Raw genomic sequence first — 72,089 nt, 5'->3', positions numbered from 1 at the left:
CCAGAAATCTGCACCGCCATGTAACTACATCTGTCCTTTCCATTAATATTTTGCGTCCGTTAAACAGTGAATAGCTGAAGCCTATGTCTTTCAACACTGTGCGCAATGAAAATTTGCTCCCTTTAAAAAGATCGTCTTTCTGAAGCGACACCTGTAATTTAGATAGAGTGGGATGTTCCCTTCTCTTATAATAGCTGTATATATGACGACGAATAGCGTCTTTCTGAAAATCGTCCAAAGCTGTCACCTGCTTATTCCTCGGTCGCTTCTTTCCTGGTGTGTGCAGCTTTGTTGTGCCACTCTCGTCACAATCTACACTATACTGTTCTTTCCCTATCTTTACAACAGTGTTCTTACATATTTTCAATGCTGCTGCAGTTCTCTTCACAATCTAAACAACTTTGTCCTTTTCTTTCTCAAAGTAATCCCTCGCAGAGCACACGAATTCACGGGCCTGGGTGTGTAGCACACTTTTCTTCCTCCGTTTCACTTCTTGTGTTGGGCTGGTACTACCCGCCGCTCTAGACATTGTTTACAACGAAACATAAACAAAGAAACACTAAAAACAACAAAAACGAAATAAACTGCGAATTCAACTTCAGACAAACGACGAACGACCGCACCGCCTGCACGCGAGACACTGGTAAGTAAGCGTGCGCGACCGGGTTTCAGAGCGGCAATGTGGCCCTTGCTACCCGCTCAAAGTCAGGCCGTCATTGGCTGCCTGCCTGCGGGCGCTAGGCAACGGAAAGACCCTACCGAGCTGTCAATACCAAAGACTCGTCTCCCAGACTATAGTGACGTCAACGTGGAAGCAAGCGCTCACAAGCAGACGACACGGTATGCGCGTTTACGTCAAGTTTTTGGCGGAAGATTTTGTTTATAGCAGAATTGAGATTTCTAAACTGCTTTTCTTCTGCTAAAATATTACAGTTAAAACTGATGAGTTATATTTTTTCGCAGCTTATGCCTTACACATTGGTAAAATATCAGATCACAACCACACTGACACACACTTGAAATTCGAAACCTCGGCTCAAATAAATCAGAAACTATTCATTCAATCGCATTGAAATGAATTTACTTAAGAGCTCGAAGTTGCACACACTTGTTTGTAAGAACAGCATTCCTTCTTTCTAATGCTGCTATAGTATTCATCAAAGTAACTTTATCTGTGTCTGAAAAAAAAACTGTCATCTGTACATGTGCTCTTATTATGATGTTTCTTATTTGGTGACAGCTTTTCCAGAGTTTCCATAGACCTCTTATGTAGTTCTCGTTTCTTATACCGTTTGGTTCTGTCTTCTGTTGCGGGTTACGCATTGACAGTCGCACTACTGCACGGCAAATTGCACGAAGGAACTGCATCTGGCTTGAGCATTCTTCTTCAGGGCAAACTAAGCAATTCAAACTGTAAATCCCTTAAGTAATCTATTTCTGCGAAATGGCGAGAGCATATTCGTGCATGCGCAACATTTACACTGTCTTTCCTACATTTCGACAACCATAGTTTTTGTAATGTTTCATTAAGCGGTAAACTGTGATACATTACATCAGTTCCCTTTGTGCTCCGGTTGTAGGAAGAACAGCCCGTAACAGCACAGCCTGGCATTGTAAAAATTAATTTTCTCACTCACTTGCAGATTCTCCAACAAGAATTTCACAGGACGAACCATTAACTACAGATCTGGCGAACACAATGTTGATCCCGCTGTCCACTATCGCTAACTATTTCAGTTCCGAATCAAATATCAATTACAGCAAAAACCGTAACACTCCCGAATTCCGAATGTTTCCACTGTTGACTGAGTACCTCAGAAGAAAGATCTCAATCCAAATACTCCTTCAAACACAACAGAGCACAACAACAACAACAACTACACAATATTCGAACTGTGTACTGTTTGGCACAGCTGCCTCCACCGTGACGTCATGCGCACAACTGAGAAAACACGTTGCTTTCTGCGCATCGTTTTCTGCGCCCCCCTGCACACACACAAATGCATACACAAACAGATCACAGATACTTCAATAATTACACTCGAAAGTTGGCAATATCTTTCGATCTGTGGCAATAACATCTGACAGTCGGCAACACAATCCAAAACATTGCATCAAAACAAGTGTCAAGTTCATAGTGCTGTGAAATGTGGGAAAAAACCGCAAACTGGCATTTAGAAGAAGAAGAAGAAGAACACCAAAAAATGCAACAGGAGTTTAACATGTAGGAAATCGTCCATGCAACCTTAAGTACAGTTCAAAGTATTACTACTTAATAGGAAATACCAGTCACCAGAACTGTTTATAACCTATACATATAGTGACCAAAATGTAAATTAAATAGCAAAGATATGTACATATTCCAGGCCACTGAAGAAGCTTGCAGAAAATAAAGGCGAAATACGTATGGCACTAAAATTGTGTTTCTTTCAGTTGCTGTCAGACAGTCCATAAAGTAAAAATTATCAATATACGGTAATATTACATGTAACTGAGGAAGACAAGCCTTCAAAAGTTGAAGATGTCAATACAGCTATGTCAAGAATTCCCTGTCAACATCTATAACAGGTTCAAGAAAATACATCTTAGACTCTATAAGACGATACAGCATATATAATTCAACAAAATATGCAAAAAGAACGATTTAATTCCAAGTTACATTAATGTAAAGGTTAAAAACAGTTCTACAGTGGCCCAAAAGCCAAAATCAATTGCAGAACGATATTGGTTACTAAATGAAATTAAGATGCTATAGTCGAAAAGACAATACCTAAACATGATGCTCTATGAGACTCATCTAGAACTGGCAAAAAACATAGGAAATGCCACGGTTTTCATGGCACCAATAAACAAACTGAAGACAACACATACACAGCTTTGAAACATTTACAAAACAAGCGTAAGTTCAAAAAATGGTTCAAATGGCTCTGAGCACTATGGGACTCAACATCTTAGGTCATAAGTCCCCTAGAACTTAGAACTACTTAAACCTAACTAACCTAAGGACATCACACACACCCATGCCCGAGGCAGGATTCGAACCTGCGACCGTAGCAGTCCTGCGGTTCCGGACTGCAGCGCCAGAACCGCTAGACCACCGCGGCCGGCCAAGCGTAAGCATAAGATAATGAAACTAAAAGTAAAAAATACGCAAAAATACATTTACATTTTAGACGTGAAACCACATGAACACCAACACACATCCCATCTGTGTTTAGTTAACCTAACAGAGACAGCACTACACGAGAAAGGAAAAATACTCTTAGAAAAAGGGTTGAAATACTGCACCAATAGCAATGTGAACATCTAATACATAGAAAATCTCCTAGTGGAAACTGAACACATTCTTACATGTGAAGAACAACGAACTAATTGTGAAATAAACATAGGACTGACAAGAGCACTAATAAAAGAAGAAATAAGAGGTATAATAAAACAAACACAGCAGACACACAATAAGAACAACCAAACAGAAGCAGCCACTATGAAAAGGTTGAAACAAAAGTTAACAAACAATAACATATTAATAACAAGATCAGACAAGGGAAATGTAACAGTACTCATGGATAAAAAGCAATACATAACAAAAACCAAGGAATACATAAACACCAACGCCATACAAAAACTGAAGTCAGATCCAACTACACGATTCCAGTCAAATGTGAAACGAACACTGAAAAACATTGAACACACACTCGCAGACAAGCGGAAATACTATATAACACACAAAAACTCACAAGCACCAACACTCCACAGTCAACCAAAAGTACGTAAAGACAGAATGCCAATGACCACATAGCCAAACACCTTCAAAAGTTAGTTACAAAACACTATAAAGTAGAAAACAACAGAACAGTGGTAAACACAGGAAACCTAATAGAACACATACAGAACATACAGGTACCACACACACAGCATCACTGATTTCATTTGACAAAGAAAATATGTATACCTCCATCCCTATCCCAGAAACAGTAGAAATCAGAACAAAATCTCTCATCCTACAGCAACCTCACCACAGAAGCAGTGAAAGAAACTGACAACTGAACAAAACTACTTTCAGTTTGAGAATGAATATTATCTAAAAAGTGATGGACTGCCCATGGGACCAGGAACATTAGCAAACATTTTCATCAGTCATCTAGAAAATCAGATATTTGAAAAGATAACCAGTAATGAAAGTTTCAAAATCATATATTGGTACAGATATGTGGATGACATTATTTGTCTAGTAGATGAACCAAGTGAAAAAATAGATAAACTCCATTCAGAAATCGACAAAGCTCATCAGAACATAAAATTCACACTTGAAAAAGAAAATCAAATAAATTTTCTTGACATTACAATAAAAAAAAGAAAATGGCAAACATACATTTAACATCTTTTCGAAAACCAACAGCCACAGACACAATAATACGTTCCACATCTAATCATCCCCACAGCCAGAAACTTGCAGCAATAATACATATGTTACATAGATTAAACATAATCCCACTCTACAAGGGAAACTATGAAAAAGAAATGAGAACAATCATACAAATAGCTAGGAACAATGGGTATGTCACACACGTAGTGCAGTCTCAATCAAAAAATAAAAACACAAATACAATACAAACACAACATCTCCAGAATACAAGAGAACTCACAAACTGAAAAGTTACAAACATACTCAAAAAACACACACAACGGCAACACCACACAGAAAAGAGCCAGATGGTACACCATGACCTACACACATAAACTAACACTCAGAGTTGCAAACATCCTAAAGAGATTGGGTTTCCAAATAGCATTTAAGTCTGGGCAAACCTTCCAATCTCACCTAAGCCAACCAGCTACCAAGAGGGACAAATTCCAACAATCAGGAATATATAAAATTGGATGTCAGAGCTATGATTCTGTAATGACATGCAGGAGTTTTAAAACACGACACAAAGAACATTTAAAACGCTATAACCACCATCCAACAAACATAGAACAAGAAATGAAAATAATGAGAATAAGCAACCATGACAAACATCTTATACAAATGCAAGAAAACTTCCACATTTAGAAAGCCATCGCAGAAAACAAACATGTCATAAATGAACAAAAAAACATCAGCACAGGTTCCCTACTACACTTAATAAAAGAAATGATAAGATAAAAAAATCGTCCCTCTCACACAACCAGGAAAAAAAATCTTCCCCCCCTTCCCCTTCTGGACACACACACACACACACACACACACAAATGCATTCACAAACCGATCACAGATACTTCTATAATTACACTCGAATGTTGGCAATAATATTCGATCTTTGGTAATAACATCTGACAGCAGTAACACATACCAAAACATTGCATCGAAACAAGTGTCAATTTCATGGTGCTGTGAAATGTAGGGAAAAAACCGCAAATTGGCATTCAGAAGAAGAACAACACCAAAAATGCGACAGGAGCTTAATATGCAAGAAATCGTCCACGCAACCAGTAAGTACAGTTCAAAATATTACTACATAATAGGATATATCAACCACCAGAACTGTTTATAACCAATAGGTACTGTGACCAAAATGTAAATTAAATAGCAAACATATGTACATATTCCAGGCCACTGAAGATGCCGTGCAGAAAATAAAGGCGAAACGCTTATGGCACTAAAATTGTGTTTCATTCAGTTGCTGTCAGATGGTCCATAAAGTAAAAATTATCAATAAACTGTAAAACTACAGTTACTTTTGCGTATCATATACTGGCGTTTTGAGTGATGGATGCAATGACGAAGGATATATATTAGCAGCCAGTAAAATATTTTCGGGAAGTAGGGAATATTCTCCGTCTTATTAACGCGAACTGTCCAAACAAAATCTTGACGACGGCCTACGACGACTCGCGCGGTGCTGCGCACGGAATATCACGGAAGTAGTTTGCTTGTGTACGTGATACGATACAATAATTATGTCCGAAATGTTACCAAAAATAATTTAGTCGTTTTTTAACAACTTCCTCATGGGGAGATTCTTCGCGGACCTACAGAACGAAAATTCATCAGTGACTGCATTTTTCCCTACGCAGTCGGCACAGTTTCACAACTCATAAGAGTATTTTGTTTTATGCCAGAATCTTTTATGTTTCCGAAATAAAAGATGCAGCATATGCATCTATAAACTTTGAGGATGTTCATTTTTTTTTCAGTTCAATTAGATTAGTGATTCTGTTACTACCACAGGCTGAAATAATAAACTATTTTCCTCCAAAATTTCTTGTAACGTTAGGTTTCATTTTTTTTCTAGCAGCCAGTGAGAATTTTCTTTTGGAAAGTACTCCATCATATCCTAGACTGAAAATAGAGTTGCTCAATTTTATTTTGAATTTTTATGAACATTTGAAATTATCACTATAAATAAACTGGCAATGCTGTGATACCTTGAAGCCCTATTTTCGTGCCAGCCACTATAGCATGTTGTTCTCGATATGGGACTTCCGTATACATGTGGCCAGTGCAGAGCATTGCAGAAGCATATTTATGGTGAGAGGGTTTCTAACCCACTCTCAGTTACAACATTTTTTAACTTTCCCCTTTGTTGGTCAGGAATGTGGAACGATCATCAAGAGTGGACAGTAATCTGAGCTCATCCGGAACTGCTGGTCTATCTAATAAATTACCTTGAAGCTCCCATGGCGCAAACACAAAAAGTTCTTGCCCTCCTTGCATTTTACGATATTAAATGCCTCCTTAGTGCCGTTTGCATCTATGTGATTGAATCTTTTAATAAATTGTTTTAGTAATGGTTTTCGTGGTACTCGCTTCTGTCTGAGAGTGCACCATCGCCAATGATAAAATCGAGAACCAACCATTGATAGTAATTCCATTCACCTGAAAGTTGTTTCTTCTCTTACTTAGCAACGTCAAGATTTGTTTCTTTATGTGTTTCTTTTTCGCCCCAGTATGTGGGACTCAATGAAAATCCTTTTTATTTGTATCTCAGTTAATTTACTGCCAACCCCTACCCATTTAAAAGCATATCTAAAGTACAGGGTGTTTCAAAATGAATATATGTATGGGTTTTAAGGCCTTGTAGCGTTTATTACATTTCACTTACAATTATAAATAATACAGCAAGTGAAACAGCAACTATAATAGTTTTTCTTAAAAGTGTTCAATGTGAGCACCATCGTTACATATCGAGTAGATAGGTGAGTTTTTCCAAAACATTGATCACTATGTATATAGCAATTGTTGCAACAGTGCTGTTACTGAAGTCGAATAGACCACCTGGTAGCGGAGACATATACACATCATCCTTTAGGAACCCCCAAAGGCAAAAACGCATAGGATCAGACCATATGTGAACATGAAGATCATATAAAACTAGCTCTGTCATCCAGCACCTTGCGGCCAATGCAACGGTCGGGTACAACATCGTTTAACCTGTCGCATGCTGAGTTACGCCAGTGAGATGGCGCACTATTTTGGTGCTGATAAACACCAGTTACAGTTGCTTCACCGACAAAGTCGAGAGGAGTCTCATTGCAACTGTACCACTTCGTGGGGATTTACTTACCCCCAGATACACACATTACATGTGTTGACATTTCCATTTTCGTGAACTGTCGATTCACCACTGAAGACGACATTATCCAGAAAATCTTCATCTCATGCAGCAAAATTTCTTTTGCGAAGCTCGCATGTAAACCGTAGTATGTAGGCTTCAGACCTTGTAAAAACTGCGAACGCCAAGGACGAACTGATTTCTTGGAACTACGCTTCACAGACTCTCACTCGTTCAAGACGGTTTTCATTCATTCTTGGTCGTTCCATACTCTTCCCCCTGGTGCATGGGTATCCAAACAAATCTGTTTGAGTTGCTCTTTCATTTGACGTGTTGTTTAGAATTATAAGTTGAATGTAGTATATGCTACCAAGCCTTAAAATCCGTATATTCATTTTGAAACACCCTTTAGTGATACTTCCGTAACAGAATTCAGGCATACCCTGATTTTTTCCCTTTTCGACTAGTTAGTCAGAATCCTGCTCATACTTGTGAAATTTTTCAACAAACAGCCATCATTTGAAACAAGTTTTTTCGAAAAAAAAATCTTTGGTATTTTCACTACTTTTAACACACAGAGCTATGATCCACCATCTAGACTTCATCGTTTTCTTCTTTTATTCCAATTTTCAAGAATCAAATAAGCAGCTTACGAAGGCATGATGCACACTACTGGCAAACGGGTGTTGAATAACTAGAGCTGCTTTTGCCTTAAGCAACAAGCCATGGCAATAATTAGCAAGTGACAACTGCCAACAGATTCTTGGGTGACTTTCGATTTACAACAGAGTATGAAGATGAACGGAAACATCTAGCAACAAAATAATACTACATACTACAAGTTGCTTATTGTTGCCTATAATGAAACGGGCCCTTAGAATGCATTGTTTTACCACTAACAAAGAGATTGATATCACACCATTTCTTCACACTGTGACTACATTTCGAAATTTAGAGCAAATAGGGTATACAAACAAACATTAATGATTTTCTCATTGTAAGGACATATAGCCCACACCATAATTAAACCAATTCATTCACAAGCTAAAAACATTCTACAGCTCTGTAAAAAATGTTCTATGCAATATTCGTATTTATGATCACAAGTAAAGTGGAATGGTTTATAACTTTATTTAAATGTTTATTAGTGCATGCAAACTAAAGGCGTTTTTGTACAACTGCATTTATATTTCTAAATCACATCTATTATATTTCGATTCAAAGTTCGATTAATGACCAAATTTAACTAGCTTAATTAAAGTCAAATAATGTCAATTCTTGTGAGAACCAAAGTCATTACAAGAATATTGTTGAATTGACTAGTAAATATGACATTACCTGCATATTGGAAAGTGTCTGCTTTTGTGTACAAAGACAGGGAAAGCGCTTTGTAAGTCTGTCAGAAAGAGATGCCAGTTGTGGAAGTTAATAGCCTATTATGCTTTGACACTTGGTAATGTTACACAATGAACTGTGTTTTTGTGAGCTGTGAGTGTAATACAGCAATAATGAGGAGATGACATGGCTGTTGGAAATAAACAAGTGGAAAACATCTTGTGTCCAGTTTAATAACTAAAGGACCCATTGTCCAACTTTTGAAAACAGCTGGAGACAGCAGAAGCAGATCGGCGTACTAACCAGATAAGTAATAGAATTCCAACTCTTATATTGAATGTATTCATCACATAACTACAAACACTGACATGTACATATATAGCTACATCTACAAAGATACTTCGCTCCTCAAGCCACTGTAGGTGCATGGCGGACAGTGCCCTGTACAACTACTTGTTATTTCCCCTCCTGTACCACTCACACACAGAGTGAGGGAGAAACGACTATCTGTATGCCTCCATATGAGCCTTAATTTCTTTCTTGCCTTCGTGGTCCTTGCTTGTAATGCATGTTGATGGCAGTAGAATCGTTCGGCAATCAGCTTCAATTGCGGCCTCTCTAAATTTTCTCAATAGTGTTTCTCGGAAAGAACGTCGTCTTCCCTCCAGGGATTCCCATCTGAATTCCTGAAGCATCTCCATAACACTTTCGTGTTGTTCAAACCTACCAGTAACAAATCTAGCAGCCTGACTCAGATGTGCTTCGATGTCTGCCTCTAATCCGACCTGGTAAGAATCCCAAACACTCGAGCAGTATTCAAGAATAGGTCACACCAGCGTCCTATATGTGATCTCCTTTACAGGTGAACCACTTTTTCCTAAAATTCTCCCAATAAACTGAAGTTTCGCCTTCCCTACCACAGTTTTCACACTCTCGTTCCACTTCATATCACTTTGCAACGTTATGTCCAGATATTTAAATGACTTGACTGTGTTAAGCAGGACACTAGTAATACCGTATCCGAAAATTACAGGCTTGATATTTCTACTCATCTGCATTAACTCACATTTTTCCACATTTAGGGCTAGCTGCCATTCATCTCATCAACTGGAAATTTGGTATAAGTCATCTTGTATCTTCCTTCAGGCACTCAACTTCGACACGTTAATGTACACCACAGCATCATCAGCAAACCACCGCAGATTGCTGTCCACCCTGTCTGTCAAGTCATTTATGTATATGGAGAATAACAGTGGTCCTATCACATTTCCTTTGGGCACTCCTGATGATACCCTTATCTCTGATGAACACTCGCTGTCGAGGACAATATACTAGGTTCTATAATTTAAGAAGTCTTTGAGCCACTCACGTATCTTGAGCATGTAATTTAACACTTCGCCTTTCGTTTTGCTATCTTCACCTCCCATGGCGCAGTAAAACAGATGTATTGAGATCGTATTCAGAGGAGCTCTCTGCCAATCTAATACTTTGTATATATGAGAGGGGTTTACATGCCTCAGTGGAAATGTACGTTTAAATTACTGAAACACTGGTTGCTTTCGTCACAGGAGTCCCATGTAGTAACAAAAGTACCATAGTTTGCCCAAAGTCCATTTAAAACTTTGGCATTCTTAGCTGTATCTCACACTGGTTCACCAACATCTGCAAGAGAGCCTGCTAATGCTTCAACTTTAATAATAAGTTGCGCAATAGCATCACAGTACGAAATTTTATAATTGAAAAACTGTTCTTTCAGTATAATTTTATTTATTGCTAATCACTGTTTATGAATTATCCTAAAACAGTTCTACATACCATTTGCTGTGGCACATGATGAGATAGTTTGCAGTGTGTTAAATTCCATACCAAACGAAAAAAAACATTGTTTTTGCATTAAACTCATCCCACATTTTATGTAAATCTGTCCCTTCAGCTGGCCCTAGCTTAGTTTTACTTCCTTCAACTACGTGGAGCAATTTTTCAGCACAAAAGATAATTTCCATCTCATACTTCCAGAATTGAAAAAAAACATCACATTTCTGGATACTGAAAAACTTTGTGCGAACTGTCTTTTATTTTATAGCATTTGATGAAATCAAACTCTCTTCAGAGACTTGATTGATGCGAAGAAAATAAAATGTACCTCAGTTAATAAAAATGTTTATTCGGCCCATAAGAATCAGAATTTTTATTGTCTCTCTTCTGAGGTCACAGATTAATACTGCAACTTAACTCGACTTGTCTAAAGCGGTACTGATTTTTATCACAAACCCATTAATGGCGTCTATTGTGCTTTTGACTTTTTGAAAGCCATCTTTTTGAGTGCTATATTGATCATCTGAAATTATGACTGATTTTTATAGAATTTTTTAATTGGAATTACACCGCTTACACAAATATTCTTGAAAAAATGGGAAGAATGGAGATTGGGTGGTAGTTCCCCATTTCTTTTCTTGGGAATTTTTTAAGCAAAGACTTTTTACCTCTGTGTACTTTAGGGCATCCAGAAAGAGCCGTTCTTCATGTTCTCCATTAATTATTGAGCACAGGGGGTGAGATACTATCCTGACTAACTAGTTTGGTAGATATAAGATCCCTCTCTGCGGACTTTTTGTTGGGGCGAATAAATTTTGTTACGTGGATGGAGTAGAAGCCACTTGAAACACTAGGCACAGAACATATTCCATTAACAATAATAACGAGACAGAAAGTGATGTACGAAAGGGAATGAAAGATCGTGTGTCAGTCGGAAGTGGCAGATGTAAAAATATCAGACACACTAGTAAGATATTGTTCACCTGCACAAAGACATCCACAAGACAATTAGTGCAATACGGCATACTACGCAACAGCATGCCATAATCTCACTTCTACCGTTCGGTAGAAGGCTGCACATAATACCAAAAAACTGGGGTAAGTGCGGAGCGACGTTGTGTTTGTGTTGCGCCATAATTCGACGGTGATTTCGACTGCCACTCCATTCCGTTCCGTTGACGTCCAGTGTTACTCGGTGACTGCAGTGATTATATTCCGTACGTGATATAGATTATGTTTTTATTCAGAGAAAATAGGCACTTTGCAACTGTTAATTTACACTGGTAGTGTTGCATTGCTAAAATGGGTACTTTACCATATATTTGTTGGAATCCAATGAAGTTGGTAGTTTTCGCGTAAACATCTCTGGTTGAGTTTTAGCGCGAAAAAAGACGCGAAGGGTGAATGTCGCGTTCATTGTATGTCATGTGTCTCGCGCAATGTCATTAGTGTAATATAATTTTGTACTTATGTGTATGTACAATAACCTCTAGTGATCAGATTTATTTATGTAAGTGTAATTCCGGTGGGCTGTACGTCCCAAATCGTGTTTCGGGAACACTTGCTGTCACCCTCAACTTTGTTTACAGGCAGAATGAAGTGTACAATCCCCGAAATATCGTGGCATAATAGAGATCCAGTTCTTAGTATTGATATTCAGCCAGGACGAAACAACGACGAGGGACCTTACAGGCTTGCATCCGGCGGCACGGATTCGCATGTTGTGGTTAGTAAATTTAATGATAGCCCTGGCATTCTTTGTTTCAGAGTTCTTTCGTACGATATCAAAGCCACGATTATTAAATCATGTCACTTTTGTGCCTACATTTTTTAAATCGTGTCGCAGCGAAGTTGTTAGTCCTTTTTTTCGTATTGCCTGGTACCTGAGAATACAGTTTTCTTAATAAAAACAGTTTGAAGTTCTGTATGTGTCAGGTAAAATTTGTATGATTATTAAGGTGGAAAGTAAAATGCCCGAAGCAGTCCTTCCTTTCACCCTCGTGATGGAAGTTGTAGGAGAAAACAAAAGATCTCATTGAATAACTTTGAAATTTGTGAACAAAAGTAAGACCTGCGAATTTTGTTTTCGTCACTGTGTTTGTGTCGCCATATATATTGGTTTTCTTACGGATAATTTCTTAGTAAATTTGGACTTTTGGGTTATTCTCATGGTGGTTGTTATAAAACTTTTATCCATTTTGTGTAAGGACTGCGACTGTGATGAATAAAGGTTTCTTCAAATTACTGCAACCATTCGCTTTTAGTTTTTCAATTAATTTTTTTTTATTTTATTGTTATTATTCCATTACTGGTTTCGAACCGTATAGCGATTGATCATCAGATGGTACATATATTAATTGTCTGCTGCAGTGTGGGAGTCATGTAACTGTGGCAAGATGTGTTGTGGAACAGAATAATACCTGTACTATGCCTGTACAGCTTCTATTTGACCTTTTTTAAATTTAGATAGTTTCTTTTAAATGCAGAGCATTACACAGCCACTATTATACAGGCAATTTTTTTTTATATAAAAGAAGCATATTTGCCCAAAAATAGCATGGTTTAAAATCTTTGTGTACCAAGCATAATAAAACATCTTGGATTTAAAATGCATGTAAATAATTATTTTATTCCTTTGATGTAAATATCAGATTAATGAAGGCACAGTTAAAATATTTTGCGATCTTTTAGCTGCTTACGAAATGGAGCATAATGATACTAAGGGAGATGGTGCAGCACTTATGACTCTGACTGCACTGTTGGGAGAATGGGATTGCTGCCATGTTGATATAGGTTTTCAGTGGCTTACTTACATCAAATTAGATGACTTCTGGGATGTGTTCTTGATGAAGGTCCTGGTAAACTTTTCTCATCATTGCCAATCACCGTGTGTGCTTCGTCTCTAATGCCCTTGGTAACAATAGAATGTTACGTTACACAAATAAAATACTTGGAGAAACTGACATTCATTTCCTCTAGTGAATATTAAATCTTGACACAGAAGGGAGTGAAAAATACAGTCGTAAAACTGACGCAGTAGAAGTGTTTACAAATTTAAGGTTGTTTCTCTTTAAAACCTCCTCCTGTGTCATAAATGAATTCTTGAATATCATTTAAGTATCTGTTGCAAACCTTCAAATGGCTAGCATGTAGCCAAATAAATATATTTTATTGTCTGCAATCTTCTGTTCACTTAATGTATCCTGCATTGTGATGTTTAATGTGAACGTGATCTATGGGTCATGAAGCTAACACACAATGTAGCTCATATATATAAAGGAGATCTTATATAGAACAATACTGTGACTCATTCTTGGATGGGCTACTGATAGTGTTTCGGATTCCCTCTTGGTCAGATTAAAGTAAGATATTCTTAAGTATTTCAGACTTGCTGGTTAATGCCCGGTTGGATGAACACACAGATATTACAGAGGTGCTTTGTGAACTCAAAAGGGAAACCCTGGAAGAAAGACATTGACACCCCCCTCCCTCGTGAAACATCATTGAGAAAATGTAGTGAACAGGCATTTATTTCTGACTGCTGAATGATTCAGTTGCTGCCAACAAAAAGTTATGAGGAGCAGGAAGACAAGGTAGGAGAAATTTGGTTTTAAACGAAGGCATATAGACTTGCTCCATTTGCAAGTGGGGCAGGAAAGGAAAGGCTAGTAGTGGTAAAAGATACCCTCTGCCAAGCATCATATGGTGGCTTTTGGAGTATGTATGTGGTTGTAGAACAGTCTTCATTGATTACTTTAAGCATTTTCCATGCAATTAATGTCGTCTTTTGACTAAATGACGACCCTTCTCTTTTATCAGTTCGACTCGTCATATTTATTTTAAATGACATGTGATTTAGCGTGGTGATCTATTTATTACGCCCCTTTAGTACTTTTAGTTGACTTTTCCATTGTTCAGTTTGTGTTTGATGTTTTAGATGCTCATCTGTGCTGTCACTCGGCCTGATAGGCTTTTGTTTCTTCAAATTTTCATTTTGCTTTGATGGTTTTTGAAATTATTTATTAGTAGAGAATTAAGTGCTCAAGCCATATTATTTTCAGCCTTTGCAGTTTCTTACAGTGTATGACCACCAAGATTGATACTGCACTTGCTCTTATTTTTGACATTTTTAGTTTGGAGATTGATGGTTGCTGCTGTCATACTGGCATCTGTCCTTTTATTTGCTTCCTCTGAGTAGAATTTACCAGTGAATAATCTAGGTGGGCTGAATCTAACAATACAGTGTTTTGGTATTAAACTGTGGAATAATGATCTGTGTGTCGTGAATGTGCAAATAGAGATAGAACAGACATTTTTTGTTCTGTAGTGAAGCTTGGGGTGTATGTTTTGTTGAGAGTGACAATTTGTTGGGTCGACAGAAGTGTCCGATCCCACGCGTCGGCTTTGACCCGTGACGTAAGGGTGTTGTCGTGTGTGACGTCATGACGGCGCGGAGTTTGGTTTGTGTGTGGCTGTCTCCAGTTCTGTTTTATCTTATTTTATTTACTTTTCTGATCTGTTCGTTCTATATCGTGAGATTTTTTTAAAATTTAAAAACAGTTATTACTTATTTTAATTATCTGTTTCCTCCAATTTCTGTTTTAGTTTATTATATTTATCTTTCTGATCTGTTCGTTCTATCCCGTGAGATTTTTTTTTTTTAAAAAAAAAGACAAAAAACACTAATCGGCTACTGAAGCATCTTTATCTTCTATGGGTTGCAGGGGTTACGACCCCTGGGGAGGTGGGTGGGTATTCATGCATGGCTGTCTTCACTTACACGTTGTAGCTACGCAAGGCGTCTAAATTTGTTTATATTTTTTGCCCCCCACCCAAAACATCCCATTTCCGGCGCTTGTCCCGTTAGTGTCATTAGGCTTCTTGTGGAAAGTGTGTGTTTGTTTTTGTTTCCGCCATATTTGTGACGTCATGGGTCAAAGCAGACGGGCGGGATCGGACGCTTCCGTATTTCCAATTTGTTGCCTTGGTGAAGCCATTAAATGTGAAGACGAAATTGTACTTGTGGTGGGAGTGGCGTCGTCTTTCATAGATAATTTGTGTGATGGCTTGTAATGATGTGGAATGATTCATTTTATATTCACATCACTGATTCTTTTTTCTTTAAAAAAATTATAGATGTGAGTTAGTAATTCCTACACACCCCTATTTGTACATTACAATAATAGCAATTCCTCTATGGAATTGGAGTTATCAAGGGGAGACTTTTTCACTTTATTTTCAAATTTTGCTTTGCTCTTTGCCAGGCATTTAATATTACTGAGTAAGTAACCAAAAATTTTCATTGCGGTGTTGTGCACCCTTTTTTTCTGCTAAAGATGCGACTATACCATGCTGTGTTTCTTTTCAAATTTGCGCATGTACATAAATTTCCAATAGTTTTATGCAGACGACAGGCAGCTGGGGCTCATGTTTTTAGTTGATTACTGTGTTCAGGTTATGCTGTGAAGTGGTTTATGTGCAAAAGTGTCTGTTGAACCCAAGGAAGCATGCTTAAATTTATAGATGATTACACACAAAGAAAAGCCATTTGGAATGCCACTCCTGACACTCATTTGAATAAAAATTTATGAACCGAACAGAAAATCTCAAACCTTGCTGTGAGTCCCTGAAATTTACAAACAAAGTATTGTTGATATAAAAGTTTTCTGGGTATGGTACCGTGTCATAATGTATAGAACTACTGCTGCTGGAGAAATACCAATGTTTCTCCCACGGTTGCAGCGGCCTTCTTCTGACCCAGCAGCAGTGGTTTTATACATTATGACGCAGTACCATACCCAGAAAACGTTTATGCCGACTGATTCTGGTCGCGGAAGCCTACGCAATTACGAAGTATTGTTGTCGTTTCGTATTTCTTAATCTCTGTTGTTCAGATATTATTTTACCTGTAGTCTCTTTTGCATTGTTTTTGTAACATTTTAATAATGATAAATGCAGTACAGACTCCCAAGGTAAGAAGGGGCTTCACAGCAAACTGCTTGCCCAATGAGGCAACATGTGACCATGAGAACGCCCATGTGTACAATTGTCCTTTCCACAAAATGTTTAAGGAAAAAGGCATTGTGTGGACATATCTTAAAGAAAAACTTAATTTGAACTATTTTGATGGCATTGTTGGGTCAAAGCAGACAAGTTGTTTTGGCATGTTGTGTATTTCCCTAATTAGTATTCTGTTCATTACTTGCCCAAAGCTAAAATGGCAGTTTTTTTATTTGCGTATGGTAATGATTTTATTCTGTGATTGCTGTACTATTCTTAGTTTTCTGCACATAGTTCTACTTGAGATGCTTTGGTGGTCTTAATACACTGTTTTAAAGGCTCATAGCCACGGTGCTGCTTTCCGCTGTTCAATGTAGTGAATAGAACAACTGCTTATAACTCAAGTTCATAACTAGATTTTAAGTGTCTTGACAGCTGTAAAAGATTAATGAAGACTGGTATGTTAAATTTTGGTACACTCTCTGTCTAACCATAGTGCTCAGACATCTGTGCTTATAAGTCATTCATTGCAGAGCACCAAAGTATTGTGATGCCTGAACACAGTTACTAGGCCTCAGTTGTCTGGTGCTAATTGGCTGGGAAAATATCGCTTGCGTAGGAATGACACTTTCAAAAGTTGGGGACATTGGTTATTGGGAATTATGGTGTCTGTTGCAAGTATTGTTGAGAATTTGCCTGGCAGTTACTTTGATATGCTGTTGTTATTAAATTCAGCAGGGATATCCTAATTGGAGGTGTAGTTTCTTCATGGCTACTGCAGAGTGGATTTGTAACTTTTATTATTGTTGTTGTTGTTAATCTCTCTTTTATTTTTATTTGCATGTCAAGTTCTCCGGGGGACCCTGCATTTGCCTGTACCCCACGTGACAGTCATTCCCAACACCGTGAATAATGACATTTTGCTGTCTGTTGTTAAAGTAAGAGGTGAACAAAATGTGAGCTACTCCCCGTATTCCGTAATGGTCTAACTTCTGGAGCAATATTTTGCAATCAACACAATCAAATGTCTTAGTTAAATAAAAAAATATGCCTGCCATTTGAAACCTTTTGTTTAACCCAACCAGTACATCACAGAGAAAAGAGAATATAGCATTTTCAGTTATTAAATGACTTCTAAAGCCAAACTGTACATTTGATAGCAAATCATGTGATATAAACTGATCTACTATCCTTACTTATACACAGCCTTTTCAGTAACTTTAGCAAACACCGATAGCATAGAAATGCATCTAAAATTATCTACATTATCCCTTTCTCCCTTTTTATAAAGTGACTTTACTACTGAGTACTTTAATCACTCAGGAAACTGACCATTCCTAAAGGAAAAATTACAAATATGGCTAAATACAGGGCTGACATGTGCAGCACAGTACTTTAATGTTTTGCTGGGCACTCCTTCATATTCATGAGTCCTCAGTCTTCAGTGATTTAATTATTGATTCAGTCTTCCCATTGTGAGTATCACAGAGGAGTATTTTAGACATCAATCTCGGAAAGGCATTTGCCAAGAGAGTTATATGATTCCCTGTAGAAACTAAATTTTTATTTAATTTACCAGCAATGCTCAGAAAAGATTGTTAAATACTGCACATATATCTGATTTATCAGTAACAGAAATATATTTCTACAAACTGACTTTATATCGTCAACCTTGTGCTGCTGACCAGACACTTCCTTCACAACTGACCATATGGTTTTAATTTTATCCTGTGAATTCACTATTCTATTTGCGTACCATGTACTCTTTGCCTTCCTAATAACATTTTTAAGCACCTTACAATACTGACAGTTTTTATAAGCCGAACATCCAAAGAAACGCATTCATTAAGTTTATTTCTTTTGGTGTCTATGCTGTGCAGTTTGCACACAGTTAAAATCTTGTGCCTAATAAGTAGTTACAGGTTCTTATTGGCATCTTTCCTGAGTCTAATTGTTGAAAATGTTTCCTTAGTTTCCTCTTGAAACAGACATGCTCAGTTACAGTTCAGTTTACAAGCTGCAGCTAATAACTATAAGCAGTTTTTTCCATTAATGTAATTTACCTTGTAGAAGCAATAATGATTTAAATTTTTCTGGTTTGAATGAAATAGACAACTTTGGTTGTAACTTTCAATTTATACTGGAATTACTTAATTTTTTATCTTAATGACTCATTAATTAGTTAGCATTCAAGTTTAATTTCATGCATAATAATGGAAGTTTTTGGAAAGGTTGCAAAAATCATAAATATTCAGTCACTGTAAATATCTTTGATTCTCTTAGTTTATTGATCCCAGACTATTTTAGTGTCTTACATACATTTTTTGATTTTGTGTACATAGATTTGGTATATACACAAGAAGGAATCTGGATTAGCTGAGATAGAGTTTGCCTCTGACCTCCAGCGGCACCAGAGAGCGGTAAATGTTGTCAGATTTTCACCAACAGGTGAACTTCTCGCCTCCGGAGATGACGGTAAGTTCCCTCCTGCTAAAATATAGCTGCTGCCAAGAACTGTCCTTTGCGTGCAATGCTAGACTCTGTGTTGTCATCAGAATTCCTCACTTTTAATATTCATTTTCTCCCATAGTAATCGTAACTGCTCAAGTGTTACTTGTTCTACACATTTTAGAGAATAAATGGATAGAGAAGACACTCTAGACATTTAAAATAAGATGTACAGATTCAAAAACATTCATTTATTGACCATACATCATCTGGCACTACAGTCCACTCAGAGACATGCCCCATACGATCAAAGGTAGTCACGAATGAAAGCAGGGTCAAGTGATACTGCAATTACTGTGCAGTATTCTTTGTGGGTGTGAGAACTGGGCCCTACTCGGTGAATATAGTGGTAAGTTACCACTTTATGTAACAAAATGTATTTATTATGACACACTGAGACGGTCGTAATTTGCTAATGATCACAGTGACGAGAGAAAACAGACTGAACCAAACATGATATCACTGAGCTTTGCAACAGTTTAGGCAGACTCTCAGTAGTTGAATTGCTGTTGATAATTGTCATAGAGGGGGCCATCCTAACATCAAGCGCCCCCCCCCCCCCTCCTCCTCTTGGTGTGGAGCACAAAGCGGGAAAGGGCCAGTGCTGTGGTAGGTAGGCTAGATTGTGTCGTGGCAGGCCCATGAGGTAGATGACTGGAGGCTTGAGGTGGTCTGAAGTCGCAGATCCTGGAGATCACATAGTCTGGTGGCCAATGAGGACCATGCAAGTATCAAACCAGAGAGATTGTTGGGTCCTGTGCCATAGAGGAGGGTGCACAATGAGGGGGTCGGTGATAGAAAGGTGAATTTTGTCGATGGAAGCCGCTATGTTGTCTTCGTCAGTGTCATGCAGAAGCTGAAAGGAACAGAAAAGTGGTGTGGGCAATTGCTGAATCATAGAGCATAGGTAGAGGAGCGTGGAGAACAGATAGGGTGCCGTCTTGGAGTTGAAAAGAGGAATAGTCCTTGCAAAATGAAAGATGTCGACTGTGAAGGGGGCAACAGTGGGAGAAGAGTTAGGTAACTACTGAGGTCGCACAGGGAGAGGACACATTGTCTAGCAGGGAGTCATTACACAGAGCACTGATGTCAGTGGATGCACAGGAACAGGTGAATTCGGAAGACATTTGATCGGTGCATGTGGAGGAAGCCCATGGGTGATATCTCAGAATTAGATATTGATGGAGGTTCCTCGTCAAGGATCAAAATGGGTTTAACTTGGTTAAGCGACACAATCTGTTGTTTCCCATTGAGGCAAATGTCTTACTTATGTGCTGAAGCATCCTTTGCTGGCTGGAGTAAGGATTTTGTAATGCTACCCCATCGTGTCATCTTGGAGCATAACATAACCACTATGTTCTAGATCTTTGTGTACGAACATTCAAGGAATGGTGTGAACACGTAGAGGCGGAGTGCGGCTGTTGGCAGTGTGCGAACGGACGCACTCACCTAATGCGGGGAACTCTGTAGGGGAGTGGAGCTTGGAGTCTTCGACAAACTTGGCAGGGAGTATCAGAGTCTCAGAGTCATCAGCTAAGGAACGGTATAAGTTATCTTTAAAGGCTATGTGGATGTCGAGTAACACCTACGGAATGGCCTCTGACCAGGAGCCTGCGTGACACATGAGAGCCACTTTGTGTGGTGCCAACACTCAACCTTTCCATAGCTCTAGGTGTGGTATGCCGTCATATGGAATTTGTTGACACCACACAGGAAACTTAACCTGGTAAAGAGATGTGACTCGAATAGTCTCCATTAGTAAGCCAAGATAAAAAAGAGGCAACCGAAGTGGGAGAGCCACATAGTGACAAAGGCCTTTGCAACCAAATTGGCAGATATGTCTGAGAGGGGAATAGCCTCTGCCCATCTGCTGGCATGATGAGTGCCAGATAGTATATACCTAAAATCTTCCGAAGTGGGAAGATGACCCACGAGGTCGAGGTGAACATGACGGAACCATCCTTTCCTTATTTAGAATTGTCCTAAATCCAGTTGAGCATGACAGCCAACCTAGCTTTACTGGCAAGGTAAGCACACGCATGTCCAGGGGTGACTGTTTTTTACTGCGGGCCAGATGAAATGTTCTGTTAAGAGACGTATGGTAGCCTTACTTCCGGATGTGCCCGGACATGAATGGCCTAAAAAACTGTATGTTGGTGGGAGGCTGGGACCAGGGGATGGAGAGTACCCATAGGGGTATCACACAGCAGTGGACGTGAAGAACCAGGAAGACAGTGGAATTCCACTATCAGTGTAAATAAAGTGTCTTGTTGCAGATTTTGAATGTCTGGGAAACCGGTCTGCAGGCACGTTAAGTCCATCCAAGGCCAAGAGAGAAGAACAGCGTGCACAAGAGACATGTAATTGGTGACAACATTATTAGCCCCCCTGGTGAAGGCAGAACTTGCGATGTGAAGTGCTGAGGTCATCGACCATGCGAAGAGCACACACCAGGCTGACTGATGCATTGACGATCAGCTGATGCAGGATATAGTTGTTAGAGTGCTGAGTCGCAATGTCAGCTAGTTAGTTGACAAAGTTAGGTGTCAAATGTGAGTACTCGGAGGTATTGGGAAAAAATTGGTCACACTGAACCAGAGGTGAAGGGGTTGGAGGGAGGGGTGAAGGGGTCAGCAATTGGGACTGCATGTCCTGGTTGTGTGGTGGGGTAAGGCAGCCAAATGCATGTTAGGAGAGAGACTGCAATCCTTAAGGAAATTGAACCCGAGGACCAAGTCATCCACATCTGCTGCATGGAAGGTCCAAGGGAATTGTAGCTTAGGTGTGAGCTGGAGGTCAGTGCCATCATGGACAGTGATGTCAGAGCTGTTGGTAGTGTGAAGAACTAGCACCATAGGGAGAAGACTCGAAGGAGTGCAGGAGGGGGAAAGTACACTGGCTTCAGCCTCAGTAGCAACCAGTAACATGAGCTTGCTGGTGGAGTCAGACACTTAGTGTCTGCTAATGGGAGGAGCTGCCATGTTAGATAACTGATGTTAGTTAATGCGGCCTTTAGCATTGCTGCGAGCCGTTGCACTTAAATCGGCCTGCGTGTTGAGTTTGGGAAGGTGCAGGGGGGCGAGATATGACAGACCCTCGCCGCATCGCCGAGGGTCATGTGGCACCAGCACAGTGGGTATGCTGGATGCAGAGTGGGTTGTGATGTAGTTGATCCAGCTGACAAACAGCATTTCAGGTCAGCCATGAGGCGGTAGGGGAGGGGGGGGGGGCGGCAACAGAGGAAGGAACAGAAAGTGCCAGCGGCTGTCCACCAGGTGGCATAGAGGTAGCTTGTTGAGTTGCAGCAACTCGTGTGCAATGTCTACCAGCCAGGTGCAGAGGTGGTGGACAAGAAGCAGGAGCATTCTTACCAACCTTAACAATAGGCAGTGAGCCAGCTATAGGAAGAAGCTGTCGGTGGCATATGACACTACACACCTGATCTGCCAACTGAAGTTCAGATGCCTGTGTGTCGGCGGAATGCGAAAGTAACTGAAGCTGCAGGTCAGGGGAAGTTTGGTGTCCACAAGGTAACATCAAGCACATCCCCTGAACCACTTTACACTTGAAGGTGCCTCCACAACTGTGAAGTTGTTCTGTCTTGAAGTTATACCTCGTGGATGATGTGATGTGTTGCCTCCAACAGGGGCGCAGCAGGTGCTCAATGATGAGACTTCATGGTGACGTATTTACATTTTGTTGTCAGTTTGAGAAGCGATTCATTGATAAGGTCTGTATGATTGTTGAGATGGCTGATAAGACATGTGAAACTAGTGTTAGTGTTTATTATCCCATGTTAAAAATGTTGCCCACAAGGCAACCATGTTGTGGAACTTTGTGGAATATGCCTGCAGGAATGTGCTTCAGTGGAACAGGGTAGGGCATGACCTAGATGGTGAAAAAGTATGTAGTTGAGGAGGGACACCATTGGTGGCTGGATTGTTGTGCAGAAGAGCAGATGATATAGGCAGAAGATGCGTTGCATCACCAGAGGTCTGTGTGAGGGGGGACAGACGGCCACTGGCCACACATCACACATGGTGCAGCTGGTGCGAAAGGTAACCTGACCGGCACAGGTGGTGTAACCATGGTCGCTGGGCCGTGTTTTGGAAAGTTTGCAGGAAACGATTCAGACAAGCACATGGAACATTACATTGCTTGTGGATAAACAAAAGTCGCAGGCTGCTGAGGCAGTGAAGACGTAGGCGACGGTGGGGGCAACCTGATGTGGCTTCGTGCTTCAGATGTTCCGTATAGGCCGAATGAGCCTGGAAATACGTGTAGTTCAGAACATAGTGCCATGAGTACATGTGATTCCCACCATGGCATTGTCGGCCAGGTGAGGTCAGGTGCTGGAACTCCACTATGAAGTGAATGTACGTGCGCACACGAATCTGGGAAGTACGAGGGCAGAGTTTGCACTTGAGTCAAAGTTCACTGTAGGGCTGGGAACATGTAGTCAGTCACTGCATGGTAAGCGATCAATTGTTTACAGGTATTGGCGCAAAACTAGTAACTGTATTTGGTAAATATAATGATACACAGCCACTATATGTAACAATGTATTTATGATTATAATAGAGGGAAACATTCCACGTAGGAAAAATATATCTAAAAACAAAGATGATGTGACTTACCAAATGAAAGTGCTGGCAGGTCGACAGACACACAAACAAACACAAACATACACACAAAATTCAAGCTTTCGCAACAAACTGTTGCCTCATCAGGAAAGAGGGGAAAGAGAGGGAAAGACGAAAGGATGCGGGTTTTAAGGGAGAGGGTAAGGAGTCATTCCAATCCCGGGAGCGGAAAGACTTACCTTAGGGGGAAAAAAGGACAGGTATACACTCGCATACATACACACACACACACACACATATCCATCCACACATATACAGACACAAGCAGACATATTTGGTCTTTAAATATGTCTGCTTGTGTCTGTATATGTGTGGATGGATATGTGTGTGTATGCGAGTGTATACCTGTCCTTTTTTCCCCCTAAGGTAAGTCTTTCCGCTCCCGGGATTGGAATGACTCCTTACCCTCTCCCTTAAAACCCACATCCTTTCGTCTTTCCCTCTCCTTCCCCTCTTTCCTGATGAGGCAACAGTTTGTTGCGAAAGCTTGAATTTTGTGTGTGTGTTTGTGTTTGTTTGTGTGTCTGTCGACCTGCCAGCACTTTCATTTGGTAAGTCGCATCATCTTTGTTTTTAGATATAACAATGTATTTATTAAAATACATTGATTAAAGTCATAATTCACTAATGATTACAATGGTGAGAGAAAACAGACTGAGTCAAAAATGATAACACTGAGCTTCACAGCAGTTTAGGCAGACTCTCAATAGTCAAGCCACTATCAATAGTTACCACATGGGTCTGACAGCTGACATACTGTTTACCTGCATGAATGGCCATTTTCAAACTATGGCTACTCTTTCACTATGCCACCCCCAACCATCCTTCATGCTGTGTGGTTGTCAATTGAACTGATCTACTTTTTGCCACTGATTCTGTGATTATTGGTCTTTCCGTCTCCTGCCTGCTCATACTTAACCAGTCCTCCCCTCCCCCTCCCTCTCCTCCCCTTTTCCCCACGTCCCCACATATCTTCCACACTCTTAGCTACTACCAGTCACTTCCTCCTCCTGCTGCACCCCTGTCCCTGTACAGTCAGTATCACCACAAAAGTAAGTGTGTGTGTGTGTGTGTGTGTGTGTGTGTGTGTGTGTGTGTGTGTGTGTGTGTGTGTGTGTGTGTGTGTAGTATGGTAAATGGTCCTCCATGTTACTCTTCCTATTTTTTGTATTTCAGTCAGGAATTCCAAAAATATGTATTGCTAATGTGTGACTTGGGGCTAGAAAATTTCTACATTTTTTTTTAAGTTTCTCAAATTGATTTGCAGAAATGTTTAATTATTTCCTTTTCCCCTTCAGAGGCAGTAATTATAATCTGGAAGCAGAAGACTGATCAGGATGCACCAGAGCTCCCTTCCAGTGAAAACGAAGGCAACAGAGAGCAATGGATATCTTTAAAAACACTGAGAGGCCACCTTGAAGATATATACGATCTCAGTTGGTCAATGGATTCAGCCTCACTAATTTCAGGATCAGTGGATAATTCAGCAATTATTTGGGATGTACAAAAAGGTATTAGTTGCATGCCATTGTATCTGATATTACGTAGATTTATTTGATGTATTTTTTAACCTGTACATCTCACATATGACCTCTGTGGATAGTGGAAATCTCCTCTGCAGTAATCTACATGGATTATGAAAACAAAAATTGTGTTAAATAGAATTACCTCTGTTCATCGAAGAGACTTGAAAGGCAGTAATTAGGGTCACCCAAATTGATGCCATATTCATTTACTTCTGGAAGAGCTTAAATACTATTCTGCATTGTAGCCCAATAAAAAAAAATAGTATGTTTGGAATATTGGACCAACACTGTGATTTGATTTTTTAATGGAGAGAAATCCTTAGGTGTAAAACTAGCTACAGGTGTACCCCAAGGGGATGTTACAGGACCATCACTGTTCACTTTATATATAAATGACCTAACAGATCGCAGTAACTCACACTATCATGCACTATAGATTGTCTACAAAGCAGTAGGTATAGGTGACACAAGTCTGCAGTCTGTTCCGCTTGTCTTCCAAATGCAAATCCATGAGGCAAAACGGTTATTCATAGGTAGATGTTTTACTCACACTCCATTTAAGGAATGTTTTTAATAAAATTGACAGCTGCAGACTTTGATCTCGCAGCTTGACATTGGTAGAAGGAAAAATACACAACTGTTCTCTGCCAAACACTGATTGTCTTGCAAGATGTATGATCCTGGTGATGGTATTAAAGAATCTGCTTCCATTTGATGCACATCAGTGAAACTGTATAAATCAGTTGCTATTTCGCTATGTATGCTCTGTCCCCCTCTATACAATTCTTCGAAACTGTGCGGTCAAAACCACGATCACATTACAAATTACTGAAATGTATTGCAGCAGGAAGAAAGTGCCCAGCATTTCTTTACTTCCACCTTTTGATCATTGAGTTGTTGTGAATAGGAATTCCTTGATGCAATGAGAATTCTGGATTGTTTCTTTGCTTACCACACAGATATGCACCTGCCACACTAATGTATGAGGGTAATACCAAAAGTAAGGTCTCCTATTTTTTTATAAGTACATAGACCTGTTCATTTCTACATTGGTTTACATCAATTTACAGCTTGAACATTTAGCTATTTTTCGACATAATCACCATTTCTGTCGATGCATTTTTGTAGACGCTGTGGCAGTTTTTGTATGCCCATGCCATACCAGCTCGCCGCCATGCTGTTCAGAAAGTTCTGAACCTCTTCTTTCACCTCGTCGTCGGAGCTGAATCGCTTTCCAGCCAAATGTCATTTTTAAACTAGGGAACAGGTGATAGTCACTGAGCGCCAAGTCAGGACTGTAGGGTGGGTGGGTGATTATGTTCCTCTGAAACTGTTGCAGGAGAGCAACAGTTTGCCGAGCGATGTGTGGGCGAGCGTTGTCATGCAGAATGTGTACGCCCTTGCTAAACATTCCACTTCTCCGGTTCTGAATTGCCCACTTGAGTTTTTTCAGAGTCTCACAGTAGCTGTCAGCGTTAATTGTGGTCCAAGCGATTCGGCTCCAACGATGAGGTGAAAAGAGAGGTTCATAACTTTCTAAACAGCATTACGGCAAGCTGGTATGACATGGGCATACAAAAACGGCCATAGCATCTACAAAAATGCATCGACGGAAATGGTGATTATGTCGAAAAATAGCTGAATGTCCAAGCTGCAAACTGATGTAAACCATTGCAGAAATAAACAGGTCTATGTACTTACCCTCATAGTATTAAATCTGTGCTGGAATAAACCTATTGTCAGTAGTCATCAGTTATGAAAATGTCTTAGATGCAAAGAGTAAGGAGTCAGAAACAAAAAATAAAAAATAAAAAAATAAGAAGTAAGTCCACTGTTAAAAATATTAGTTTTCTTTAAGCAACACTTAGCGGAAATTGTACAGTAAACTCAGAATGACTTTACTTCTGAAAAATCCATAAAGATAAATCTGTTAATGAGTTATAAGTCAGATCTCGCAAAACAGAGCAAATAATTCTTTGTGTGGTGCCAAACCTTTTTTCTGATGAATTTGCGACAGTCCCAACTCTCTCACGTAGTTCTGATTTGTTTCATGTAGCACGCCACAAATTCCTCTCCTGTGTCAACCTCTTCATCTCAGAGTAGCACTTGCAACCTACGTCCTCAATTATTTGCTGGGTGTATTCCAATCTCTGTTGTCCTCTACAGTTTTTGCCCTCTGCAGCGCCCTCTAGTGCCATTGAAATCATTCCCTGATGTCTTAACAGATGCCCTATCATCCTGTACCTTCTCCCCTTATCAGTGTTTTCCACTTATTCTGTTCCTCTCCGATTCTGTCTAGACCCTCCTTATTCCTTACCTTATCAGTCCACCTAATTTTCAACATTCGTCTGTAGCACATCATCTCCAGTGCTTCAATTCTCTTCTTTTTCAGTTTTCCCACAGTCCATGTTTCACTACCATACAAAGCTGTACTCCAGACATACATTCTCAGAAATTTCTTCCTCAAATTAAGAGCTATGTTTGATACTAGTAGACTTTTCTTAGCCAGGAGTGCCCTTTTTGCCATTGCTAGTCTGCTTTTGATGTCCTCCTTGCTCCGTCCATCATTGATTATTTTACTGCCTAGGTAGCAGAATTCCTTGACTTCATCTACTTCGTGACCATCTATCCTGATAAGTTTCTCACTGTGCTCATTTCTGCTACTTCTCATTACTTTCTTCAATTTAATATCAGTCCATATTCTGTACTCACTAGATTGTTCATTCCATGCAGCAGATCATGTAATTCTTCTTCACTTTCACTCAGGATAGCAATGCAATCAGTGAATTATATCATTGGTATCCTTTCACCTCGAATTTAAATTCCACATCTGAACCTTTCTTTTAGTTCCATCATTGCTTCTTTGATGTACAGATTGAACAGTAGGGGCAGAAGGCTACATCCCTTGTTGTATGCCCTTTTTAATTTGAGCACTTCGTTCTTGATCGTCCTCTCTTATTGCTTCCTCACGGCTCTTGTACATATTGTATATTAACCATTTCTCCCTATAGCTTACCCTATTTTTCTCAGAATATCAAACATCTTGCACCGTTTTACATTGTCAAACGCTTTTACCAGGTCGACAGATCCTACGAAGGCATCTTGATTTTTTTTCTTCCATTATCAACAACATGTTTCAGAATTGCCTCCCTCATACCTTTACCTTTTCTAAAGTCTAACTGATCGTCATCTAGCACATCCTCAATTTTTTTCCCCATCTTCTGTATATTATTCTTGTCAGCAACTTGGATGCATTAGCTGTTAAGCTGATTGTGCGATAATTTTCGCACTTGCGCGCTCTTGTAGTTTTCGGAATTGTGTGGATAATATTTTTCTGAAAGTCACATGGTATGTCACCAGAATTTATTGCCACTTCCCCCAATGATTTTAGAAATTCTGGTTAGTGTTATCCATCCCTTCTGCCTTATTTGATCTTAAGTCCTCCAAAGCACTTTTAAATTCTGATTTTAAGATTGGATCCCCTATCTCTTCTAAATCAGCTGCTGTTTCTTCTTCTATCACATCACACAAATCTTCCTCATCATAGAGGCTTTCAATTTATTCTTTCCACCTATCTTCTATCTCCTCTGCAGTTAGCAGTGGAATTCCCGTTGCACTCTTACTGTTACTATCCTTGCTTTTACTGTCACCAAAGGTTGTTTTGACTTTCCTGTATGCTCAGTCTGTCCTTCCGATAATCAGTTCTTTTTCCATTTCTTCATATTTTTCATGCAGCCATTTCATCTTAGCTTCCCTGCGCTTCCTGTGTATTTCATTCCTCAGCGACTTGTATTTCTGTATTTCCCGGAACATTTTTGTACTTCCTCCTTTCATGATCAACGGAAGTATTTCTCCTGTTACCCATGGTTTCTTCGCAGTTACCTTCTTTGTACCTATGTTTTTCTTTCCAGCTTTGGTGATGGCTATTTTTAGAGATGTCCATCCCTCTTCATCTGTACTGCCTACTGAGCTATTCCTTATTGCAGTATCTGTAGCCTTAGAGAACTTAAAAGTATATCTTGTCATTCCTTAATACTTCCATATCCCACTTCTTTGCGCATTGATTCTTCCTGACTAATGTCTTAAATTTACACTACAATATTGTGATCTTAGTCTATATCTGCTCCTGGGTATGCCTTACAATCCAGTATCTGATTTTGGAATCTCTGTCTGACCATGATGTAGTCTAACTGAAATCTTTTCATATGAGCCGGCCTTTTCCAAGTATATCTCCTCTTATTGTGATTCTTGAACAGAGTATTCATCATTACTAGCTGAAACTTGTTACAGAACTCAGTCTTTCTCCTCTCACTTTCCTTTTCCCAAGCCCATATTCTTCTGTAATCTTCTCTTCTACTCCTTTCCATACAACTGCAGTCCAGTCCCCCATGACTATTAGATTTTCATCCCCCTTTCATGATCAACGGAAGTATTTCTCCTGTTACCCATGGTTTCTTCGCAGTTACCTTCTTTGTACCTATGTTTTTCTTTCCAGCTTTTGTATCACCCTTCCAATATCCTCATACACTTTCTTTATCTCTTCGGCTTGCGACGTCGTCATGTATATACGTGAACTATCGTTGTCGGTGTTGGTTTGCTCTTCATTCTAATGAGAACAACCCTGTCACTGAACTGTTCACAGTAACGCACACTCTGCCCTACCTTCCAACTCATAATGAATCTTACTCCCGTTATACCTTTTTGTGCTGCTGTTGATATTACCCTATATTCATCTGTCCAGAAATCCACTTAACTTCACTGACGCTTACTATATCTAGATTGAGCCTTTGTGTTTCCCTTTCCAGATTTTTCTAATTTCCCTACCATGCTCAAGCTTCTGACATTCCACGTCCCGACTCGTAGAACGTTATCCTTTTGTTGATTATTCAGTCTTTTTCTCGTGGTCACCTTCCCCTTAACAGCCCCCCCCCCCCCCCCCCCCTGGAGATCTTGGGGACTAATCAGGAATCTTTTGCCAATGGAGAGATCATCATGACATTTTTTTTCAGTTACAGGCCACATGTCCTTTGGATACATGAAATTACGTGTCTTTGATGCAGTGGTTTCCACTGCCTTCTGCATCCTCATACTGTTAATCATTGCTGATTCTTTCACCTTTAGGGGCAGTTTCCCACCCCTAGGACAAGAGTGTGCTCTGAACCTCAGTCCACTCCTCCGCCCTCTTTGGCAAGGCCGTTGGCAGAATGAGGGTGACTTCTTATGCTGATTATTAATCAAAATTTAAGCAGTGGCGGGATTTGAACCTGAGACTGAGGACGTTTTGACTAGCCCTGTCAAAGAGAGTTGAGAAGCAAACAGAGGTGCACCTCCTTGCTCTCATGGTGGGTCACTGCCCCTAGAAGGCAGGAAAATCAACAATCAGCAGTTTGAGGATGCTGGAAGCAATGGAATCCCCTACATTAACCCTTTGACTGCGGCTGACTGCTACAGAATCCGACCACATCGTGCCATGGATGCGGCTGACTGCCATAGCAGTTCAGCGCTGCCGTGTCCCAGGTGCTGCCTGCCAACTGCTGTAGAAGTTCTGAGATATTCGCTTGCCTATTGTTTAGCTGCGCTTGAATAAGACGTCTGTTAGTTACTGACGGACCTTCGCCACACGTTATTGTTTGCTCTAACTGCAACAGATGGCGTTTCAGTACGTGGAACACGACTACATTTGATGTCAATGTTAGCGTTTTTGGTGGACCCTTACAGCACGTGCATGAGCGATTTGCTTTAGACACAACAGATGACGCTACTGTGATTTCTGTCGAACTGTTGTTCCGCACCTTTCTGCGAGACACGGTTCTTGGTTAAGACATCAGTGACCTATTATTCGCTTGTGTTTGCATAGTGAATTTCTGTATTGTGATGGCATGTAAAAAGCTCCTTGCATCCGAAGAGATATACAGATGTTGATGGAGAGACCCTGAAGAATTACTATGCCCATCAATAGACAGTGATTCATACGAAGAAGATTCTCTCACAAATAGTTTACAGTCCACAGACATTGTTGATTCTCATTCATCTCCGTTTGTAATTACTTGTGCAAAGCCTACGATGTCGAGAGAAAGTCCGCAGCTGAGTAGTTCTATTCAACGCTCATCATCTTCAAATGAAGGTGCACGGTGACCCACAAGGACATCAGAAAACAAATGGAGCAATAAAAAACTTAATTCTTGTTTTGAGAGAATGTAGAAGTGTATCACTATTGTAAACATCTTTATTTGTATATACCTTATAATAAAAATGCAAAAAATGCACCTAACACAAAAATTAAGTGTAAATAAATACCCCCAATTCTTCCAAAGGCAGTCCAAAGACCAGAACAAATAGAAAGCCGAAAAACTGTGAGAGTGTTGAAAGCATTGCGTATGGCAAGCGAGCCAGAAGCATTCAGCACCCAGCGCACGACGAGTGACATGACAATGCAGCATATAAGGTGTGACCGCCAGTGTTGCGCATAGCAGTCAAAGGGTTAAAGAAACACAGTGTGTGTCCACAAGACATAACTATCTGTTTCTGAAAAGTGCTATGATGATCTCTCCATTGCCAAAAATCCTCTATTTGGGTCTCTGGGAGGAGACTGCCAAAGGGGAGGTAACCATGAGGAAAAGACTGAATAACTAAACTAGTTGTCTTCAGTCCAAAAGGCTGGTTTGATGCAGTTGTCAATGCTACACTATCCTGTGCAAGTTTCATCATCTCTGAATAACAACTACAACGCCCCATATCCATTTGAACCTGCTTACTATATTCATCTCTTGGTCTTTCTCTACAGTTCTTACCCCCACCCTACACTCTCTCTCTCTCTCTCTCTCTCTCTCTCTCTCTCTCTCTCTCTCTCTCTCTCTCTCCAAATAGTGAACAGTAGCATACATTTTAGCAGGAGATGCTAAAAGTCTATTTGAGCCAGCAGCATACCTACGAATTTCGTGTTTAGTATTGTTGTCGATGCTCACCGTGAGGTATGATGGGAATTATAGGGGTTGTCAGCTGCTGGCTCTATATAGCCAGTGAGAGAGCAGCAGGCAGACGATATGTTTGGAAGCAATAGAAGTTGTAACATTCTCAAATCAGTACAGAAATAAAATCCACTGTGTTAAAAAAAAAAAGGGGGGGGGGGGGGGAGGAGGCAGCTGTGGTCTCAGGTCCCACCTTAACTACAACCTAAGAAATCGCAACATATTCAGAAACAGCCAAATATTTGTGACAAGAAGATAATAGTTTCACAGCTGCCCTATTAGGATGATGACAGTGATGATTAAGAACAGTGATATCACAGACACCAGTGAACAAAAAAAGGCAATGAAGATAAAAATTAATGTAAATCATTTCTTTTTCTTTATTTTATTTCTCTTTCTATTATCAAAATTTAGATAAGGAATAAATATCATAAGTGTAGAACAGATACATTGTTAACATTTTAGGCAGACACCTTAAATCTATAAAAGTTTGTAATTTTGATTAGACAGAATAGGTTGAAAAATAAATTTTTCTCAAGGAGGCCCTTAATGAAAGGGTCATCATCTTATATTCAGGGTCATCTTATACTTGAGTAAATATGGTAATTGTAGTCTCATTTCTGTACAGGTTATATATAACTTTTCACTCCCAGTATTTTACCCACGGTACCTTCAGTATTTGAAAGAGCGTATTCCAGTCAGTATAGTCAAAAGCTTTCTCCAAACCTATGAAAGTGACAAACATAGGTTTGCATTTCTCTAACCCACCTTCTAAGATAAACCATAGGGTCAGTTTTGCCTTGTGTGTTCCAACATTTCTCCAGAACCCAATCTGACCTTCATTGAGGTCAGCTTCCACCAGTTTTTCTATTATTGTGTAAATAATTTGTCAGTATTTTGGAACCATGACTTATTAAACTGATAGGTATTATTCACACCTGTGAGCACCTGCTTTCTTTGCATTTGGAATTGTTACAGTCTTGTTGAAGTTTGAGGTTTTTTTCCCCCCTCTTTCTTATTATGTCCTGCACTCTAGCTAGAATAGTTCTGTTGCAACAGACTCACCCAAGGATGTCAGAACTTCTGGCGGAATGTTGTCTACTCCAGGGGCATTGTTTCATCTATGTCTACATACATACTTGCTGCCGTATATTGTGTGGTGGAGGATGTACCACTATTAGTCATTTCCTGTCCTGTTTCACACTCAAATAGAGTGTAGCAAAAACAACTGCCTATATGCCTCCAACTGAGCCCTGATGTCTTTGCTCTTACCTTCAAGGTCTTTATGCAAAATGTATGTTGGTGGCAGTAGAATAGTTCATTAGCCTCCAATGCCAGTACTCTAAATTTTCTAAGTAGTGCTCCTTGAAAAGAATGTCACCCTCCTTCCAGTGATTCCTATTTGAGTTCCAAAGCATCTCCATAATACTTGCTTGAGTCTACTGATAAACAAAAATTAAGCAGCCCGCCGCTGAATTGCTTAGATGTTTTTCTTTAATCTGACCTGGTGCGGATCCCAAACACTTGAACAGTACTCAATGATGGGTTGAAATATTGCAACTATTTAGTGTCATATATGTGGTGTCCTTTATAGTTGTCCCACACATTCCTAAAATTCTCCCTGTAAACCAAAGTCAACAATTCCCCTTCCTTATTACAATCCTTACATGCCCATTTCATTTCATATTGCTTTGCAACATTACACCTAGATATTTAATCGCTGTGACTGTTTCAAGCAGCACACTACTAATTTTGTATTCAAACAGTATGGGTTTGTTTTTCCTGCTCATGTGCATCAACTTAGTTTTGTACATTTAGAACTAACTGCCATTCATCGTCCCAACTAGAAATTTTATCTAAGTTCTCTTGTATCCTTCTGCAGTCACTCTCAATGCCAGCACCTTCCCATACAGCACATCACCAGCAAACAATTGCAGATTGATGCTCAACCTGATGGTCAGATCATTTATGCATGTAGAAAATAACGACAATCCTATCACACTTCCCTGGGGCATTCCTGACGATACCCTTGTCTCTGATGAACACTCGCTGTTGAGGACAGCATATAGGGTTCTATTACTTACGAAGTCTTTCAGCCACTTGCGTACCTGGCAATCTATTTCCATATGCTTGTACCTTTAGCATTTGGCAGTGTGGCACCATGTCAGACGCTTTGCAGAAATCTAGGAATACTGAATCCGCCTGTCGCCCTTTAGCTTAGATCTTTCAGTGCTCTGCCAAATTCTTCTTGTAGTATCATATCCCCATCTCATCTTCATGTACATCCTCTTCTCTTTCTCTAATATTGCCTTCAGGCTCATTACCTTTGTGCAGCCCCTCTATATATTACTTCCACCTTTTTAGCTCCCCCTGTGGGTCCGGGGGTTAGAATAGGCCTGAGGTATTCCTGCCTGTCATAAGAGGTGACTAAAAGGAGTCTCACATGTTGTGGCCTTTGTGTGATAGTCCTCTGTAGGGTTTGACCTCGATTTTTCAAATTTTTCCCGAAGAACAAGCGAATTGGGAAAGGGTGCCTTACGTGGTGCATCGTGTCCATCATGCGCGGAGACCTATCCCATCCTTCATTGACGTGGATCTGCACTTCTGCTCATTTTCCAACTATTGGGCAAGGTCACCCTCCTGGGTGCGAATTTTTCCATCAACTGAGCAGTATTGTATTCTATGCTGCTGATGATAATGGACTTGTTTCCTTGATTGCACCTGATATCCAGCACGGTAGCCAGTCCATTGTGGTGGGGCCGCCATGTACCCTGTTGTTGGTTGTTGCCTCCTGACCGCACAGGGATTGCTCTGCTGATGCATGCGCCGTTGGGGAGGTGGAGAGCTTGTCCAAAATGAGATCTGGGTCACCTTGATCAAAACAGCATCCTCTGCCCAGTCATGGGCGTTACTTGCTTGTGACAAGCTGGGGGATGTTTCTGTAATCATTACACCCCATAAGACCTTAAATATGGTCCAGGGTATCATATTTCACAGGGACCTTCTTTTGCAGTCTGACGTGAGCTGCACACCAATTTAGAGCTGTGAGGTGTACATTTCGTTCGACATGCCCCCGGGGTTGCTACCGGTGCCTTCTTCTTGGCCTTCGAGGGTGATAAATTACCCGAGAAGATCAAGGTGGTGGTCTACCGCTTTGATATGAAGCCCTATATCCCTCCCCCAATGTGGTGCTTTAAATGCTGGAAGTTTGGCCACATGTCTTCCCGCTGTACTTCCAGTGTCACATGTCGAGATTGCAGATGCCCATCACATCCCAGTACTCCATGTGCGCCGCCTCCTGTGTGTGTCAACTGCGGAGAGCACCATTCGCCTTTCTCGCTTGACTGCAGGGTTCTCCAGAAAGAAAGGAAAATCATGGGGTACAAGACCCTTGACTGACTGACTGACTGACTGACTGACCTACACTGAGGCTGTGAGGAAATTTCAGTGCCTACATCCTGTACGTATGACATCGTCTTACGCTGCCGCTACAACAGTTCTGGCACTATCAGCTTTGCCAACCCCAGTCACCTCTGAACCGGAAGACTACACCTGCCCCCTTGATGGTGGAGGGCACATCCCTTCCTGTTGCTTCTGCACCACCTACTTTGGGAGCAACACCCCCTCCCCCAACCATCGAGGATATCAGTTCCCACTTTTGCGCTGGAGCAGCATAAGTCTTCTTCGGCTCCTCTCACTAGGAAGAGGTCCCTCCCGTCACTCACTTCCCGGGTTTCTGCTAGTGGGAAAGATAACACCCGCCAGTGGCTGAAGAGTCCAAAAGCAGCTAGTCCTAGGGCTTCACACTCATCCTCAGTCCTGGAGATTGAATCAGTGAAGTCCTCCCAGTCAGGAAATTCCAAGGAGCAGTGAGAGAAATCCAAGAAGAAGATCCCCAAGACCAAGGGAATTGAATTGCGGTGGCACCCACACGACCGCTACCTATAAGCTGCGGACGAGGTGGAGGTTCTGGCGTCCGCTGAAGACCTAGGTCTCGCTGGACCCTCCGACACAATGGATGTAGACTGCTCTGGCAATAAGACGGTGGCAGCAGGTGACCCTGAGGTGTAAACTGCCTCATTGAATGTTCCATGCCTTCACAGTCTCATGGTGACATCATCCTCCACTGGAATAAGATTTACACCTGCTTTCTGCATTGGCCTCCAGGAAACCTGGTTCCCGGCAATGTAGACCCCTCACTCCACAGCTATAAGGGATATTACAGGAACCGTAGCGACTATAATTGTCAGGTAGAGTTTGCGTTTATGTCCTAAACTCAATCTGTAGTGAAACTGTGCCCCTTCAAACCCCTCTTGAAGCTGTGGCTGTCAGAATGGCTGTGCAGGAAATAACTGTCTGCAACGTAGATCTTCCTCCAGATGGTGCAGTACCCCTGAATGTATTAGCTGCATTGATTGAGCAACTCCCTAAACCTTTCCTACTTTTGGGAGATTTTAATGCCCATAATTCCTAGTGGGGTGGCACCGTGCTCACCATGCTTACTGTCCTACAATCAAGAAGATTTTGATGTTACAGCGGAATGGCGTTGTTTTGCTACAGTGCTTGGTAAAGGACCTTGTGATGTGGTGGCAGGGATGGTAAAGAGATTAGCAAGACTTGCCAGCCTCAAGCGACCTTACGAAAATCATATTTTGACATCGCGACAGTTGTTTGAGTGGTGCAAGGAAAATATTCTTTCATGTGTCTTCCATTATACATCAGTTTCCCATCATAATGAAGACAGGCCTAGCTGAAACAACTTTTCAAAAATACAAGGATGACTCCAGCTACCCATAATCTTCATTGTGTTAACAAAGGTTTAGAAAAGACAAAGACGTATTCTGCTTCTTTAGTGAGTAGGGAAGAGTCAGTGATTGTTGTGGTGAATGAAATGCTGTTAACAAATATACATGGATTTGCTGCCTGAATGTATGACAGTCATTGGTGGCTTGCGTATGTCTTACAACCATGTGAAGAAACAGATGAAGTGAAGGTCAACTTCTTGCATCCACATGGGAACATTAACAATTTAGTTGGAGAATTGTGAGGAGAGATCTAATAACTTTTCATTGCCTTTTCATTACAAATGTAATGTAAATAATTCATAATACCACTATGATAATGTAAACTACATTTTTGTATGCTATTACTTATGGATTGTACTTTATCACAATTTGTGTTTCATATATGTACATTACTGTCTTCATTTTGGTAGTGTATTGATTCCAAGAAAATAATTTTTTGCGCATGATGCCTTTGGCATGCCATCTTGATATTTACTATATTTATAGTAACATACTGGAGGAATATATATATATATATATATATATATGCATGCTTGTGAGATGTCTGCTTGTGTCTGTATATGTGTGGATGGACATGTGTGTGTGTGCGAGTGTATACCCGTCCTTTTTTCCCCCTAAGGTAAGTCTTTCCGCTCCCGGGATTGGAATGACTCCTTACCATCTCCCTTAAAACCCACATCCTATCGTCTTTCCCTCTCCTTCCCTCTTTCCTGATGAGGCGACAGTTTGTTGCGAAAGCTTGAATTTTGTGTGTATGTTTGTGTTCGTTTGTGTGTCTGTCGACCTGCCAGCACTTTCATTTGGTAAGTCACATCATCTTTGTTTTTAGATATATTTTTCCTGCGTGGAATGTTTCCTTCTATTATATAATAGGGGAAACATTCCAATATATAAAAATAAATAAATTGTAGATAGGGTGCTTTGAGATATTCAAGGTCAAAGGTCAAGTTCAATGACCTTCAGTATGAAAATTCCCAGAAACTTGTGATTTAGCATATTAATGTAAAAGTCTGTTCATTAGCTTTCCAATGGTACCATTTTCAGTGCTGTAACTGAATTAGAACTAGAATTACAGTCGTTTATGTTGTGACACACACATGTAAATTTCGCACTAATTCCAAACTTTACAAACATCTAACTTTCTTCACAGTTGTAGCACACACCTTGCAAATAGGTATTTTTCCATCTCTTATCTGGGTCACTGAATGCACCAAATTCGAAAGAAATCTGAGATGGTCAGGTTGAAAATGTTACTTTACTGCATTGAATTGACATGGAATGACCCCTGAATAATTTCTTTTATCTCATCACACATTCTTTCAGTACCTCCATCTGCGGAACTAACGAGAATTGTATGGCATTGAAAACTGTGGCACCGAAAACTGGCTAGTCATTACCAGGAACAAGCCATGTACTTGAAGGCAGTTAAGTGTACTCTGCTGCTAAGTGCACTCTGTTGCTGGTTTGTGATGATGGGTTGTGTTAAAGCTGTAGTAAAGCAAAACTTGCTCAATTTGAGTAAGATCCTGAGACTGGAATTTCCTGGCAGATTAAAGCTATGTGCCAGACCAGGACTTCGTGTTGTTCAAGTGAGGTGTGCCAATTTGGAAGGTAGCAAGGAGGTACCGATGGAAGTCAAGTTGTGAGGGCAGGTCGCAAGCCGTTGTGAATAGCTCAGTCCGTAGAAGCATTGCCTGCAAAAGGCAAGGTTCCAGTCCCATTCCTGGCCATAGCTTTTATTTGCTAGGAGACGATTCACGCTGTGCTGGAGACTGAAAGATTCTTAGGAGAATATTTACAAAGATTCATAGCAAGCAAGAGATATAGAGGAAAAGTTTGTGTTGTTAAGGTGAAAGAAATTCTTGGACTTTCAAAGGAGAGCTCAGGAGGTAGATGAGAACAAGTGTGTGTGGCTCATATATGCCCCACAAATGGCTGGCTGTTTTATTATAATTATTATTGAAAAAATCATTAATTGTACAATGATAGGGAGCACTGGCCACCATTTGCATTACAGATAAAGTGGTAATTGGCAGAAAAGAACATAAAAAATGTTTGATTAGGCTTTGAAACTTTTCCTTTGAAGCAGGAAGTTCAAACGGATGCTGGTGTGCACACACACCTTTTCTTCAATAGGATCATCATTAGTATTTTTCTCATTGCCAAGTGTCATGACCTCATTTTCAGTAACTGATTCTGCAATTAAACATCTCCATCAACAGTGATGTTGAGTTCCTTTTAATATAACATGAAGAGGTAGGCCACTAATCCTGTTCGCTTGATCCTAGGCCACTAATCCTGTTCGCTTGATTCGGTCATCTACTTGCTGCTCTCCCTTGTGGTCTTCTGCCTCTGATTTTTACCTTTCAGGATAGTATTTCCCAAAGTATTATCTTCACAAAATGCGTCCAAGGAACTGGAAGTATCTTTGACTAACAAACAGAGGATAAATTTCTTGTGCTAAGTTCCTCTATAATAGAAGCATTGTTTCATATTTCTCTGTCCTTGGATGCATAGTATCTTTCACCAACACCGCATCTCCAAGGCATCAATTCAGCTCTCGTCACTAGCTTTCACGATAAAGATCTCTAGACTGTAAAAGAACTCGGGGAACACCACTGATTTCACCGAATGCAACTTTGTTGTTTTGGATATTGTCCAATTCTGCCAGATCTTAATGAATTCAACAGTTATGGGTTGGCCAAAGTCAGTTATTCATTTTGTTTATTTATCACTCTTTTGTGTGTCATTAATAACCTATCCTAGTTATACAAAGTCATTCACTGCCTCCAGATCTTTAAGCAATCCATAAATTGGATTTGATCTAAACTTAGTTGATTTATAACCCGTAGCTTCATCTTTACATTTATCTTTAGACTAAAATTTAAAGTAAGTCTTCAATCTGGAGGACAGATCAATAAGCTCTTTCTTGCTACTTTCAGTGAGGGTAGCATCATCAGCAAAGTGTAAATTGTTGATTTTTCGGCCATAAATTGAAATTCCACCATTGCAGCCATCCAGAGTGTCCATGACGATGTACTTTGTGTAGATGTTGTAGATCTGAGGTGAAAGTGCACCATTTTGTCCAACTCAGTTTGTCACATTGAAAAACTCTCAGTATTCACCATCCATCATTATGGTTGCAGTACCACTGTTGCAAAGAGCTTTCAGTAGTGATATTAGGTGTTTAGGAACCCCACTTGCCCCAACTTGTCCCTTGTGACCCAATCAAAGGCCTTTATAATATGGGAAACAAATGACAGGGGCACAGAACTGAAGATATTTTTTGATAATCTGCCTCAAATTTATGATTACTCCTGAGTATCTTTACCTGTCCAAAATCTGCATGTTTTGCAGAAAACCAAGATTCGAGGAATTTGTTTAGGTGTTGATGCATAATGTACAGGATTTTGCTAACATAAGATATTAATCTATAGTTCAATAACTGGAGCAGTCCTGAACCGACCCCTTTTCATTGAAAAGGAATTTGAGCAGACGTAGTCCAGTCTTTAGGCAATTCACCAGTTTTCCACAATGTATTACATATTAAATGTGAAGCACGCACCTCTTCTTCTCCCATCACAATTTGCATTTCTCCGAAGATACAATCTATACCTGGGGCACTGTTTTTAAATTGCTTGGGGCATCCTTAATTTCACCAAATAGAATATCAGGTTCCATGGTTGATTCCATGCAAATTTTCTCTTTATTGAAGCTATATTTCCTTTGGTGTAGAGGGTTTCACAGTGTTTTTTGTACTCGCCTGTTGCTGCTTTCTTGTCACAAGCAAGATAGTCATTTATATATCCTGTCACCCACATGTGTGGTTTGAACTCTAGGGTAATTCTGTTTATCTTCTTGAAGATATCATGCATTTGATGAAGCTTCTGATGCTGGTCTGTTTCATCACAAATACTGGTTATCATAAAAACTGGTGAGGTGCAATCTTGTCAGCCGGGCATTTGCAGTGTATTTTGTGGCAAAGTACTTCACATGCTTCTTCATCTTGATCAGTTTGTATGCTAAGTTTCTTTAGTGTGTACCTATCTTCAGTCAGTAGCAGGGTAGAGTGTGAAATCCAGCATTGCTTTGCTTGAGGGATCTTAGTAACAAGTTCAGGAAAAAATGAACGGATTCATTTCTTCATTTTGTTACATTTTTGGTGGATTGCTCCTGCCACTATTATTTTCTGGAGTGTGGGTCTTACTCTTTCTCCATACTCTTTGATAGTATTTTTATTTGTAATTCAAACCTGTCTTATTCTCACAGATTGAGTTGACCAAATGGTTTGCACATTGGACTTGTTTTCTGGAGGATGACTGTTCAAATGTGTGTCCGAACATACTCATTTAGATTTTCTGTGATTTCCCAAAACAGGCAAAAGCTGGGATGGTTGTTTTGGATGCACACAGCTATTTCCCTCCCCATCCTTGAAACAGTCGGAGCTTGTGCTCTGCCTTTAAGGAAATTTATATCGACAGAACACTAAACCCTAATCTTCTTTGTCTTATTCTCTCATTCTCCATCAATTTCACTGTTATCGCATTGTTATGGATAGCATACTTTGCCCACTGCCACATTCTGCACTAGAATAAGACCTGCTATCCAAGACCGAAGTACGATGACATTGTCTTACCAAAATGAAATCAGTCTTATTTCTAACCATATCTGTAGATAATGTTGGAACAAAATAAAATCAGTCATATTTCTAACCTTACCATTAGATAATGTTGGTATGGGGTATTACAGATAGACAAGTTGTTCACACAAAATTCCAGTAACTGCTCCCTACTTTTGTTTCTTATGCCCAACTCGTAAAGTCCAACCTACATGTCTCACGTATCCATTGTCGACAGTGTCACCTATCTTCACACTGAAATAACCCTGAATGACATTTCCATTTTAGAAGTCTTTCTGATGTATGTTCTAGCAGCTCATTAAATTCATAGATTTCTCTGTCCAGCGAAGCTGCAGTGGGAGTTTAAACATGAATGATGTTGCTGTTGCAATGAGAAGCATTCATTTTAATGGAGATTATTTTATCACAAATGTGCTCACATCAAATGATGGCATACCAAGGCTGTTACGAATCACTATAGTGATGTTAATTTCTGTTCACATCCTCACTTTGATAAAAATGTACTTCATTCTTTGCATGTGACACAAAGCGACCACATCCTAACCGGTGTGTCATGATGAGTCCAGGTATGTCTAAAACACGAAGGTCCATTTCTGTCTTTACAGTAGCAAGCTTTCCTGTCTGTAAGAGACCTCGCACATTGCAAGTTGCTATCCTTTTAATAATCCACAAGGGTGGTTCACACTTATCTGTGCATTCAGGGGCTCCTTTCAATGTGGTCTGCAATTACCCCTCCCCAGAGGATCTGAGGGCTTATGTCAGAACATAATATAACGGATTGTAATCTTGTTTTAATAGATCATTAAGAACTTGTCAAAAAGATAAAAACATTTCAAATAATTTTTAGTTAATTTATTTTTTTAACATCAGAACGCAATAATATGCATTTTATTCTCAGTATCTTCACTTTGCAATTATTTGCGTTATTGCAGGTAAATCACTGAAGTTACTGAAAGAACATACCGGATTTGTTCAAGGAGTATCTTGGGATCCAAAAAATAAATTCGTTGCAACAATGTGCAGTGACAGGTAAGGAATAGCAAATTAATATATCCTAACCTCTTACTCTTAAATGTGTTGATTAGATACAGTCTCAGTAGTAGTAATTAAGACGGCAAAGGGAAGGAAGGAAAGGGTTATTACACTAGGCATCGTGGTTTGTCATCATCCTCCAGAACTTCTTCACTCAACTTGCCCAGTAATCTGGTTTACATATCGTAATCTTCATTCCTTCTCATAACTTCTCTCTTCTGGTACTCCCTTATATGCCAAGTTTGTTATTCCTGTATACCTTACTCTACACTGACTCTTTGTCTGATAAAACTTGGCACGTCATTCTAAAATCTGTTGCCACTTTTACAGCTCCTGATGGTGTGTTTTTAGCTGTTAGTAATTTATCTTGCAGTAAGATTGAAGGAGATAGTTCCTGTGAATTAGTGTGAGAAGATTTTATACTTGACAAACAGAATAAATTAATAATTGGTTAGTTCCTGTGAATTAGTGTGAGAAGAATTTATACTTGACAACCAGAATAAATTAATAATTGGTTCCTTTTATCGACTCCCTGACCCGAATGACACAGTTGCTGAAAGATTCAAAGGAAGCTAAGTATCATTTCAAGTGGGTACCCTGCTCATACAGTGACTTCAATCTGCCTTGGATATGTTGGCGAAAATGTGCATTTAAAGTTGGTAGTAGGCATAAAAATCATCCAAAATTATACTAAATGTTTTCTCTGAAAATTATTGAGCACTTAGTTCATGAACCCACTTGAAGTGTAAATGACTGTGGAAAAATACTTACCTCTTAGCAACAGATCATATGAGCAAACAGGGAGCATCATGATGGGTACAGGATTTAGTGACCACAAGTTTGTTGTAGTGAACCTGAATATTGTAACATCCAAATCCACAAAAAACAAATGCAAAGTATATGTACTTAAAATAAAAAAAGAGAGAGAGAGAGAGAGAGAGAAAAATTTGCTTGCCGTACTTCTAAGAGACAGTCTTCCCTCCTTCCAAAGTGTATAAGCGTAGACTAGATGTGGCTTAAATTAAGAGAAATAATATTGATGGGAATTAAGAGACTTATACCAAATAAATTAATAATAGGTGGAATTCTTCTCTGATAGTATACAAAATGGCTCAGAACAATGTGGCAGAAGCAATGGAAAAAATATGCTAAATTTAAAATAAAGTGAAATCTCCCTGTTTGGTAACACTTTTCAGAAGCTCTTAATGTAGTGTGAGATGCGTTAATAGCTTCCACAACAAAACTCTGTCTCAAATTCTGTCAGAAAATCGAGATATTCTGGTTGCATGTAAAGAACTCTAGTACCAGGATACAATCAGTATTCACTTTGCAATACCAATGGGAATGTTATGAATGACAATGTTACTAAAGCAGAGATACTAAACACTTTTTTTTTATAAATTCCTCACCAAAAAAGGTAAAGTTCTGTGTTTTGGCCCTATACTAGCCAGTTAGGCCCGACTGACCACTGTGGCATCCTCTGCGAATGGCATCATAGGATGTAATATGGATGGGCCTATGGTCTGCACACTACTCTTCCACTCATTGTCAGATTTCTTGACCTTGGAACTGCTACTAATCAATTAACTTCTCAGTTGGCCTCATAAGGCTTAAGTGCACTCCATACCAGTCCTCTCACCAAGGAGAAAAACCTGACTGTACTGGGAATTGAAGCCAGGTTCCCTACATACCACTTAGCTACAGAGGTGGATTTCACGAAAGAAGTCAAAGTAAACATTCCAGAATTCAAATCAAGAACAGATGTCAATATGAATAATATAGAAGTAGATATCCTCATTGTAGCGAAGCAGCTTAAATTACTTAGTAAACACAAGTCTTCCATTCCAGATTGCACACCATTTAGGTTCCTTTCAGAGTATGCTGATATAGTCCCATAATTGGCAATTGGATGCAACTGCTTGCTTGACAAAATATCCATACCAAAAGACTGCAAAGTAGTACATGTTACACTAATACACAATAAAGGAAATTGGAGTAGTCCACTGAATTGCAGACCAATATTACTATTGTCGGTTTACAGTAGGATTTTAGAACATGTACGATGTTTGAACATTATGAATTACCTTGAATATAACAGTCTATTGACTCAGTCAGTACAGATTCAGAACCTATTATTATTGTGAAGTACAACTAGCTCTTTATTCACACAAAGTAATGAGTGCTGTTGACAGGAGATCTCACATTGATTCTGTATTTCTAGATTTCCCAAAGGCTTTTGACACTGTTCCTCACAAGCAACTTCCAATCAGATTGTGTGTGACTGAATTCTTGATTTCCTGTCAGAATGGTCACAGTTCATAGTAATTGAGGGAAAGTCATAGAGTAAAACAAGAGTAAGTGGTTTTCCCCCAAGGAAGTGTTATAGGGCCTTTGCAGTTCCTAATTCATATAAATGGTTTAGCAGACAATATGAGCAGCTTTTTTAATTGTTTGCAGTTGACGATGTCATTTATTATCTAGTAATGTCATCAGAAGATCAAATCCAGTTGCAAAATTATGTGGACAACTAAAAGAAATCTGTGAAATTTAGGTTAAACAATAAATCTAAATTTCTTTAAAGTCGGTACCACCATTAGACTGTTTTTTATTTGCAGTGTTACATTTACACGAACATGATTTTGACTTCAAAGTGCCATTATCAAGTGTTTTAATGTTATACAGTGCCTAAGATGGCATACTGTTGTCTTTAAAATACACTATTAGACACATTGTCTAAGGGTCAATATTTCTGGTAAAAGCCTACTGCTTTGTTTTATCACTGAGTATACCATCACTGAGTGACATCAGTCAAGATGGTATACTCATTGTGCCTCAGGGTTACTTCCTGAGCGTCGTCCTCTTTGCTATCACTCTAAACCCTGTAATGGCCTAAACCCTGGTTCCCTTTTTGTTGACGATTTTGCCATCTATTGTAGTTCTCCACAGACCTGTCTCACTGAGCAGCATCTTCAGTGATGTTATGCTCGTCTTTACTCCTGCCACAGTGACAGTGGCTTCTGTTTTTCCATTGACGAAACAGTCTGTATGAATTTCTGGGGACGCAATTGGTTTCTCCCACAATCTTTACATCTTGATTCTGTTGCCCTTCCATTCATTGAAACTACAAAATTCCTGGGGCTCATGCTCTTCCCATGTGTCTTAGCTGGCAACCTGCTGTACACGGTTCCTCAGTGTCCTACGTATCCTCAATGGTACTTCCTGGGATGCCAATCGAACCACCCTCCTCCGTTTGTACCAGTCCTTTGTCCGTTCAAAACTTGACTATGAGTGCTTTGTTTATGCGTCTGCACGTCGATTCATCTTACGCCATCTCAACACTATCCACCAACGTGGCATCCATTTGGCCACAGGCGCCTTTTACATTAGCCCAGTTGAGAGTCTGTATGCTGAAGCTGCTGAACTACCACTGTCGTACCACCGTGACTTTCTTCTCAGCAGGTATGCTTGCCGTTTGTCTGCCGTTGTGGCCACCTAGCCTATGCCTCCTTCTTTGACGATTCCTTTGATCACCACTATGGGGCGTGTTCCTCTTCTCTGTTACCTCCTGGAGTCCACTTTTGGCACTAGCTACGGCAGCTTAACTTCACATTATGTGCACCTTTCCTTGACTTCATGAAGCGGCCCGTGTTAACCTTGGCCTTCATTCGCGTCCTAAGGACACTAGTCCAGCCTCGGGTCTATCCCCTTCAGTTTCACAACCTTTGGATGGAACTTCGCGTAGTAACTTTGTATATACTGATGGCTCTTGAACTGACGGCTCTTGGACTGACCGTGGGATCGGTTGTGCCTTCGTCATTGGCACCCGTGTCTTTCAATATGGGCTTCCGGCACACTGCTCAGTATTTACAACCGAGCTATTCACCCGGTATCAGTCCACAAAGCACATCTGGTGACACGGCCTTTTCAATTCTGTCCTCTGCTCAGACTGACTTAGCGCCCTTAAGTCTATGTGCGCTGTACACCACCCATCCCTTAGTGCAGCGAGTCCAGGAAAACTGTCACTTGCTCACTCTTGGTGGAGCCAGTGTGATGTTTCTGTGTGTTCCTGGTTATGTCGGTCTGCCAGGAAACGAGGCTGCTGCCAAGGCTGCAGTCCTCGTACCTCAGCACACAAGTTCCTATATTCCCTTTGATGTTCTCTGTGCTGCCGTCTGTCAGGAGGTGGAGTCCCTTTGCATAGCCAATGGGCCTTGCTTCACAGGAATAAGCACCGCCTTATTAAGCCTCACCCAGTGGCTTGAACGACCTCCTCACGGTCCTCCCACCAGGAGGAGGTCATTTTAGGAAGGCAGCATATTGGCCACTGCCTTTTTAGCCATCGTCATTTGATAAGTGGCGCTACCCCACCACTTTGTACACATTGCGCCCAAGTTTTAACTGTCTGCCACTTCTTGAGGGATTGCCCATTTTTTTTAACTGCTTAGGTTCCAACTTGGGTTTGCCATCTGAGTTATCGGCCACTTTAGCAAATGATGTGCGGGCTGTCGATGGCATTTTACTTTTTATCTGCCAAAGCAATGTGGCGAAGGCTATTTAATTTTTAGTTTCAGATTTGTGTTTCTGTATGATGTCATTTTTAGCCCTTTTTCCAAGTGCCTGTCTTTAGCTGTCTTCTATTGTGTCAATTGGGACTGACACACAGTCGTTTTTTAACTTCTCTCTGTCTTCGTGTTCTATAGTTTTGACTTGGGTGCGTATGACCCCAGTTGTTTTTTGCACCCTAAAGCAAAACAAAACCAGAACATTGATGCCATGACCTTTCCTGCTGAAGAAATTGTCTTTGCTTTCTTTGGTGGCGGAGAATCATGTTGTTTCCACTGCTTTGATTGTTGTTTTGTCTCTCACCCAAGTTTCCTCTGTGGTCACAAACCATCTTGGAGATAATTATTTCATTTTGGATTCTTCAGTTAAAAAGTGATATACCATTTTAGATGACATCTGGCAAGCGTGAGCAATTTCACACATTCTCAGTCGGTGATCCCTGACCAAATTTAAATTCATTTGTCCACTTGGCAACAGATGAATATGAAGGAGCAGAGTCCCCAGTGTATTCTGGAAATTGGCATGAATGTGCTTTGCTTTCATACCTTTCTTTACAGAGTACATAATACTGCTTGAATCTCGTTACCCCCCTCCCATCTTCGCAAATCACTACGCGAGAGCAACAACGGAGCCATGTCACTGCCACAACTCTCTTCCGAGAGCACTGACTTGGCATGTGTTTACAGGCAACAATCCAATGAATATCACATGAACAACTCATTGCGCAAGTGCTGACCTCTCGTGGTGATTCCAAGAACTTTTCAAACCATCCTTGTTGGTACAGATTTACGGGTGCAACTAAGGCCTCTGCTCACTGAGTGATGGATCATCTGGTGAGCTACTGCACCCTCTAATAAACTCCACACTATCAAAGAGAGAAGTAACATTTTAAATTACCTTCGGGGTTGTGGGGATCTCCTGTTACATGCTAGGTCAGGGGACCCTGGACTCTGCCTCCTGTGCCTACTGCCTCTGCCATCCCTTCTTTCCCCTGGTTTGATTTATTTTGGGTGGTTTCTCTCTTTTTCTGCTGCAATCTGTTTCCCATTTTAGGAGTATCACACTGTTGATTAGAGAGTGCTATCCTCCTCTCTAATGCTTTGCCCTATGATAGATTGGGGATGGGGCAGCTGTGGGAGGGCCTGCCCCCTTTGCCTGCAGAGCCCCAGGTGATGCGCATGTGTGGCCCTTAATATTACTTTCATATTGTTTTATTATTGGTGGTCTAACTGATGTCCATTACTTTGTAGCTTTTTTACTTTTGCTGTTCCAGATCTCTTTACTAAAAGCCATTCTCTACTCTGTAGCTGTCTTTGCCCTTAGACAGGGTCAGATGTGCAAGAGCTTTCTCTTGTCGAGGCCGAGCCCAGGGGACCACTTGTCTTTTCTAAGCTTCTTTCACGATACATTTTTAAGGGTATTTGAAAATTGTTTTCTCAAGAAAATAGTTAAACATAATTCCAAGAAAACATATAAAAAACCATGGCTAAGTAAAGGAATAAGAATATCTTGCAACCGTAAAAGAGAACTGTATCTAACAGCAAGAGGGAGTACTGACCCCGAAATTGTTCAATATTATAAAAACTATTGTGCGGTACTAAGAAAAGTTATTAAAAAGTCCAGAAGCATGTGTATCATGTCTGGGATCAGTAACTCTGATAATAAAATTAAAGCAATTTGGAATATTATTGAAAGGGAAACAGGGCAACCAAGAGCACAGGAAGACTTCAGTGCCATAAAACTGAATGACAAGTGTACTAACAAACAATCAGAAATTGAAAATATTTTCAATAATCATTTTTTAAATGTTGTGGAGAAAATAGGATCTAGATCTTCACTAGAAGAGGCAAGGCTACTAATAGAAGAGGCCATACCTGTGCAATTTGAAACAACTGTAATTCCACCAACCTCTCCCTCTGAAATCAGTAAAATAATAAACTCACTGAAAAGTAAAAGCTCTTATGGAATTGATGGCATTTCCAGCAAGGTACTTAAAGCTTGTTCCCCACAGATAAGTAGGATTCTCAGCCACGTATGTAATAGCTCTTTGGAGCAGGGTGTTTTCCCCGATAGACTGAAATATGCCATTGTAAAACCATTGCATAAAAAGGGGATACATCGGATGTGAACAACTAGCGCCCAATCTCTCTTCTGACAGCTCTATCAAAAATTTTTGAGAAAGAAATTTATTCAAGAGTAGCCTCCCATATTTGTAAAAATAAAGTACTAACAAAATGTCAGTTCGGTTTTCAGAAAGGCTTTTCAACAGAAAATGCTATATACGCTTTCACTGATCAAATATTAAATGCTCTGAATAACCGGGCATCACCCATTGGTATTTTTTGTGATCTCTCAAAGGCCTTTGATTGTGTAAATCATTGAATTCTTTTAGATAAGCTAAATCATTATGGTTTGAGGGGGCAGTGCACAAATGGTTTAATTCATAATTAACTGGAAGAATGCAGAAAGTTGAAATAAGTGGTTCATGTAATGTTAAAACAGCTGATTCCTCAAACTGGGGGGCTATCAAGTACGAGGTCCCACAGGGTTCGGTCTTAGGTCCTTTACTGTTCTTGATATACATTAATGACTTACCATTCCACATTGATGAAGATGCAAAGTTAGTTCTTTTTGCTGATGATACAAGTATAGTAATAACATCCAAAAACCAAGAACTAAGTGATGTAATTGTAAATGATGTTTTTCACAAAATTATTCAGTGGTTCTCAGCAAACGGACTCTCTTTAAATTTTGATAAAACACAGTATGTACAGTTCCGTACAGTAAATGGCACAACTCCAGTAATAAATATAGACTTTGAACAAAAGTCTGTAGTTAAGGTAGAATTTTCAAAATTTTTAGGTGTGTCCATTGATGAGAGGTTAAACTGGAAGCAACACATTGATGGTCTGCTGAAATGTCTTGAGTTCAGCTACGTGTGCTATTAGGGTTATTGCAAATTTTGGTGATAAGAATCTCGGTAAATTAGCTTACTATGCCTACTTTCATTCACTGCTTTCGTATGGCATCATGTTCTGGGGTAATTCATCGTTGAGTAGAAAAGTATTCATTGCTCAAAAACGTGTAATCAGAATAATTGCTGGAGCCCACCCACGGTCATCCTGCAGACATCTATTTAAGGATCTAGGGATCCTCACAGTATATATATTCACTTATGAAATTTGTTGTTAATAATCCAGCCCAGTTCAAAAGTAATAGCAGTGTGCATAGCTATAACACCAGGAGAAAGGATGATCTTCACTATGCAGGGTTAAATCTGACTTTGGCACAGAAAGGGGTAAATTATGCTGCCACAAAAGTCTTTGGTCACCTACCAAACAGCATCAAAAGCCTGACAGATAGCCAACTAATATTTAAAAATAAGTTAAAAGAATTTCTAGATGACAACTCCTTCTACTCATTGGCTGAATTTTTAGATATAAATTAAGGGGGGGGGAGGGGGGGACCAAACTTAAACATTAGTGTCGTGCAATATTTTGTGTAATGTAATATCTTGTACAGACATCTTTTATTAACCGACGTGTTCCACATCATTACGAAGTTTCGTATTCATGATCTATGGAACAAGTATTAATCTAATCTAATCTACTTACCAATTCTTCGCCATTTACTTTCAAGGCACCGTATATTGTTTTTCAACTCTGACATTAGTAGTCCTTCCGGATGGACGAACCCGTGACTCGGAGACAGAGGACCTCATTGTTTATTCCCTTACCCCAACCAACCAGTCAACCTCGTCATCAGATGTAGTCAGATGGAACTTTGACAACAAGTCTCTACATCTGCATCTACATACACTTTTACATCTGCATACATACTCCACTAGCCGTTGCATAATACATGGCAGAGGGTATGTTGCACCACCATTAGTCATTCCATTTCCTGTTCCTCTTCCAAATGAAGCAAAAGAAAAGAGTGTCTGTGTCTGAGTACAAGTGCTAATTTCTCTTATCTTCACAGTTCTTATGCGAAATGTACAGTGGTGGCATCAAATTACACAGGCTGAAAATACCTTATTCTTATGTTTTTAGGGTGGGAAATCCAAATATGATACTTAAACTGTATCGCACAAAGTTTCTTCACAGTTTACAGTTCAGTTTATTAAATTAAGATTTTTTAAAGAATTTAACAGCTTTTATATAGTTAAAATAATTTAAAAAGGAGGTGTAATGAATGTAGATGACGTTGGTAGCACTGCTGAAAAACATTTGCTGGCAAAAAAAGGTCGATTCTATATTTGTGTTAACAGATTGTGTTTTGTTTACTATTAACCTAACCTCACTTTCCTGTTTCTGTACATTTGCTCAGTACAATGTCTAATTGTGGTTGTAAAAACTCGGCTGACCGTTTTTGTTATATTTGTGGTGAATTTTTGATTAAAAAACACCAAAGAAACTTTACAGACTTCGTGAAAAATGTTTATCTATCATACTTTGGATCTAAACTTTGTGATCAAGATAAATCTTGGATGCCGCGTAAGGTATGTTATGTGTGTGTTGAAGATCTGAGAAAATGGTGCAAAAAGCCTTTAGATTTGCTGTTCCTGCCATATGGAGGGAGAATGAACTGCCCTGTGAGGGAGTCCTTAAAACCTGGTGAGAAGAACGTTCTATGCAAAAACCTTGTAGATCCAAAAAACGTACTCCTACCGCCTCTACATATAAAATTAGGCCTAATGAAACAGTTTGTAAAGACTTTGCCTAAAGGTTTCCATACCTTTCAGAAGCTACACTAAAAGAAGGTGTCTTTCTCAGACCTGACATTAGAAAATTGATGATTGATGTTAACTTTGAATCCACACTGACCTTAAATGACAAAAGAAGCATAGGTATCAGTCAAGCAAGTCGTTACAATGTTCTTGGGACATGAAAAAGACCCAGAATATGTTTCTATTATAGCTACAATGTTAAAGAAGTTTAAAACTTTACGATGTTTAGTGATCCTGAAAATTCACTTTTTGATAAGTCACCTTGACTACTTCCCGGACAATATTGGAGATGTTAGTGAGGAGCAAGGAGAGCGTTTTCACCAGGACATTTAAGTGATGAAAAGCGCTACCAAGGCCGCTGGAACACCAGTATGATGGGGACTACTGTTGGTCACTTCACCGAGAAGTTCAGCAAGCAACTCATCAAAGAAAAAGCTACACAAGAAGCCTCAAAGAAAAAAGAAAAAGAAAATACAAACAAATTTCAGCTGACAAGTGAAACTCTCACACATGTCATTGTTTTAAGTAGCTTACTATAAATACAAACCATGGTTATGTTGTAAGAAAGTATTTCATTAATTATATATGACGGTAGTATCTGTTCCCGAAAGAGCAGTTACCATAGATGACCATGCAGATTTGCTGCAGCCAGGCGTTGATATACTTCATTAGGGACATGTTGAAAATGTGTGCCCCGACCGGCACTCGGACCTGGGATCTCCTGCTTACATGACAGACGCTCTATCCATCTGAGCCGTCGAGGGCACAGAGAATAGTGCGTCTGCAGGGACTTATCCCTTGCACGCTCCCCGTGAGACGCACATTCCCAACATATCCACACCACTACATTCGTAGTGCGCCTAATAGATGTTTGCCCATCATACTCATTACTCGTGGCAGATTAATCTACCAAGTCCCAGGCATAGAGTGTGCGTTCGCACTGTCATATATGGTTCAAATATGGCTTCCCGGCCATTGACCTTCTTGTGCGAACGCACACGCTATGCCCGAATTTGTACGGGACTTGGTAGATTAATCTTCCACGAGTAATGAGTATGATGGGCAAACATCTATTAGGCGCACTGCGAATGTAGTGGTGTGGACATGTTGGGAATGTGTGTCTCACGGGGAGCGTGCAAGGGATAAGTCCCTGCATGCGCACTATTCTCTGTGCCCTTGGTGGCTCAGATGGATAGAGTGTCTGCCATGTAAGCAGGAGAGCCCGGGTTCGAGTCCCGGTCGGGGCAAAGATTTTCAACATGTCCCCAATGAAGTATATGAACGCCTGGTTGCAGCTAGGGTGTCCATTTAATTATCATTTATTTTCATTAACGGTTATGTTGTAAGAAAGAATTTCATTAATTTCCCCTTTTACCATGTAGCATATGATTTATATACTATAAAATAAAAAGCATATTACTTGAAAACTATGGGTGATAAAAAAAAGAACCTAAGGCTAGATTTGGATTCAGCCCATAAAAATCTATAAAGATCAGCTATCAAAGTAAAAAAAGTTTTTCAAAAAATTTTTCGTTAGCCTCTGTTATCCTTTCTTTAACTCAACCTGGTTGATATTCCAAACACTCCAGAAGTAGTCAGTAATGGGTTGCACTAGTGGTCTGCATGTAATCGCCGTTCTAGATGAGCTACCCTCTTAAAATTTTACCAATAAGTCCCTTCTAATGTCCTTGCATGCTCAATCCATTTCAAATAGCTTTATAATATTATGCGTAGATATTTGACTTAACTGTCAAAATAGCACACTACAGAAGCTTTATTTGAACATTACAGAATTGTTTTTCCTGTTCATGTGCATTAACTTACTTTTTTACATTTAGTGCAAGCTGCCATTCATCACATGAACTAGAAATTTTGTGTCAGTCACCTTGTATCCTCCTACAGTCACTCAGTGATAACCTTCCTGTGCACCACAGTGTCATCGGCAAACAGCCAGATTACTGCTCACCATGTCCATCAGATCAACATACTGGGTTCTTTTACAAAAGAAGCCTTTGAGCCACTCGCAAGTTTGGGACCCTATTCTGTATGCTCAGACCTTCATTAACAGTCTGCAGTGGGACACCGTGTCAAATGATTACCGGAAATCTAAGAGAGCACCTGTTGCACTTCGTACACGGTTCACAGGATATTGCGAGAAAATGGCAAACTGAATTTGGCACAAACAATGATTTCTAAATTCGTGGTGATTTGTGGACAGAAGCTTTCCAGTCTCAAGGAAAATTATTATACTCGAACTGACAATATGTTCAAGAATTCTGCAGCAAACCGATGTTAAGGATATTAGTCTGTAATTTTGCAAGTTTGACTGTCGGTGACATTCTTCGTTGTTACAGAGTTCCCACAGAGGCCCCCTGCACCTCCCCTCCATAGTGAGCGGTACTGTGAGGGGAGATGCATGGAGGGTGGGGGCAATGAGGCAAAGTGTAGATGGAGAGGTCACCCGGGTGCCGTCTATGTATCCAACAGGCACACTACCTGCAGGGTCGGCGTACAGTTGCTAGTTGTGAAAGTGCGCCACCACACAGTAGGGGCTGCCAAAATGTAGGAGTGGTAGGGTCAGAGGTTGGAGAGGTGGCAGAGAATTCACAAAGACCGGATGGTGCCGCTGAGGATGCACGATTGGTAGGGTGCAGGTGTGGAGCCGTGATGGCGAGGGTACCACCTGTGCAGAAGTGGCAGATGAGAGCGGCGGTATCAACATTGTGTGGTATCTTAACTGTTTTCCTGAAGTGATAGGCAGTAGAGCTGTCTACGGCCAAGATTGCTGTCCCCCAATGAAGAGGTCGTTAAAGATCAACTTGGTCTTCCAGGAGAAATTCATGGACATTAAGGGGTTCGTCACTGGCAGTGAGAGGGTGTCCAGAGGTAGGGGAAAGCTTGGCAGGGGACATTATCAAGTAAAGCTTGTTGCTGGATCCATGGCGGCTTAAGACAATTAATGGACACTGTGACTGGTTTCCCACATCATAATATGTTGGTTGGTTTAGAAGGGGGGGGGGGTCCATCATAATATGTCATGGGTACAGTTTTCCTGTCGGAGTACCTTGTGGGGGACCCAAGTATGGGGGTTGCGAGGCTGTTTGTATTGTGTGATTAGATTAGATGTAATTTTGGTTCCAATTGATCCCTAGTGAGAAGATCCTTTGGAATGTGGAACATGTCAGAAAACAAGAATACACGATAAATTTTTACAAAATAAGAACAGATATGCTAATGTATCTTCTACAGATGGCAAATGAAATTGTCTCTGTGGATGTGGAATAGGTTAAAAAACCCCAACAACTTAAGCGTATTTACATTTAAAAGGATGTAAAACTTGTCACCAAATATTAAATGTACAATACACGTAATTACATTTGATAATTCTTAGGCTATTGTAGCCATGCATCATCAAATAAAATAAAAATATTTTACAGCACTTACTTAAAATGATTCTATTACTGCACAAATTTGGTACAGGTGTCAGACTGTATGCAATATTCACATTATGTGATAATTATAATGTACACGGATCAGTTGGTTCAGTTAAGAAATTAATTAGTGGAGTCGGAGGGGTTGGCCACCAACAAATGCTGTAGACTCTTCTCAAACTGAACTTTATTGTTAAACTTTTTATGGCCGCTGGCATGTTATTGAAAATTTGTATTGCTAAATAGTGGAGACCTTTCTGAATCAAAATAAGTGACTTTAAATCTTTAGGAAAGGTAGTCTTATTTCTAGTATTGATTCCATGAACTAAGCTGTTGGTTTGGAAAAAAAAAAGAAATATTTTAACGACAAATTGCATTGAGGAATAAATGTATTGGAAAGAAATAGTCAGTATCCTCAGTTCTTAAACACCTCTCTGCAAGATGATCTCGAGTTTACACCACAAATAATTCATATTGCACGTTTTTTGGGATCGGAAAACTGTAGGTTGGCTTGATGAGTTACCCCAGAAAATAATCCTGCGTGGCATTATGGAATGAAAGTAAGCATAGTATATTAGCTTTTTTTCTTTTTATATCACCTATGTCTGACAACATTCACATAGCAAATAAAGATTTGTTTAGGCACTTCTGCAGTATGCTCTTCCCAATTAAATTTGTTATCGAGCTGGGAGAATTTAACACTGTCAATTTCTTCAACTTGCTTGTCATATTTTAGGCACATACTGGTAGAGAATCTTTTACAAATTCTTTTCTGCATATAGTATGTTTTTTTCAAGGTTTAGTGACAGATGATTGGGTAGAAACCATTTATTAGTGTCAATGAAAATTTCGTTAGCTGACCTTATCTATTTATTTCAATGTTTGCATCATCTGGAAATGAAACAAACTTGGCATCTCATAATGTTATTGATGAAAGGTCGTTGATATGGACATGAAAAAAGTAATGACCCTAAAATGAAACCGTGGGGAACAACACATGTTATTGGTTCCCAGTTGGACGATGCCTGTTATCTTAATACACGTCTCTTTCCTATTGACATCCTTTGCTTTCTGTCAGATATTGGGATTTGAACCAGTTTGCAGCATTTCCTGTTACACTTCAGTGTTATAATTTACTTAAAATGATATTATGACTGATAGTCAAATGCCTTTGACAGATCAAGAAATATACCAGTAGCCTGTAATTTATTGTCTAGTGAATCCCGGAACCCGCCAGAAATCAGAATTGTGACTTGGATAAAATTTTATTTGTGGCCAGATGGTTAAGGTGACAACTGTAGAATATCTTTTCTAAAATTTTTGAGAATGCAGGCAAAAGTGAAATTGGATGTAAGTTTGCTAATATTTCTTTATCTCCTGTCTTATACAAAGGCTTAACTCCAGGATATGTCAGCCATTCAGGATTGCACATCATCAGAGATTCACAATTTGTTAGAACCTTCTGAAGGAAAACTTCAGGCACCAAGTGCAGAATAGGGGGAGGTATGCAGGGGTGAATGATGTGTCATTTAACTCTTGATACCAGGTCCGGCAGATATCTGGAGGCGTAGTCAAATGTTGTTGGAACAGAAAGTACACAGGCTAAGTAGTACTTCATACAAAATGACAGTGAGTAAGGCTCCAAGGTTGCGTTTGTAGTTCATATGTGCTCCCAGTAGTGCTTGTGGTAATGCCTCTGTCCAAAATCCGCCGTGGCACATGAGAGCCGCCTTTAAGACGCAGTGCCACTGCTTGATGAGTCCGTCACTCTGTGAGTGATAGGCTGGCATTTGAAATTGATGGGTGCCGACCATGCTGCACAGTTCCAGGAAGAGGGCAGATTCAGACTGCTCACCTTGGTTGGTTGTTATAGACATGGGACAACTGAAGCACGAAATGCGTGTCACCAAAGGCTTTGGCAGTGGACTCAGCTCTTGTATCTTTAAGCAGTACTGTTTTTACCCAACAAGTGATGTGGTCAATCAGTGAGAGGATGTGGAAATAGCCATCAGGAAAGGGGATTGGTCCCATGAGGTCAGTGTTACATGCTCAAAGTTGCAAGTATAACAGAACAGAAACTTGAAGTGTATGCCATCAGTAAAGCACTGCCATTTTTGAGCAGTGTTTTCAAGTCCCATTTCAACAAGCCATCAGAGGATTACGTGTTCATATCACATTGGGTCTCCAATGTGGTGCTTCACTATGGATGAGATTTAGGATGTATAATAACACGACCAGAATCTTAGTGAGCATACCTTTTATTTTTACTAAGCACAATATGTCTGCACACTCAGAAGTCATTAAGCGAAATGACGGTCGAAGATCGCTCTCATGTGATCTCACTCGACCGTCAGTGATGTTCTTTGTTGTCGCAATGTTCCCACATACTGCTGGAATCTTGTAATTTTTAAGAGCACACCTGGGGATCACTCAGGTGTGCTTGAAATACTAAACAGTGTAATTAGTAATAGCTTTGTTTTTTAGTTCTTTATCTTTCTGTTGCCTCACTTTTTCTCATTTAGTGTTCAGTTTTGTTCATGGCTCCGTTAACATGAAAGTGATTGTATAATTGTGTTCATGCTACAGTTGCTGTCCTTTTGTCTGCAGATCATGTAGGATATACAACTTGAACTCAAAGAAAGTAATGTACCATATAAACAAGGCAATTCTGCCTGCTCCAGACGGATCTGAACTCGAGGGAAAGACAGTTCGACTTTTTCATGATGACACTTTGAAATCTTTCTTCCGGAGGCTGTGCTTTTCACCTGATGGAGAACTTCTGATAGTTCCTTCTGGTTTTGTTGAAATACCAGACACCGATAAACATTTCAATGCTACTTACATTTTTACAAGGTGCTCACTTAACAGGTAAATCTTTCATTTTTTTAATCTAAAAATTTACATGGTTTAATTTCTTTTTGTTTACCATTTTGTACACAAAAATAATAATCCTGCTTATCAAATGTAGTCACATAAGAACTGCAGCTTTAAAACTATTTGGAAGTAAGTGTACATATGTAAATTGTGCTGTGGATTTCGGTTAATATTCTACTGTAGAGTATACGAGGTGAGAAACTGTGAAACCAATTTCAAGAGACATACAAACACCAGTTACTGCTTTATCTGCACTTTTCAGCTTTGGCCAGGAACCACTCTCCCTGCTACATTACCTGTTGTGTTTTAATAATTCGCTAACTGAAAGGCCTGGTATATAAATGGTAAATTTTTAAACTGGCATCACAGTTCAGTTTGTGACATTATGCATAAAACTAAAATTCTTATTACTCTGCAGAACAAAGTTTCAGATTAATGTGTAGTTTGCTTTTAATAATTTGAATTGAATGGGTTGCTGACAGATATAGTAACAACAATGAGGTTGTTGAATAATTTTCCATATAAAAGTTTGTGTGCAGCCTCACTGATCAAACAAAAAAAACAACAACAGGACATAGTACTTCTTTATACATTGTGTAATGAGGGATAGATGACTTCAGATGTACCTGATGATAACACAAGATGATTTTTTTCTACCTTGCCATTTTTCAAACCTCGACAGACAGCCTTGCCATAGTGGTAACACTGGTTCCCATCAGATCACCAAAGTTAAGCATTTTCAGGCTTGCCAGCACTTGGATGTGTCACTATCTGAGTCTGTTGAGTGCTGTTGGCAAGCGGAGTGCACTCAGCCCTTGTGAGGCCAATTGAGGAGCTACTTGATTGAGGAGGAGTGACACCAGTCATGGAAATTGGCAATAGCCGGGAGAGCAGTGTGCTGGCCACACGCCCCTCTGTATCCACATCCACACTTCCAGTGACACCTTAAGGCTGTGGATGACCTGGGGACCACTCGGTATTGTTGCGCCTTCAAGGTCTGTTCGGATGGTGTTTGTTTTTTTGTTTTATTTTTCAATCATCACCATTTCACAGTGGTTTCAGAGATTGTTTCTAATTATCACAGACCAACAAATCACAGTTAATGTTACCTGAGATCCCAGGTGCAATCAACCTACAGATCCTCTTTCATACATTAAATAATATAGGTGATAGCTTTGGGCCTAGTAATCGGCAGAGTTGCTGAAGATCTAATAAAATTTCAGTGTGCTGTCTTTTTAAAAAGTGTTTTTTAAAGTGTTTTCAGAATGCAATAGATTTTTTGGTCCCAGTTGCTAGCTACAAATAGCACACACTCCTATTGTTGTGCTCAAAATGATTAAAGCAATGGAAGAAATTCATAGAAAGAGGGAATAAAAAGTTTATCTGATCACTTTTTAGACAGAAAATTGAGGGCTTGTATTTTTATAATCCCAAGATGTTACATGGTTAGACTAATAGGGAAAAAAAGAAAGATTTGAAAAGAGCATGATACACAACTCATTAACTGTCTTCACATAAAAATATAGACAAATCAGGAGATTGTAGTGCAGAAACAGAAATTTTAACAAAGGTGTTCTCCAGCTCTGAGATTAGATATCAGAATGACAGTCTGTCAAGAATTATGTGACATGTTTTCTTATCCACCACAATTTCAAACACTGGTTTGTAGAAAATACATTGAATTGCCCCTCTAAAGAAGTGGTGTCTTAGACTTGATGTTAGATTATATGATTCTAGACTAATGGGAAAAAATAGGCTTTGATGAAGTTTGCAAATTTGCTTCCTGAGTAAATGGACCCTACAGTTGTGTACATGTTTGTGATGATACCGGGAAACTGACCACATTTGATGGATATTTCTCCACACATTAGGTGTGGACAGACCTTCATGCTGTTCGCACATAAAGGTCAGTTCACACTAGACACCAATGGATTTAAAGTAATGTCACTTAGCCCAATATTAAATGTTATGAGATACTGTCAGTCGTACAAAAAGTTGGAATATAGGGTTAGCATTAAGGAACTGGCAGTGATTAATTGCCAAAGCAATATTCTTAACAAAGGTCATATGCTAAATTTTCCACATAGCTAAAAACAGAATAGGAACAAGTGTTTCCAAACAAATCAAGCATTGACATGTATTTGCTTGAGAAAATATACCCATGCACACAGACATAAAATTTCAAGAAAGTAATATGTAGAGCCTTTATACTTTCGCCCTGCTTTCTTTCCAAGTACCAAATAACGAGAAAACTCTATTTACTCCTTCAATATAATGAGTATTTTTAAATAAGTATTCCATCTTTTTGTATTCATAATCATATGAAGTGTAGGCTTTTTCTGTAAGATATTTCACTTTTTTTATTTTGTAGAAAACTTAGAGGAATACATCCAAATGTTCAGATAACCTTCACTGCTTGACATGAAAACAAAACAAAGCAAACAATAAAACAAAGATTAGGAATAAACAAAAATCCACTGTTGTAACATCAGTGCATTGACGATAGGTTGGTTATCTTCCAGTTGCAAAACTTTTGCCCAAGAATGATTGACAGTGATGATCACTTTTTTCCCATTCTGTTCGTATCTATTTATGGTTTGTGTGAATGCTGGACATATTTTTATGTTTCATTCCATGAGATCCAGGCTGAATTGGCTTGCATTGAAACATCTGCTAGTGGCCATATACCGGTGCACACGTCAGAAACGCGGAGCGAAACAGTGATGACGCAAGGCGAGAAGACTGCCTGTGGACGGGATTCAAACCCACACTGAAGTATAGTACCTGGGCTGGCTGAATGGCAGACCTGACACAACAAGAGCAAGGCAATAGCAACCTAAGCAACAAAGAAGTGCAGCGAACCTTCGACACTGCGCTGTCAACAGGTCAAGTACAAGCCACAATCCAGATGGAGACCAAAGAGGAAAACCAATACCAAAATGAAGTCATAGATGTGGGATTAAAGGGACCAGATTGCTACGGTCATCGTCTGAAGTCATAGAAGAGTAGTCAGTAGTATGGTGGAGGTAGCAACGAATGCTATCAGACTAAGTACATGACTGACTGAGTGTTTGAGGTGCAATAATATTTATGCTGGCTTCAAGGGACACTGTTGGCCAGTGCATTCACATGGCGAGATGATGGTGCACTCACTAGGTGAGTGCAGCACTGCAAAGACACTACCCTCTATCACCCATGGAGATCCATTTGTTCCAGCAGGCATTCAACTTTCTCACAGCCCTATACCAGATTCACACTGATTCTGAAAGTAACAGACCATCTTTATGCCAATAAATGAAGAGTGTGATTGTGTCAAATTGCTGCCAGTCTTAATCGGTGGAAGGCCATTTCTCACTGGATGGCTTGGAACGTCAAAATATTCCATGATTTATATCATATGAGGAGATTCTCACAAACTGTCAATGGAACGTAATGTAACTGTCAGGGTTTCTCCAAAGGAATTTTGATGTCGACATCATATGCTAGTAAAGAAAAATGCTAATCCACTCTCACCACTGATGTTATAGTACCTGGTTTTATGTTCTTGAAACTTGGTAATAATTACTTTATTACTTACTTTGGTTTTGTGGCATTGCGAATGTTGGAGAACTTTATGTATTTCTCCTTAAGGTGTTGGCACATGGACCATGCATTCAAGCATTGAATATGCAGAGTTTCTGATCCCATAGTATGGAAAATGCACTTTGTGGAGTGTTTCCAAACATGCAGAGCAATATCTAGCATGTCAGATATTCTTGATCTACGTTTGAAGGTAGGCCAATGAGATGGAAGAAAGCCACTTGTATCACAGGCATGCCATCTCTCTTTGCTACAGAGTCCCAAGATGCCATATAGGTTTTCAGTTGAAATCACTTGTGAATATATGTGCTTTTTAAACACCACTAAATTGAGGATCTCTCAAAACCCCGTTGTTAATTGTGTGATGTGTTGTAATAGAAAGATGTGAAATGTCATATTGGCAGCTAAAGACTTACTGTAACTTGCTTATTACGAAAATTTGCTGTGTCATGGCAATTGCACATTGAGAATCCACCAAAAATTCATTGTACGTGGTACAATTTGTTATAATTAAATGTCAGGTAATAATACCTATGATTAAAGCTTTCAGCAGGTGATAAGAGGCAAAATAAGGTGGCAAATCAGTCATGGTCAGTTATAGCGCAATGATGAGTAGTCATAGAATTGTTAGATATCAGGTGATGTGTTCCTGGATTGTCTCTCACTGGATCCAAACATTATTTTTTTTTTTTTTTTACTAACATTCGCATTTTCTCGTAGGTTCTGATACTTTTGCGTTAGTTTAACAACAGTATACACTATAATATTCGATTTTATGTAAATACAGTAAAACTTGCTCAAATCGGCACGTGTATAATTCGGAAGTCTGCCCAAACCATAGAAGTATTTCAGTCCTGACGCTTTCAGTGCACTTTTATATGCTGACCTTTTTTGTATAAAGCGGAATGTGCCTAATGTGGAAACGGAAAGCAAGAATATACTTTATAATTCATTGTATAATGCGGAAAAGAGCCCATACAGTACTACTATATTATGGCTCATTAGTTACTCATGACTCTACAAGAACATTACTTTTAATGCCTCTGTTAAGTGGTGCAAAACCAAGAAAATAGATCCAGCACAGCGTGACGCTGCTGGTGTGGATCTAAAACCATGCTGCTCTGCGCAACAATGTATAAGTTACGCAGGAAACGGTTCGTTTGTCAGCACTCTGTCAGCTTTCTCATTTCCCTCATTATTGATGCACATCAGCACTTACAGGAACATTGTTGCGCATCTACCAAAGCTCTACTGCAATGTGCGCAGTAAAAGAGGTGAGTATTGTTCCGTTAAATAATGGTTTTACCCAGCAAGGTCATTATTTTCTGCTAGTTTCAGCACTAAGAGATACAGTAACTTGATGTCAAATGAACGATATGTGTCGTTAACACTTAACGAAAAGATTAATGTAATCAAGGCAAGTTAGAAAGACAAACTATCTGTGCACGAAATTATGTTGCATTTCAAATGCGGTAAAACACAAATGTATGAGACTTCAAGAAACAAGGAAAAGATTGGGGACGAATGGATGAAAGGGAACGGGCAGATGAAAAGAAAGGCGAAGAAGACCAGAAATGAAAAAGAAATTAACGAAATAGTGTGGAATGGTTCATAAGTGCACAGGCAAGAATTTTACCTTTATTTAGATCCATGTTGCTGAATAAGTCTCTGAAAGTCACAAAAGAGCTTGGAATTATAGAGTTTAAGGCATTCGCAGGATGGCTGGACAGGTTCAAAGCTACACACACACAGACAGTCATGTGGAATGAAGGGTGTGGAGAAGCTAAGGATGTGCAGGAAATTGTAGCAAGAGAATGGAAGACAATACTGTCCCAACTTAATTGTGAATTATCACCCGAAAGGGGTGTTCAATGCCGATGAAACAGGACTGTTATTGCTCGCTGCCTTCAAAATCGCGAGCAATTCGAAGTGAAAAGTTCACCAGCAGAAAAATTTTAAAGGAAAGATTCACTGTGCTGCTGTGTGGAAACGTGTTAGGTGAAATGGAGAAGCCACTGGTGATGGGAAAGGCGGCAAAAACCATGTTGTTTCAAAAACACAGTCAACAGTAAGCTTTCAGTCACATGGCGAAGCAATAAAATGGCGGGGATGGTGAGTAGTCTTATGAAAGAATATCTGAGCGCTTTCAATGCCAAAATGAAAAAAGGAAATCGTCAAGTTCTGCTTTTCCTAAACAATGCAACCTGCCACCCGAAAGTAACATTATCAAATGTGAAATTGGCTTAGTTCCCTCCAGGTTCAACCAGTCTCTCACAACCATTTGTTTATGAATCTGCTCGTACAAATCATTTGATGTTGATATTTGTATCAGAATGCTCCTAATGGTATTTCATGAGCATATCCATGTTACCTTTGTAATATATTAAGTGAATACTTTGGATTAAAGGAGACCACTCACCGAATAGCAGAAGCACTAAGTTTTTGACAAGCACATAGGTGCTGCCTCTCCCCCCCCCCTCCCCCTGTTTTATGACCCAACACTTCAGCACTCTTTACAGATTTCTTTTAACAGATTTGATGATGGCAAAAGTCTGAAATTAATAAAATGCAAATATGATCAGTGATTCATATACAGACTTTGTGTTCAATAACAAATATGTTAGATCACTTTCCAGTGATGAAATAGTGTAAATTCCGCCCCAATGAGCTTCAGTTTTTATGAAGTCAGTGTTATGACTCTAATTAGTCTTCAAAATATCCTGCAGTGCACAAATTTTGTTGAAAGTAAAAATAATGATAGGGAAATGTCACTTCACTATAATGCTCACTGTTTGTGTTACTAATCATTTCTTTCCAATAAACAAAACTCATTCAGTATTCATTTATCGTGTTTCATTTAATAAGTCATAATTAGTAGCAGAGAAACAGGCAGTTCCGAATGTACAAAAGCCAAGAATCACACGACGTATAAAAAACATACAAATTTACATAACACTGTTGAAATAAATTATCTAAAATTATTTTGCCAGACAAATAATTTTTTTGCCTAAAAGGTAACGAAAGTAGTTAAACTTGCAAAAGCTAATCAACATTGTCAGTTAAGTTGTAAACTTTTCACTGGTGTACCAAAATTAAAGATTTGCTGTCTGCCTCTTTCATAAATCTAAACTGCAGCTATCAAACAGTGCAAAATCCAGGATGGAATGTAGCAGTATGATGAGAAGGAAAGTTGCCGCTCACCAGATGGCGGAGATGCTGAGTTGCAGATAGGCACAACAAACGGACTCACACAATTAAAGCTTTTGGCCATTAAGGCATTCGTCAAAACACACACACACACACACACACACACACACACACACACACACAAACTGCAGTGCAGAGAGAGAGAGAGAGTGTGTGTGTGTGTGTGTGTGTGTGTGTGTGTGTGTGTGTGTGTGTATTGACGAATGCCTTAATGGCCGAAAGCTTTAATTGTGAGAGTCTTTTTGTTGTGCCTATCTGCAACTCGGCATCTTGCTAAACTGCAAGTTTTTTTTTTTTTTTTTTTTTTTTTTTTTTTTTTTTTTCATTTAGGTGGCACCACATTATTACAATGATGGGAATGGGGTACTACTGTCAGTAGTGATTATGAGGGATAAATATTAACACTGACAAAATTTGAAGTTGTAGATCTTTGTTCAGGAAGTGTACTGAATGAAACTTTAATATCATGGAAAACAATTACACGTGCTTTATTAATATCACGAGTACAACGGAAACACATTTAATACTCTTGAAACTCTTCTCAAATAATAATTATTGTATTGTGGCCCGTACTACTGCTCATAAACTAAACTAAACTCCTGAACAGCCCATGAAGGCCCAACAGTACAGAGTGGCCACCTTGTCATCCTCAGCCCAAAGGCTTCACTGGATGCTGTTATGGAGAGGCGTGTGGTCAGCACACCACTCTCCCGGCCATATATGTCAGTTAACAAGACTGGAGCCACTACTTCTCAGTTTGCCTCACAGGGGCTGAATGTACGCCGCGTGCCAACAGCACTTGGCGGACTGGATGGTCACCCATCAAAGTGCTAGTGCATCCTGACAGCACTTAACTTCAGTGATCTGGCAGGAACCAGTGTTACCACTGTGGCAGGACCATTGGCATACTATTGCTCATAATTTTTATAATTTCTTGCCCAACATTTTATTACCACAAAGTTCATAGACTTGAGGTTTGCATGTGCTTTCGCCATTACCCATGTCTGGTGTTTCTCACTGTCAACTTGAAACTCCTCTGTCTGCACTCCCACGTACCAATGATGTTAGTGCCATGCAAAGCTTCTCTCTGAAAAGAAGCTGTTGTTTTACATAGCATAAATCCTGATTTTTGCCAATGTGACTACTAAATTTCTTTAAAACAATATTTTTTATTTGCAATAAATTTACATTACAAAATTTCAAATAATTATATTGACAATAAATTGACAGAACATGTGCATTTATAATCTGAAATTATTATAAAAAAATGTGAAGATGAAAGGTTAAAAATATGAGGTACTGTGTTGCAGTGTTTAAAGCTGGAGTAGAACAGCACAAGGTAATATTAGGTTGTGTGGGGTGGCATTCAGGTGAAATGTTATGGAACAGGAGCAAGCAGGGACAGATGCGGTGAAAGACAGGGACTAGTGGCGTTTAAACTGAGAGAGATTGAGGGAGTGAAGGAATATTCCAGGGAGATTTCTTATCTGTGCAGTTCAGAAATGCCATTGCTGGGAGGAGAATCCAGGTGATACGGTCTTGAAGCAGGTTTTGAAGTCAGCCACTTTACATTGAACTGTATGTACAGCAACTCTGTAGAGTTAGTGTCCCTTCAAGCTTTTGTATGAAACTGAAATTGTAATTTGTGCGGAATTGTCCAACTCACGCTAGTTCATTGTTAAGTGGAGAGAGGCATAACTTATTGTCTGTGTCATCACTATTGTGTGTGAACTCAGGATTAAATTTATCAAAGTTCCCATAAAGCCAACTGGAATTTGACATATAAGACGTTTGTTAGATAGATCTCAGAAGAATATTGAAAATATACAAAAAAAACTTCTCATTTTGTGTAATTTTTTAGTCTTATTATGTAAGATATAAATAAAGATTTTCACTACAACATTATTTATTACAATGGGACAAGTTCCAGGACTTTGGTGAAGTAAATCGTCAGCTTACAAATCTAAATGTCAGAGTTGAGTACACAGCCACTCCTATGATAATTTCTGTCATTATTGTTTCTTTCCTCTCTGTTAACGATTTATGTATGTATTGTATTGCATTACATTTTGGAATCTACGTTTAATTGTAAGACCTCCTATAACTAGTTGCGTAACTCAGTCCAAATGTTGTAGGGAGGTAAACAAGGACCACGTGCAGTAAAGCAATTTGGTTTTCACACCAACCTCATGGGTTGATGACAACTTTACATTAGCTTATGGGATACATTAGCTTCTGTATGGTCTTTTAAACTGCAGTTCAATAAATGTTCTTGTAAAAGAGACCATGCAACAGGGAGGGGTAATATTTCTTGAGCATAGGTTCTTAATTTCATTGATCTTGTTTAGTCGTGTAGTTTATGTTGTAATATTTTCTTTATTTTTGTGAAAGCTTACATATTTTATCTTCTTTACAGGCCAGTGTTATACTTGCCTTCACCTGACCAGTACACTATTGCAGTTAGATGCTGCCCTGTGTTATTTCAGCTTCATGAAGGAGATTCTGTTTTTGCACTCCCGTACAGGATAGTAATAGCAGTTGCAACACAGAGTTCTGTGATGCTTTATGATACGCAGCAGGCTGAACCATTTGCTCTCATTTCCAATATACATTATACAAGACTTACAGATGTATCATGGTAAGATATCAAAGTTTGAAGTATAACTAACTATTAATACATTAAACAGAAAGAACTATCGTGCTATAATGAATACTCTCAAAGTACGTTGTCATGTCTGCATATAGTATCCTCTAAAAATTGTTTGAAATGTTCTGCTAAATAATATAAAAAAATTTAGTCAGTCTGTCCTTATACTCATATAATTTTATTTTTTATGCTTTAGGTCAGAAGACGGTCAAATTCTCGTTGTATCAAGCACTGATGGTTATTGTTCTGTTATAACATTTACACCTGGGGAGCTTGGTGAAGTTTATCGACCAAGTGAAGCAAAAAGTAGTGACTGTGATGGTACTGATAAACAGAATAGTGCAACTGAAAAGACTGGTGAGAACAGTAGTGAGCTTTCAAGTGTTCAGAAAGGAAAAGAAAGTTGTAAAATAGAGGAGCCTACAGAAAGAAGGCAAGGTACCACAGCGACGTCAAACAGAAGTGCCGACGGTAAGAGTGTAGAGTGTCAAGCTGGTGATAGTTCAAAAACATTGAAGGCTGAGTGTAAAACTGTGTCGAAAGAAAACAGTTCCAGTAATTCTGAACTTCTCTGTGACACACACGGAGAGTCTAATGTAAGTGCTGATGAGAGTGTGCTCTGTAATAGAACAAAGGAACCCAGTACTTTGAGTGAGGGCAAAGTTCAAGGTAAGGAAGTGGAATCCAGTTGCATGGAGGTTGACACTAACCAAACAAACACCATTTCAGAGAAAGAAAATAAATATGCTTCACAAAGTGACGCTGACCATAGTGATTCCAGTAAAAATGATAGGGCGTGCAGCACAGTTGAGAGTGCAGTAATACACGAAGTAAAAAATGAATCTGGAAGTTCGACAGAGAAAATGTGTGTTGTGGACAATGAACGAACTGAAAAAAGTGATGAGGGTACAGCTGAAAAAAGTGTCACCCAAAAGAAGAAAGAGCAGCTAGAAGATGGGAAAACAGAAGCACTTCAGGCTCATTCTCCACCACCCCCTGCTACTACCCCATGCAATTTAACTCCAGGCAATGATCAGAACAGACGTACACCTAGGCGGGTCCAGCTCATCACTCTGTCAAGCCCTAAGATAAGGAAGAAGCTTATACAGTAACATCAGGTGCAGAAACTGATTGTGTGTTAATGCTCTGCTTTTTATTCTCTAGTTATTTGTGTGGTGCAGAAATTGTATATTTAATAAAACCATTCTATTTATCATGGTTAAACTTGTTTGAAGATAGAAAAGGCATCTATATAGCAGATAGTTCATTGACATACACTTGGTAGAAACACCAATTCGTGAAAGTGAAGGTTTCTTTCTCTTTTTGTATATCCTTTTTGCCTTCATCAGCTGGAGAGACACCCTCTGGAAATTCTGTTGTCTTCTACCTTTGTGTGTCTGTCAGTCTTTTGCTACCTGCTAGGTATCATTTTCTCAGACTTTTATGCAACTGTTTTATGTTGGACTTTCCTACCTTGTATAAATACCTTTTGTAATAGTTACTACAATATATTATTTAGAAGCGACTATACTATATAATCATGACTACTATTCACTGCAATACTGCATTGTCCTTAGTTGAAGAGATATAAATGTAATTTATCTTTTCTTATAGTGTGAGAATGTGCCATTATTATATCTTAATATTTTGAAAATATCTGGCTTTCCTTTAATTGAATTATTTCATTTGATGGAAAGGAATGAATCAAATGATGTATTTATTTAGCTTCAGTGTTGAGACTCTTCTAACTGTAACACACCTTGATATGCTGTGCTTAAAATACGTCAGCTGTTGAGAGAACTTAGAGTTTACTTAGCCAGAAATAAAGTGTTCAACATTTCTTAAAAATATATTTTATTAATGGCAGATTTTGTAACTAAAGACATTGATTGAAGATGTTAATAATTTTATAAAAGAAATGTATAAACAAATGCTTCTTATGGAGCATCCACTTACAATGACAGAAATTTTTAGAAATAGGTAATAAAAATGTCGCAAAAAATATAAAACAATATTTGGAGTCAGGGTGTTCTTTTTTCATCAGATATGTACATTTAATGACCACTGTTAACCCTTCTGCTAAAGGCTACAGGCATACACGTATGACGTATGCCCAGCAGGCAGAAGGTCTGACAGTTAAGGGCATTCTTGTACACCTGGGCACTGGAGGAGATGAACATGCACAATAGAATGGCGACTCACTGTTGTCTGGATTCCAGCATTGCTGCCAATACAGTCATTGCCTGCTCTTTGTAATTTTGGAAAATGCTATAGCATTCATGGCTCCTGGTTCCTTTCTTATTAAGATTCACTATATTAGATACAATTTGATTTCTTAACCTATACAAGGCAAATAAAAAACTTATATAACCTGAAGGGGAATAATTATCCTAATGAACTGACGGACAAAGGCAACAAGAGCCAGTATCTTAGGGCGACATAAACCATCACGTCCTAGAGGAATACAGGGGAAAACTATTGAACATCATTTCTTACCAAGTACTCTTTAAAACAGTTTTTTAACCGACAGCAATGGAAGGTTGAACCAAAAAAATTAAGGTTTTACCCTTACAAAAAATTAAATATGGAACGCCAAAAGTGAAACAATTTAGATATTCTTTAAAGTCCTTTTTAAAAAAATTACAACTCAAGCCATTAAATATTAATAATTTACATTGAAAGTCACTCTGAGGCACACTATAACCTGAAAATCAGAATAAAGTAATAGAGCAGCCCCACATAAGGCCAGGGCACGAACCTGGAGATGGCACAACAGATGCCACACCCATAGTCATTACTCATCGGGACCTGCTGCCACCCCCCAGAAAGGGAAAGGCAGTGAACAACAACATATACAAAAATCTCTTTTAAGTAGTGAACATCGTAAGTAAAACTAAAGCTTTTGCCCCAACTCTAAAAGTAATCCAATAACAAATATTAAGATTATAGTGCCACTGAATCTTGATTTGTGGTGCTGGTTAAAGTTAACAGGTTCAAGCGAGATACTCTTTTAACCAGAATTGCTACTGATTAAGGATCAAAATTACTAGTATCTTAAATTCAAAACCAGTATCAGCACAATCTTAATGATGACAGAAGCAGCCTTAAACTAGCATCCACAGCCCAAGATGTACCAGTTGCCTGTTATTAGCTTAATGATCAAATTGCAGGTTGTTATGAACTTAAGTTGTTTTCATGGAATTTTTTGTAGCACAGCTTACATAATATTTAACAGAGGCCAGCATCGTATAAAAAACTCCACTTTTATTGTAGAGGCTGTTGTAGTATCCAAGGGGAATGAAAAAACTAACTAGCTGCAAGAAACAAGTTAGTGCCACTAAATAAAATGGATCTCTCTTTCTAAAGGCCAAGATGTGACTTGGAATTAGGCACAGGCCTGTAAGCCCTAAAATTAAATCACCAAAATAAGTCTCCACTTTAAATTGGACAGCAAAACAATTTTAAAAACATTCTCAGAATGTAAGCCAATTTCCTCACGGGAGAGTCAAGAACATGCTGAAAGACCTTTCAAAATAACATTAAACGAAAATTCAGCACAATATAGATTGAAAAACCAAGCAGAAGGCCAGCACCAAGCTGCTTCAAACAGAACCAACAGCAGGCAGTGGAGACGGGTCTCTGAGAACATACAGATGTCACTCACAATAAACATAAGGAAGCAGAACCAGGCTCTTCCCTCAGCATAAGAACATGAAGAAGGCATTGACTCGGTGCCTGGCAAAATCCTCTGGTGAAGGCATTCCAGTCATCTTGTCCAGAGGGGGACACGACTGCTGAGCTTCACTGAATTGCGCCAAATTCTCCGGGAGGAACACGAGTATTGTGAGAACAAGTACAGCAATAGAAGGACTAGGCTGTCCCAGCATAGCGTTTTGACAGCCACACCGCCCTGCACTGAGAACTCCAGCAGCCAACCCTCAGACTAGAAAAAAGCTTCACTTGCACTGCTGACAAATTACTCTGCAGGAAGCCCTTATGTTCTACTGGACACATCATCCACCATAACTGCCCAGTTCTGACTGCCCTCTTCCTTTTTGCACAGCCCTCTTCACCTCTTCCTCCAGAGAGAAAGCCAAAGACCCGCTAATCAGCAAACACCCTGCTCAATTTGCCGGGTGCGAGCTGTCGAACTCAGAACATGGCTCAGCCTCCTCCCGGTAAACTGAACTCATGGAGAGGGATGTCAGTAAGGGAAACAAAAACAAATCAGGTGGTATTAGCATGTTTAACTT

The 72,089-nt window shown here is 39.6% G+C and overlaps 1 protein-coding gene across 2 annotated transcripts; it reads left to right on the top strand.

Annotated features, from left to right (window-relative positions):
- The first annotated feature begins 12,058 nt into the window (after positions 1–12,058).
- LOC126243432 (chromatin assembly factor 1 subunit B) lies at positions 12,059–69,814 on the top strand. 2 transcript variants are annotated; one of them, XM_049948164.1, is made up of 8 exons: positions 12,059–12,195; positions 12,275–12,411; positions 19,028–19,160; positions 25,135–25,347; positions 42,707–42,803; positions 58,137–58,397; positions 67,606–67,827; positions 68,033–69,813. In XM_049948164.1, the coding sequence occupies exons 2-8, from the start codon at positions 12,280–12,282 to the stop codon at positions 68,946–68,948; spliced, it is 1,974 nt and encodes a 657-aa protein (XP_049804121.1). In that variant the 5' UTR covers positions 12,059–12,195; positions 12,275–12,279; the 3' UTR covers positions 68,949–69,813. The 2 variants fall into 2 exon arrangements, with proteins under 2 accessions (XP_049804121.1, XP_049804120.1); XM_049948163.1 differs by having other exon boundaries at positions 12,066–12,158; positions 68,033–69,814.
- Positions 69,815–72,089: the final 2,275 nt, after the last annotated feature.

The sequence above is a fragment of the Schistocerca nitens genome, chromosome 1 (genome assembly GCF_023898315.1).
Source record: "Schistocerca nitens isolate TAMUIC-IGC-003100 chromosome 1, iqSchNite1.1, whole genome shotgun sequence".
NCBI lineage: Eukaryota > Metazoa > Arthropoda > Insecta > Orthoptera > Acrididae > Schistocerca > Schistocerca nitens.
Note: the sequence above shows the minus strand (reverse complement) of the source record. Positions and strands in the feature narration are given on the sequence as shown.

Coding starts and splice junctions, on each gene's coding strand:
- LOC126243432 (XM_049948163.1), top strand. Junction 12,412..19,027: donor GCACGGATTCGCATGTTGTG/GTTAGTAAATTT, acceptor TTGTGTACATAG/ATTTGGTATATACACAAGAA. Junction 42,804..58,136: donor GCAACAATGTGCAGTGACAG/GTAAGGAATAGC, acceptor TTTTGTCTGCAG/ATCATGTAGGATATACAACT.